The 72089-nt window shown below is 39.5% G+C and overlaps 1 long non-coding RNA gene across 1 annotated transcript; it reads left to right on the top strand.

The window, feature by feature from the left end:
- Window positions 1-25354: 25354 nt before the first annotated feature.
- Window positions 25355-32627, top strand: LOC134471732 (uncharacterized). The gene is made up of 3 exons (XR_010041323.1): window positions 25355-25478; window positions 31872-31933; window positions 32490-32627. It is a non-coding gene; the product is annotated as an uncharacterized LOC134471732 (long non-coding RNA).
- Window positions 32628-72089: the final 39462 nt, after the last annotated feature.

A 72089-nucleotide genomic window follows, 5' to 3' on the forward strand; every position in this document is an offset into this window, starting at 1 on the left:
AAAAGTAATTTCTCAAATAAAGTACTTTAAAGAAATCAGAAAGTACAACATGGAAGGTGCAATTTTTTCATTTAAACCCAAGGTCTATCATCTTCCTCTTGATTCTAGGCATCCTGCCCAGAATTTCAGAACTCAGCACTCCCCAACAGAATGAGAGCCTTGGAGCTAGAGTGAATTTTAGAGTCAACTAACCTACATTTACAATCAAAATGAGATTCCACTCCCCAGGTTCCATTCATCCAAATGGCATTTACTCATTTTCAACCATAATATAATTGTACGGCTATGAACAAAAGAATCCCAGTCAGTGAACCACGGAGATGTAGCCCTTAACCTAGCAGACTTCTCATTCTGTCACTGAGGAGGAAAACCAGTAGAAATGAGAGACAGAGACCTGCCACATAGTAAAACAGAGCAGCATGAGCAGGTGAAGAGCCACCAGAAGATGGTGGAAAGGCTGCTTATCAGCCAGGGTAATCAGGAAGCTTTTCCGAGGGACCATGACCTGAACTGAAATCTGAAGAACAAGAAAGAGCCAGGGGTGTGGGCGCCTCTGTGAGAACACAGGACAGGCACAGCAGGGCCGCAGGGAGGCTCTGAGATGGGAGGAAGCTGGTCTGCCTGGGAAGTGGGTCTGCCAAAGCGGCTGGGAAGAAACGGGTAAAAGGTAAAAAAGATACGTCACGCACAAGTACAGAGTCCTATGATATATGTGAGATATACATAGCATCAATAAAATAAAAAGCAAAAAAAGTCAAAGGAGAGTGATGATGAAAGCGATCATCATTATATCTAAAATGCACCAATAAAATAAAAAGTAAGAGCAATGGGCAAAGTGGAGTGATGAGGACCCGACTAGGGAGGTGGGCGGAGCCAAACCACGAAGGCTTGTGGCCTGGGAAGGACCCTGGGCTCCATCCTCAACACAGAGGGACAGGTTTAAGCAGTGGAGTGCTGCTGCTGCTGCTGCTGCTGTTTGTTTGTTTGTTTGTTTGTTTGTTTGTTTGTTGAGACAGGATCTGGCTATGTAGTTCAAGATGGCCTTGAACTTACTATGAAGTCCAAGCTGGCCTTGAACTCACAGTGATCCTCTTGCCTCAGCCTCCCAAATGCTGGGACTATCAGCTTTGGCAGATGTGTGAAAGCTTTAGAAAAAGCAACAGTGAAAATACAGGACACCACCTCGGAAGCCACTGGCAGAGTTCAGGCAAGATATTCTGCTCAAATGACAGCAGTAGAACTGCTCAATGGGGCCTCTCCTCGGCCACTCCTGCTGAAGGGCCCTACTGACACGGGGAGCAGTGGTGCCCTCCATCTCGGGAAATTAGAGAATTCTTCTTAGAGCCACGGCACAGCGTACACCTAAACTACTGAAAACGTGGATCTTTCTTAGCTCACAAATCCTACTGTTAATAACTCCTCTTAAGTACTTAACAAAGAAAAGCAAAACTATAAACCTGTGAAGTTATTTACTGTAGTGCTCATTTTGAGCCAAAAAAATTTTAAATCTGGTCAGATAAAAGTAATAAAGAAAATTATAGTAGTCTTAGTAGGTTTTTATGAAGCCATCAAAAATTAAAATTATGAAGAAACAATTCATCCCAGAAAATATTCATAACAGATTATAAAGAATGTAAAGATGATTGTAAAAAGCAAGTCAGCTCAAATCTACTTCTTAAAATATGGCTCTGGGGCTGGGGATTTAGCTCAGCGGCATAAGCACCTGCCTTGCAAGTGTGTGGTGGAAGAGTTTGATCCCCGGTACCGATAAAAAAGAAAGAGACAAAAATATATATATATATATATATGGCTCTTGGTGACCTAGAAAGAGAAACGTAAGGAAACATAGTGTGTTGAAGAGGACAGGAATACTTTTTTAAGAAGTTCTCTACAAAGATTCCAGGTTACTATTCTGATGTTGGTGGCTGGTTTTGAATTTCTGTTCCCTAGAGAACAGTTCCACATCAAGGAATTCAAAAGTAAATGAAACATAAACTTTCCCAATAAATTTAAGCATAACCCTAAATTGATTAAAGAAAAGTGTTCCTCTCTAGAATTGAGTCTTTTTGTGGAGCCCACGGTCAGGAATGGGAAGATACAAACACTAACCTGGAATCATGTCAAGAAGCCTAATACTCTTCCCTCTCTGATCACTGCTTCTCCTCAGCAGAGCCAACAACTCCAAGAAAGGATTGCCATTATTCTACCAGCAAGGAATAAGTTGTTCCTATAATTACATCAATCTCCTTTCAAGAACTCATCCCACCACTTAAACACTTATTACTTGGTGCATGACTGCCTCTAAACCGGTATAAATAGAATTTCAAAGAAAAGTCAATAAAGTCTACTGACTGACTTGTCCAGAGAAGAACTACACATGAGATCTCCCAGAGATGAGCTTCCCAAATTCCCAGTGACAAAAACGGTAGTAAATAGATGCAAGATTATAACCCTGAACTAAGAAAACGTCACACAGGCTATTTTCAAACAGAAGTGGAATGTCCTTGAAATAAAATCAAGAAGGGACTTAGTAAGAGGTAGTCTTGCCACAGTTTTTCTCGTGTGTCTAAATGACTTCATCGTCACACACTCATACCTCATCTAACCTTGCTGCAGGAATAAAGAAGCCTTTATTAAGCATACCATTGTCCCAGCACTCTCGAAATAGAAAACATGTCTTTAAGTTCAAGAAGTTTTCATCTTGTGTGTAGGATTCACACCAACACCAACTGAGGAACAAATCAGAACACACATAAAGTGCCAAACAAATGAAGTTGCATGGGGTATGGGATACACACACACACACACACATACACACACACACACACACACACACTCTCTCTCTCTCTCTCTCTCTCTCTCTCTCTCTCACACACACGCAGTCCTAGAGTTACATTTAAACTTCAGTTTTACCATTTATTAATGAAATGACCTTGAATGATTCAGTCTAATTTCACTGAGATTTCATTTCTCTTTCTGTAAAATGTGAATAGTGACAACAATAATTAGGCCTCATATGTGTGAGAAATTCAAACTTCTGGAAAACATCTTTGGCTTTGAATCTCAGACAGGGGAGCAAAGCAGAGTTTCAAAGGCAGGTACATAACCTCAGGGTCAAAGTAGCTGTCATTTTTCTATAACAACTGGAGCAGGAGTACAAGAATTGGAGAGGAGAGAAGCCTGGACCCTTTGTGTCATGACAATGATCAAACATCAAGAGATGGTTTGGGGGACCTCTAAGTTAGAAGCTGCTCAGCTTATTGAGATCTGCTCAGCTGAAAGAACTTGTATGTGCAACCAACCAGAAAAATTTTACTATGAGCCAAGATTACACTCACTCTCCTAAGAAAATGGTCTGGTCTCTTCCTCACGTAAATCAGATGTCAAAGGCTATTATATGAAAGACTCACCTTGTTTAAAAATTGAGTAATTATCACAAAAGAACTGTCATCCTCAAAACACAATGGTAAACACATAAAGGATGAATGAATAAAAATAATCTGACTACCAAAGAGCATCATGGTCTTAAAACTGTAGTGATGTATAAAAATCATAATCAAACTTACCAACATAAAAATTCTTCAAACAGTTGTCTCTTTAAAACACATGTTTAAAGCAAAAAGAAAATCAGCTCAATAACTCCGTGGACTTAAGACACATTAAGATGAATCACCAAATGTATAGCTCACAAAAGAATCCCATGGAAAATAATCATAAATAAAGATCACACTAAAACATTAAAAGGGATCAAGTAACACTCAAAACCACAGTGAAAGCCAAAAAAGACAGGATTAAGACAGGCAGATAAATGAAATCGAACTTAAAGGAACAAACACAATAGATTTGGAACACAGGTGAGGGCTACTAAGAGCATGCCGAGAAAATAATTACTAAAATCAGAAAAAATTTAGAAGTAAAGAAAGCTAGATTATAGCAGTGGAAAAGGCATATGCCTCAGGGAAACTTTACAAAATGGTACACATCAAGCATAACATAATACTGTTAATAGATGTTTCAAAAAGAAAAAGAGTTCTGAGAACTCCTAGTCTAGAGGAGTGAGTGTGCAATGCTCTGGGGGCTTTCAGTGTGTCCTTGCTTAAGTCACATAACGTCACTAATCCAAAATCCCCTCCTCTGAAAATGAAAACAATAAGACGCTTTCTCAGAGGGTTGTGCTGAGAACTGAAGAGCATGCATGGAGTAAACAAGGAGACTTCCAGGAAGACCACAGAGAGGTAAACAGCAGAGAAACAGCCTTTCCAGATTTATGTCCAGACACTGGAATACAGTGACATGAGGAAGAGAAGGAGGAGAGAAATGGTCCTCTGGACCTAGAAGTGAGAAAAGCCCGCATGGAGAGCAAAGGGAGAAACTAATGAAGGAGGAGGTAGTGGGCAGTGCCTTCTCCCTGAGGTGCACCTCACTGCGAGGAAAGGTGGCTACTGACCACCCCAGAAGTTTCCACGGAGAAATGCGGGAAGGAAGTGGGTGCCATAGACTGTGTGGCTGGTGAGTGGAGCAGACCCAGCCATCCCACAGGAGAGGGAGACTGACCAGGAGACACCTTGGGGAGGACCCAGCTGAGCTTGGCACTCAGAACAATGGCTGCTTCATCAGAAGTTCCTAGCTGAGTTCAAGCTGAGCTTTTGTATATATATATATATGTATTTATGTATTTCTTTTACTCCATATTTCTGAGAGGAGAGAACCTGGTCCTGTTGAGGTGGTAGGAGGAACCAAAGTGCCCATAGGTCACTGCAATTTTTTTGTCCATCTTCTATGACATTTACTCAAGCAGCAGACAATCCAGGTTATTTTAGTTTGGCTCTCATGCATCACATTACCTTGGCAACATAAGTACCTTACAGATTTGCTTTGACCTAATATTAAAATGACACACATTCTCTGAAAGGGGAGATGGCACAGGGTGAAGGATGGTGACATGTATGTCATAGGTTGTTATGCACATTAGTTCTGGGTCAGGTGCACAGGCAAAAGGAAGTTGCAAGTCTGACCCTTCCTGACAGACATCACCATCTTCTACCCTGTCCTCAGGGTGAGAAAGACTCCACTACCTTCCTTCTCCTTTTGTACACCTGAGCCAGGTGACAAAGCATCAACTGGGTAACAATTTTTAATCCCAGAGCTTTGGGTAGATAATTTCCTCTAATATCTGACTCTTCTCCAACTCCCATGGGAAAGCAGTGCAAAGATGGGGTGTCTTTCAGGGTCTCTCCCACCTTGCCTCTGAACCAACAGCTACTGAAAGAAACAACCAAACAGAAAAGCTATTAAACAGAGGGAAAAAACAAGGCACCAACAACAGGAAAATAACATGACCAAAATAAGCCAATACATATCAGTTAAAACCATCGATGTAAATGGCCTCAATTCACCAATTAAAAGAAAGAGATTAGCAGAATGGATCAAGAAACAAGATCCAACAACATGCTGCATTCAAGAAACACATTTAACTCCAAAAGAAACTTATAGATGCAAGTCAAAGGATGGAAAACAATACTCCATGCGTCAAGAACCCAAAAAAAGCAAGGGTAGCTATTCTGTGTGTAGACAATGTGAACTTCAAACCAAGAATGATCAGAAGAGACAAAGAAAATCATTTAACACTTGTTAGGGGAAAACTTGAAGAGGAAGCGATAATAATCATAAGTACATATGCACTAAAATGAGAGTATCCAACTATGTAAGACAATTATTAATAGACACGAAAAATCCAATAAGCAGGCTGGGGATTTAGCTCAGCGGCATAAGCACCTGCCTTGCAAGCAGGCAATTGTGAGTTCGATCTCTAGTACCAATAAAAACAAAAAAGACAAAAAAAATCCAATAAGCAATGACACAATTATAACAAGAAACCATAATACTCCATTGTCAAAAAGAGATAGATCAACTACACAGAAAATCAACAAAGAAATGTCAGAACTGAACCAAACCTGTGACTTACTAGATGTTTTCAGAGTGTTCCACTTAACATCAGTAGAATACACATTCTTCCCAGCAGCACATGGGACAGTCTCTAAAATGGAGCATATACTAGCTCACAGAACATGCTTATGTGAATGCAAATAAATTGATATTATCCCATGCATATTATCTGATAATAGAGCAATGAAACTGGAAATCAATGGCAAAGAAAACTTCAAAAATTCCATAAACACATGGAAATTTTAAAAAACCAGTGGGTCACACATAAAATTAAAGAAGACATTAAACAATATCTACAACTAAACTAGAATGCAGATACAGCATAACAGAACTTAAGGAACACAATGAAAACAATCCTAAGAGGGAAATTTATAGCAATGAATTCTCACATCAGGAAAAGAGAATGAGCACAAATAAATAAATGCTGCACCTCAGGCTTCTACAAAAACAAGCACAAGGCAAGCTCAAAGCCCACACAAGAGAGGAAAGTGTACAAATCAGAGCAGAAATTAATGCAGTGGAGACTATGAAAACAATACAAGGAAGTAATGAATGAAAGAGCTGTTTCTTTGAAAGAATAAGCAAAATTGGTAAACCCCTGCCAAACTTAAAACTTAAAAAAACAGGAAAAATTTAAGCTATAAGAAATGAAAATCATGAAACCATCACAGATCCTGTGAAAATTCAGAAGTTCATCAATACCTTCTTCAAAAATCTTTACTCACATGGAATGGAAAACAGAAGAAATGGACAGATTCCTAGAAACAATATGAATTACTAAAACTGAATCAAGATGATGTAAAACTTCTGAATAACTCAGTATGTTATGAAATTAAAAACATAATTAAAAACACACAACAAAGAAAAGCCCAAGACCTGATGGATTCATAGCTGAATTCTATGAGAAATTTAGAGATTTAATGCTGATACTTCTTAAATGTTCTAATGAAACTGAAAGGAAAGCAATTCTTTCTAATTCATTCCTAGAGGCAAGTATTACCCTGATATTGAAACCAGAAAAAGACCCAAACAAAAAAGAGAACAGGCCAATCTCCCCAATGACCATAGATGCAAAATCCTCAATAAAATACTAATCATCAAGAATTATACATCACAACTAAGGAGGATTTATTCCAGGAATGCAGGGATGGTTCAACGTATGCCAATCAATAAATGTAATACAACATAGCAACAAAGACAAAAATCACATGATCATCTCAACAGATGCAGAAAAATCTTTTGATAAATTCCAACACTCATTCATGAAAAAAAAGCCTACAGAAAATCAGAAAAAAATGGTTTTTACCTCAATCTGATAAAAGCCATATACAACAAACAAACAACCAACATCATACTAAATGAACAAAAACTGAAAACTTTCACTTTAAAATTGGAAAACAAGACAAGAATGTCCACTACCACCATTTCTATTCAGTATAGTTCTGGAAACATTATCCCAGGCAATAAGACAAGAGGGAGATATAATAGGAATAATAGGAAAGGAAGAAGTTAAATTATCATTATTAACAGATGATATGATATTCTATATAGAAGACCCCAAAAACTCCACCAAAAGACTAGTAGATTTAATAAATAAATTCAGCAGCATAGCTGAATACAATGTCAACACTCAAAAATCAATAGCATTCCTGTACACAAACAACAAATTCACTGGGAGAGAAATTAGGGAAACAATATCTTTCATAACACCCAAAAAAATGAAATACTTAGGAATCATTCTAACCTATATACTGAAAGTTACAGTACTCTGAAAAAAAGAGATCAAAGAGGACATCGGAAAGCTATTCTTTGCTCATGGATAGTAAGAACCAACACTGTGAAAATGGCCATAGCCTCAAAACCATTATACAGATTTAATACAACCCCCATCAAAATACCATTATCATACTTCAAAGATTCAGAGAAAAAAATTCCTAAAATTCATTTGAAACAGAAGAGAACTAGAATAGCAAACACAATTCTGGGCAGCAAAGGCAAGACAGAAGGAATTATAATCCCTGACTTGAAATTATACAACAAAGCTACTGTGATAAAATCAGCACAGTACAGGCAAAACTGAACAGATAAAATATGGTTTTGTTATACAATGGAGTACCACTCTGCCACAAAGAAGTGTAAGTTTAAAACATTTCTAGGTAGATGGATGCACCTTCAGATCATGCTTTTAAGTGAAATAAATCAGACTTTTGTGTAAATATTATATGGCCTCTCTGGTGTGAAAGTGTAAATAAGGACCAAAAAGTATTGTAAAAAACGAAGAAAATGTTCAAAACCGGAGGCATTAAAGGGAGAAGGCAGACAGGAAAAAAGGAAAAAGCTTTAAAAATGAGAAAAGAAGGAAAAAAAGGAAACAAAGTTTTTGTAAGTGGCATGGAGAGAAAGTGTTGAAGGGAGAGTAGGGGAATTGGAAAAAAATAAAGTTATGTCACATACAAATACAAACTCTCTATGATGAATGTGGTCATTGTGTATATATATTCTACTAAAATCTGATTGGAAGGAAGAAAAAGAGGAAGCTCTCTTCATATAACCAAGTAAAAAGATCAATGTGTTTACTATTTTTTCTTTCTAAATTACTTTATGATCAAGAATTAATCAACCAGAGAGGAGAAAGTAAAGTGCTAACTCAAAAGTCATTCTAATAGCCCAATTGATTTTCTTTTTTGATGCATCAACTTGTACATATTTACAAGGTACCCCGTGACTGTTCAAATCAGACAAGACTATCAATTTCCTTAAGCATTTATCATTTCTCTATATTGAAAATATTTAAAATCCTTTCCCCAAAATTTTAGAAAATACATGGTACACAAATATTATCTACAGTCATCTTACTATGTAACATAACACAAGAACTTACTTCTCCTCTCTAACTGGAATTTAGTACCCATTATCAAACGTTTCCCATTCCCCTCCAACTCCCCTTAGATCTGGTAACCGTGGTTCTACTCCTGACTTCCAGGAGACCAGCTTATCTAGACTGCACCTATGGGTGAGGTCTCCTGCGTTGGTCTTTCTGTACCTAACATAACACCTTCCAGTTCTGTCTATGTTGCCCAAACGCCAATTTTATTCTTTCATTCCTGAGTGAATGCCATTCCACTGTGCATTCTAAGCACATTGGCTTTGTTCATTCACCTCTTTGTGGACCCTTAGGTTGTTGTGAATAACATCACAATAAGCAGGATTACAAATGGTCTTTCACATACTGGTTTCATTTTCTTTGAGTATAAACCAAATATTGATATTACTATATTATGTGGAAGTTCAATTTCTAATCTTTTGAAGAACCTCCAGACTGTTTATGTGTGCTAATTAGTTTGACTGGGTTAATTTACACTTCCACCAACATTGTGGAAGGATTCCCTGTTCTCTACTGGTGTTTGTTATCTTTTATCTTTTTGATAAAAAAGCATTCTTACTGCAATAAAACAATATCCATTGTGGCTTTGTTTCTAATTCAACCTCATAATTAGTGATACAGAACATTTCTTCCTATCCTATGGATAATTTGTATGTCTTCTCTTGAAAAATATCTACTTAGATCTATCATCCATTTTAATCAAATTATTTGATCTTTGCTATTGAGTTCCTTATTTACTGTAGATAGTCTACCACATAGGTTACAAATATTTTCTCCCATTCTGTAAGTGGTTTCATCACATTATTGATCGTTTTCTTTGTTGGGAAGAAGGGTTTTGTTTGATATAACCCAATCATTTTTTGTTTAAGTCTTTAATCCATTCCTAGTTGATTTTCAAAACAGTGAGAAAGAGAGGCTCAGGTTCTTCCTTCCTCAGATACCTATTCAATTTTCCAGCATCCTTTATTGAGAGATTCTGTCTCCTGTACATGCTCTCAGCGCCTTTGTGAAGGAACAGATGAGTGTAGATGCATGACTTTACTTTTAGGACTTCTATTCTGTTCATTGGAAACAACCAAGTCAAACTATCAGGCTGACTGCAGTCTTCTTCACTTTCAGTCTTCAGAAAAATCTGTGTAGTACTTCATCATAGGAAAAACAAATATACAGGCAAACTATTATTCAAGTATAAAAGGAAAGTTGCATATTTTCAAGAATGAAATGAATGTCCTTGAAAATAGTGTCTCTACACCTTCTTTGAAGAAATCTCTATTTCATAAAATTCAGTCAACTAAGAATAATCAGAGAAAATCTAGCCAATGTCCTAGAATGACATTTTCAAAAAATTGTAAGAAGAATAAATTGCAATTACCAAAGTAGATTCACTGTAAACTAAGTCTACACAGACTTATACTTAGGCAAAGTTTGAAAAAGATAAAGACGTTGAGAGTTAACGTAAGTATGTTGAGTTCTTTATATGATAGAGTTCTTTATATCCTACATTCGTTAACAATAAGATATTTTAAATGTGGCTACGTCCTATGCAAAACAAAATTTAAAATACAACAAAACCTTGACTTGTGAATATAATTCATTTTGGAAACATGCATGTAATCCAAAGCACTTGTGTATCAAAATGAATTTCCCCATAAGAAATAATGGAAACTCAGATGATTTGTTCCACAACACAAAAATAGTTATATAAAAATCATTAAAACACTGCAATATAATAAAAATGATAAATGTAGTACAAAACATTAAAAAAAAAGATCTCTGCTCTGAAAAATATTGTGGCTGGCATGAAGAAATGAGAGATAGGAGGTAATACAGGATGACCTCACTGTCATTTCCTTAGGGAAATCATTGTGAGTTATGGGCTCAATAGGATCTTTTTCCCCCATGCAGTTTTAACAAGGAGTCTGTCCACTGATGCACACTTCTGTCTCCTTTTGAGAATTTTGCAGAAATGTGACACATTATCATTAAACACATTCACAACCTGCACTGCGACAGCCCTATTCAGATGGTGATTTTCTACAAAACTTTATTCCCCACATTTTATACATCTTGCTCATCTCATTTGAAGTGAGAGATTCCTCCACCTTTTTCTCCTCCTTCCCTGCAGAGATCTCCTTCATAACTGCTCACTGTTGAGAGATGATCATTGTCGTAGTCAGGGTTTACAAGTCAGGGTTTATAAGATATATAAATTATATAATTTATAGGGTTATGTTTATAATATTTACCCAAAGAGTCAAATGCAAAAGATTTTGGGAGATTTATCCACGCACCAGAGACCCAAAGAATCCAGCTGAGGACCTGATTCCCATGGCAGTGTCCTTGCACAAGTCCAGCTGAAGACCTGGAGCCCATGACAGGGAACAATAAGCTCTGTCTCAAGGCTTTCTTGCATTCTGGGTGATTATCAGCAATTAAGAGCAATAGCTGCGTGATCGTGGGCAGGCCACTTAATCCAGCTGAGCCTCAGTTTCCCCATGCATCATAGAAAAGACACAAAATACATGTGAATATTTGTTCCCTTCCTGTCTTGTAGCCATCACTGTGGCAAAGATTTTGCTTGTTTTGCTATCTTTAGAAGAAGGATCGCTGCCTCCTGGCCTGATGGGAAAATAAGAAAGCAGAGCAAAGCATTGTTCATGCATCAGAACATCCTCCACCTCCTCTGTGCTGAGGTCTGCCTATGTATTCTCTCCACAATCACTGCTGCACAGTGATACACCAGCTTCCCTGGACGCTGCTTGCTCTGTCCTCCCAGTGGAGAGCTCAGAGACCTCTTCTGGAACCTTGCACCTTTCCCGCCATTGGCCTTTGCAGTTCTCTGCTTTTCAAAGGAATACTTCTTCCAAACCATCACCAGTGTGAACACGACAAGAAAATGACAGATTGTTCTGGAAATGCAAAAGCCATGAGTTCCTAGGACTGACCATTATTAGCATCTATTATTCAATGAATATTAAATGTATGCAGAAAAGGAGAATGCCTTGTCTCATTTGTATTGGAAAATCATATTTCAAACCCCTATTTCTTAAATAATGTTTGTAGAAGCTTCACATCACAGTCACCAGGGGGCTTATTTAAAATGCAGATTTCAGATACTTCTTGAATCAGAACCTCCTGGAACGAAGGCTAGAAATTTGTATTCTAACAAGCACCCAGAATGATTATTAAGAGCACTAAGCTTCAAGACCACTATTCTAAGCTCTCAGATCTCTTTTTGTCTTTGATTTTGAAACCATAAAATGATTAAGAATGGGAACAAAGAGACCCAATAAAAATTCATAGATTCCAGTGCTTACATACTTTTTCACAGAATGAGCAGGTCAGCAGATTTCCTCTTCACCTACAGCTGTAAACGTTACAGATGTTACACTGATTTTTTTTAACCTGTTTTGGTTAATCTGTCTATATGTAAAACAAAAACCGAGAGCACCTTATTATAAGTCCCAAGGCTTCCATAGAATGTTTACTTAAAGATATAGAGAGGACTTTGTGATGAAAAGTGGTTACCTCATTCCAAATATGGCGGGTGCAAGAACACAATATGCATACTTCTTTGAGTTATCTAGGCTCTTTTCATAAAACAGCATGGGGTTTTTGTTGTTTTTACTTTTCTAATTTTGAGGCACAATCTCACTACATAGCTCAAGGTAGCTTTGAACTCACTTTGTATACCAGGATGACCTCAAACACATGGAGGTCCTCCTGCCTCAGCCTTCTGAATGCTGAGATTATGGGAGTGTACCACCCAGCCAAACATAGGATTTGGAGAATGACTTTGAGTAAATCATTTAAATGTTTAAAAACCATTTGCCTCATGTGCAAAGAGAGTTTCTATTAGGGCTACATGTTATACAACTCAAATTAGCTCGCAAATCACCTATTCAGTACAGAACCTGAAAATCGGCATATGGTAGTGTCATGCTAAGTGAATCAGTGTGAATGAGTTTACTGTACCATATGTGTGTGCTGTATGCTTGTGAGGACAGGAAGGGAGAAACTCAGTGCAGTGAGAGGGTGGAGGAATGAAACTTCATTAGATCTACAAGACAGGAGCCTGAGAAACAGGTTTCCAGATACATAGTAGTGCTTGATTGAAGTCACTCAAGTTCAATAAGATAAGTGAGCAGTCCAAAAACATACACTTCTGCCTCTGCAGCCACATGCAACCGTACGAACATGGTGTAGAAGGTGCTGTGGGTTCCCTGCCCATATTGTGAAGCATTCTGCCTTCAGAGAAATTCCTTGATTTCCATCTCTGAAACTTGGGTTCTTCCAACCCTTGGCAGGGCTCCATTTTCAGGTACAAGATGGAAAGTGTAACCATACCTTAGCCCATTTCTCCTTGTCTTTTCTTGAGGGTGGATGAAGAGGATGTGACCAAGATGGGCCATTCAGAGTGACGGACCAGGTTTACACAAGGTCTCTGGTAAAGGCTCGGTTTTCTGCAGAAATATGAGTCAAGAGTTGCCCAGGGTGAGGGGAACAATTTGGAGTTGAGGTCCAGATTCCACCATGCTTGAGGAGTCTTCTTAATTAAGTAGTGTCCTCATCACTCACAGCATCCTATCACAAATACAGTGCACAGTGATACTGTGCACACCAGGATTTTACTTATCTCCTAGTTTGTATTGTATTAATACATCAAACTGGACTAGTCTATACAATTCATCAAAAACACGGTTTTTTTTTTAGTGGCAGGCTATTTTTGATACTTAATGTCAGGGCAGAAGTATGGAGAAAGGCAAACCAAGATAAAGAGTGACCTAAATTTTGATCAAATGGACAGATGATTATCCAAATTTATAGACTCAATTTTTAAAAAAAATTAATTTGTTTCATGCTGCTCACCATCATAATGCTAACAGAACAGTGTCCAACAGAAAGTACATACTCAATATTTAGTGAGTAAAGAAAATCTCCAAAACATTTTGGAGCATCCTTGCATTTCTTCCACAAGTTACTTCATATGCCAATCACTTCTGTAGGCACTGAGGTCCCTGGCCGTCTGGTGTTTTCAATCTGGAAAGAAGGATCAGACAACAGACAAGAAAGTAGGTAAGCACTTTCTGGTGAAGGATGGAAAAATAAGACAGGCATCTAGAGAAAGACATTCATCAGATGGTAGGATCAGGGACTCATGGTCTGAACAGTTGACGTGTGAGCTGAAACCGAGTTAACCGAGTAAAGAGCCAGAGGGGCTCCCTACAGCTAAAGCTACTCCTATCTCTGCTTCTCTGCACTGTTTTCTAGTCCATAGCCCAACCCACAATGTCATAGAGTATTCAAGAGCTTCCAGGGGACCAACCTAGAGGTGTCAGGCTCTTTGAGGACAGAAAGAACAGACCCATGCATGAATAAAACCCTTGAGGACCTCAGGCTTGGAAAGGCCAGTACATCCTGGAATTGGAAGTAGAAAGCGGAGAAGGGCTTCGGAGACAGGAAGAAGTGAGGAATGGGTTTAAGGTCATAGAACACAGAAATGGTTCTGTACTCTGGGATCAAGCTGTAGAACCAAGTCTGAGGTTTGAATCTTGGATCTCCAGCTATGTGACCTTGAACATACCCTTTGTGAGATTCATTGTGCTACCTGTAAGGTTAGGATGCCAATATTAGGGTCCCAATATATGCATTCAAGTCTAAGTACAGAATCTGAAAAAGCGGTTAAGTATCTGGTAAGTATTAGCTATTATTAAACAGTAAGAAGAAACAACACAATTTAAATATGTTCAAGAATACAAAGAGAAATGGGAAGGAGGCTTTTCCCTAAGGAATCTCATAATGAACTCTCTGAATAAGAATTCTCCAACATCCCCTTAATAACCAGTCAGGCTTGACTGAGCTATTCTGCCATGAAATCAAAGGAAAAAATAGTTTTAAACCACATTTTTTCCAGCTTTAAATTTTCTTCCCAGATACATCTTTCTTAAATTTTAGACATCTGCTACCTACAGTACTGGCAGATGAAAAATAAGTGAACAAGCGGCAGACAAATATTACCAGAAAAACTCAAAGGCAGCCGGTCATGGAGACCAACAGCTTGCTCTTTTCATGGTCAAGTGTACTTGAGGCTGTGGTTTCTCCTTATACACAGATTGCCATCTTGTCAGGAAGTGAAAGTGCTCCTTTGACTACCCAAGAGCTAATTATATCAGTATTTCATGATGTTCTCAAAGAGTTCCATGCCTCCCAAGTGCTCTGCCTCCTAAAGAAGCTGAGAATCACTCTATAGAAAAGTTTAAAGCTTTTCAGAGGCAGCTCCTAATTCATCCTAGGAGAACTTCAGAAACACACTTCTATATTCTTAAAGAAGAAAGCAAAACTCAGGAGAACAGGAAATGATTGGTGATTTGCCCAAGGTCACTCAGGAAACTGACAAAAAAACTAAGACCAACAGTGGCATTCAGGGTGGAATAGCTGATACAGGCCTCTGGAGTGTGCGTAAAACTCCTCCCAAAGGCAATGAAAAATAGCCAGATGACTCAAGATCTCTGCCTGCAATGTGTCCTGAGGTTTCTGGTCCCACAGGCACAGTAACTAAAAAGAGTCTCAAAGCAACAGAGAGGAGAGATTGAGCTTCTTTAATGCATGGCTGACATGCTGTCTGCACTCACGGAATCTGCCCAAGTCTTTGGTCACACAAGAAAGTCCTCTGTGGATCCTGACTGCTAGCAACCTCCTTGAAGGCTATTTACTGCATGAAGACTGATTGGCTCTTTCCCTACTCTGAAAGTCTTTGGTGACAGGATCCTAAGAAAACATCCTAGTACCCTACGTAGTATGTTTTTAATGACTGTCCTAAGTTACTATAAATACAATGACTTAAACCAACTTACTTACAGTTCTAAGATCAAAAGTCCAAAGTGGGTCTTACTAAGCTCTTAATTTCCAGATTTGCCAAATGAAGGCATTGCTAATAATCCTTCATCCATAATTCCAGAATAAAAAAAAAACTAAAAATCTTGTGCTAATGTGCAAGTTTGGTCCCAAATCATACTTGACCTCAATACAAAGCTCTCCCGTTTGGTCTCACTCCCCCCAGCTACATGTGCCTCTGCTGATAGCTAATGTTTTTGCTACACTGTGAAGCTTTTGCAGCATTTAATTGCAGCCTGGAAATGTCAAGTAAAAAGTCAAGATGCCCCTGAATAACAGAGACAGTAAGAGAAAGAAGTATTATTTGCATGAATAGCATAGAAAGAAGAGTTAACGAAGAAATAATATGCCTGAGACCATCTTCCCACAGAATACGGTGTGGAAACCTCTACTATATACCATTTAATAAAGCTAAAAGACTGTTTATTCTTTCATATTAACAATAATAATCAAAACCTAAAGAAAAACGAGTGAAACATTGCACTGGGAAAATGCTGAGGTCTCAATTTGGGGTTTATTGGAATTGAAAGCAATAAAGCCAACATTTGTTACTGATCTATTTGTCCATAGTGAAGCACAGAGTAGCTAGTAGCTAGGCCCCTCCGCTAAGGTGCAAAGAGCGAAGGTGAGTATCAATATTCAGAAAGCTCCCTGCAGAATCTTAACAAGTACTATGGTATACGATATTTAAAAATGAGTGCAGAAAATGTTTCTGTTAATCATGAAGCAGTCAAGCACCACATGTATAAATGTGCTAGGCTCACGTCTGATGGAAACCTTAATTCTCAATAAATTTGCAGATGCTGGTGAAACAGCTCTACCTGCTTGCTGTGCTCCTTAAGTCACAGCAATGGCTGAAGAGTGAATCCCAGCACGTGTTAAGAACTCAGAGTCCTGAGTGTCTTCTCTTAGATGTCAGGGTTCTATGGGAAACAGTCAGGTGACCAGGATGGGCAAGCGCCAAGGTTCTGACATTTAAATTATGTCTGAAACCTATCTGTCATTGTTATGCAAGTGAGAAAGTGAATGAGCAAATAAATACCTGTTGACAGATTCAAAACTCATCATGCATCCACAGTTCTCAAGCCATGCAGGTGACCTGGACTGGGAAAAAACTAGTTATTCATGACCACTGTTTTATACATCGTTTTCCTGAAAAGCTTAGGGGCAAAAATAATTTTTCAGCATTTGGCCCTTCAGGGTTACATCTGTAATATAATGCATATGCTAAGAAATTTTACTCTACAGAAGGCAAGCAAAAATCTCTGTCTGTTTCTCTCTCTGTCTGTTTCTCTGTCTGTTTGTCTGTTTCTCTCTCTCTCTCTCTCTCTCTCTCTCTCTCTCTCTCTCTCTCTCTCTCTCCTTTCACCTTAAACTGCAGTTATCAGAGGCCCCAACAATATGAAACAAGCTTAAAGAACTGAGAATTCCGTTCTTCCAGTAGCTAATGCTTGTAAGTCATCAGCGTTCAAAGTGCTTGGCAAGGGGTTTGGACCATAGAGACACTGGGGGAAGAACCTGAAGATGAAGATTTTGAAGGTTTCCTTAGTAGTAAGAACAGAGTCCTTCCAAATTTGATGGATGATGATAAAACTTCACCATCCAAACATAAATAAATAAATTAGATGTTGGCATAGAAGTGCTGAACACTAACACAATTGTCCACAATTGTGATGGGAAAATTGCAGAGACAGTGTTGAACAGGATGAAAATGATGTGCACTTGTATGACCCAAGCGGCTCCTGAGGTTCTTAGGTTGAAGGACCCAGAGAGGATGAGAAAAATAAGAGGAGACAAAGCTGGATCAGGTGGAGCCCTAATCCTCCTGATGGGAGGAAAGGTACTGGCTCCTCCCTGCAGGGGTGTTTATTTAAACCTTTTAGCAACTTAATGTCACATGACACCCCATTGTCCTAGCAACCCACTGTTCAGATTGTTTAGGGGCCAGGTGTTCTCTGGGCTGAAGCAGCTTCTTCCATGGTTTGCCCCAGGTGCTCTTTGTTCTTGGAATGATCATCCTTCAGTCTTGTGTGTATGGTCAATCTCCAGCTTCAATGACTCCCAACAGTGCACGCTGTGGACACAGATGAAACATTCACTCAGGTGCCAGATAAACAAATGCACTGGGAATAAGACCTCAGCTCAGGACCTCTGTACCACTTCCTGATTGCTGCTTCACCCAGATCTGATGAGGTGGGTGTCTTAGTTACTTTTTACCTCCAAGAGTTGCCAAAGTCCTAAGTTTCAGCATTGCTGAACAGTCCAAGTTCCAAGTCTCCTCCAAGATCAATGGCAAACTTAACTGTAACCCCCTGTACAAATAAAACAAGGTTAAACATTTCTGAAATGCAAAGGCACAAGATAAACATTACCATTCCAAAAGTTACAAACAGGGAAATATAAAGCATTGGAAACAAAGTAAGTCCAACATCCAGCAGGGCAAACATTAAGTCCCAGAGTTCCATGCTCAGCATCTGAAGCAATCTGGTTGCAAGCTCCAAAAGGCTTGGGTGATTCCACCCCCAGGGCACTTCCAGTGATTTCAACTCCACCAGCTTTTCTCTTAAATCCTCTCTGCTTGCTTTTTGTGGCTTTCCTTGGATCATGCATGTTCCTGGCTTTTCCAAACTTCTGGGGTCTCCTCTGCACCTTTGGCTTCATCCTTACATCTTCACAAATTGCCCTCTCAGGGGCACACTGCTTGGCCTCCCAGGCCCTTTGCAATTCAGGTGGAAGCTGGCTTACCTTCAGAATTTGTGTATTTTCCTTGCACCTAAAATCAGCACCTTGTAGATGCCACCAAGGTTTGCTGCTAGCTGGAGCAGTAGCCAGGCTTTTGTCTCTCTTGGCTGTAGGGGTCAGTTGCCTGGATCTCAGGGCCCTGTTTACCTGAGTGTGACGAAAAGCTTCTCTATGTTGCCACCATTCTGGAATCTCATATGGCCTCTGTCACCATTCTGGAACCTCATGTGGCCTCTGTCTCCATTCTGGAGCATGGTGCTCTGCAGCTTTTCCCGCTGAGCAAATTATTGCACCTTTCCAGTGAGGCTGCAAAAGGTGGGGACTCGCTTCCTGGGATGCCCTGGGGCCATCTTTCTTATCTCTCTTGTTTCCCCACAACAATCAAAATCTCAGCTCTGTCTTTACAATCCACAGCCTTCCCTTGTCTCAGTCTCAGGCAAAGTCTCTGAGCATTAACAAAATGCAGACAAACTTTCTGCCAAGCCATAACACAAATCCTGGGAAGTTCAACAACCAATACAATCCTTCTTCCCAGCAGAAAACTCCCAAGCCTGGTCTTTACCATGAGGCTTTCTATCAGCCTTTTGGTCTCCTGAGCTCTGACCAGAATCTCCTCTACAGAACAGCTTAAGCTGCTCCAGCTTTATGCATCCAGGTGACATGTCCGAACCTTTCCAAACTCTGCCCACAAGCCATTTCCAAAGCCTCTTGAAAAACATGGTCAGGTATAGTCACAGCAAATGACCCCACTCCTCGGTACCAAATTCTGTCTTAGTTACTTTTTACTCTTCACTGAGACAAAACACCTGAAGCCCAAAGTTGGGAAAGGAAAGGTTTATTTCTTACAGTTTTTGGAGGTTTCGATCCATACTCAGTTGGCTCCAAGGCATGGCTGGGCCCCAGTTCATGGCAGCTGCCAACAGCAAGCAGAAACCAGCAAAGAACAAGACACACTTTCTTCCTGCCATTACATCACATCCTGGCTCCACCCCTATGTGGATGTAGCACTGACACCATCAATGCAAGCACTAAACAATGAACCAATCACAAATGCAAAATGCAAACTCATGAGGCCTGGGGGCCACAGACATAAACTATGACAGTGGGATTTTGTCTTGCAGGTTGTAACCATTAATCATGATAAGTCTACTTGGCTGGATTAAGAAAGGCCAAGCAGACCGCCAAAGCACACTGAGTATGTACACAGGGCATGAGTGTTTGCAGAGATGATTGACACGAAGACCAGCAAACTGGGAGAAGCCCCGCCTTGGTTACGGATGACACCATACAATAAGCTTGTTCCCTGAACGGACAGAGTAAAAGGGAAAGATGTGAGAATTGAGTACCCTTTTTAAGGGCTTCATCCTATCTGAGCAGTTGTATATTCAGTCTTTCAACGTGGGCTCACACCAGCAGCTCTCTCCGGGGAGCTTCCAGGGCTTCCGGTTTAGACTGGAGCTTCAGCCTTGATTCCTCTTCTTTTGTGGGTGCTATAACTGTCCAGTGTGTAGCTGGCAACTATGAAGTCTCCCACTGCTGATCCTGTAAGCCAATAAATCCCCTCACATACCTATATATGTGATATAATATGTATATATAATACCATTGTATAATAATTGTACCGTTCTCAGTGCACTGTTACCAATACATGGCCATTTGCTAAGTGCACTTAAATTTCAGGGTATCTCTATTGTTTCAACTTCTTTCTACAACTTTATAAGGCACACCTTCAAAAATGAGAGAGACTACAAGGCATGGGGTGAGTGGAAAATAGACTATAAACACTCACTGAGATAAGATCTGGAGAGGAATAGACATAGAGTCAATGGCACATCTTGAGCCATACTGCCTGAGTTTGAATCCCGGCTGGGGAACTTGCTTGCAGTATGACCTTCTGCAAGTTATTTCACCTCTTTGGATCACCTTCCTTTGTTTGTTAAGTGAGAGTAATAATGAGGACCAGCCTACTGGGTTTTTGTGAGTGTTAGCGAGTAATACAAGTAGCAGCTGAAAACACCATGAGTGTTTAAGTAAAGCACACACTGCTATTAATTCCTCCTGAAATACCCCACTTTGAACACACTTAGCCCATCATGCTTGCTACTGTCTTTAGTTTGGGGGTGGGTGGGGTGGTACCTGGAACTGAACTCAGGACCTCTCCTTAGCCAGCAGGCTCTGCACTGCTGAGCTGTATCCCCAGCACCTGCTGCTTACTGAGGCAGCCCCAGAAGTCATCTTTCAGGACTGCACTTACAGGGTGTGATCAGAGCTGCAGTGAGTGTTGCTACTTAGTGCCAAAGCAGCCCATAAAAATACTGTGGAGAGTTCTCACCTATGTTAGTCACTAGATGGGGCTCCGGGTGGCTTCTGGCTCCTCCCTAAAGTCAAAGTGACCATGGAAAGTTAATGCCTTGAACCACTTCAGGACATCAAAGACACCCATGAACAAGGACTTCCAAAACCGCTGCAGTGACAAGAGAGATGGGATAAGTAGGGTAGAAGTGAGGGCGAGCAATGGCCACGTGCATCTTACTGCAATAATGTTTTATTTAAATACACACCTTATTTTTTATCATGCCTGACATATTTAAATCACTGAGGATGGTGCCTGGCAAATAGTAAACACTACAGAAGTGATAACTGTCATTATTACGCCCTTGAAAATATGACATAAGAAACTGCTTCACACGTTAGAGAGACATCAAAAGTATTAAGGCAAAAATTAATAAGTGAGTGGATGCTAGGTCACTCCTGACACTATCTGGTATAAACTTAAGATTCAGCTGTTAGTGTTATGGCCTAACTCTAACCAATGTGCCTCTGTCTTGTTCTGTATGCACCGTCTCGATAGGGTTAAGTTTCTATTTCTTGTAAAAAAAAAAAAAAAAAAAAAAAAACTTAAGTTTCAGCTTCTTGTAACTCCCCTACCCTCTTTCCACATGTTATTGCAAATGTGCTGTTCTGAGATAATGTTTAACCACAGGGTGGGAGTAACAACAGAATGCACCAAGAGTTCCAGATGTTATCAGGACTAAGTCAACAGCTTTACAGCTTTACAGCTTTGTGGGTTTTTTAGCTTTAAATATCCCTCCCTTAGTCTGTGAGGCACGCAATCTCTGGGTCGATCCTAAGGGGGCTCTATTGCCAGGCCTAAAATAAAGCCTTTGCTCCAAGTTTTCTTAATTTCTTGTTCCCTTGGATTTTATCCCAGGGCCTGAGCTATCACATTAGCAATGGTCAAGCTAAGTTTCTATTCTTTTTTGTGTCTATGCGCATCTCAATTTATATGACTCAGGGACTATGAATAAGAGCTCCCAAAAACCAGTCAGTGTAAAAATATTTTAAATGTAATATAATTTACTATACAAGTGTATAAAATAGTCATTTATCAGTCATTACTGGAAAATTGACAGAGAAATGCTCTTGTTCAAGCTTATGAAATGCAATAATCATCTGCATAAGATTGAATCTAGATCTATATAGCTCACCATGTACTAAGCTAAATCAAAATAGATAAAGATCTAAATCTTAAAACTGAAATACTTAATCTTCTATTCTGGAAGATAAATGAGGTAAAACTCTTGAAGACATAGACACAGAGAAGAACTCTCTGTACAACCTAAACTGCACAAGAAATAACATCAAAAATCAACAAATTGAATTATATCAAATTTAAAAACTTGTGCACAGCAAAGAAAATAACTGACCTGAAGAGACAACCCACAGTTTGGGAAAAAAATTTACCAGCTATTCCTTAGATAGTTGACTAGTATCTAGATTATATTAAGAAAAAACTTTTTTTAAAAAAGATACCCCTCAAATAAAAGAAATAATTAAAAATAGGCAACTGAAATAAATAGACACTTCTCAAAATAAGTACATAATCATCAAACAATATGTAAAAAATATCCAGTATCTCTGGCTATTAGAGAAATGTAAATTAAAATCACATTGAAATTCCATCCTCCACAAAAATGGCTTTAATCAATAAATCAAATAATAATAAATGCTGGTGGGGGAAATGAAACCTTCTACACTGGTGGCAGGAATGTGAACTAGGACAGCCACTATGAAAATTAGTGTGGAGAGTCCTCAAAAAAACTAGGATTCTATTTGACCTTGCTAATCCCCTTCTAGATATCATGCCTTCCCAAAGGAGTTACAGGCATTATACCACAGTGAAACATGCATACTCATGTTTACAGCACTTCAATTCATAGTGGTTAAATTTTGAAAGTATCCTGTATATCCACCAATGGATGAATGGATAAATAAAATATTCTGTGGCAGAGTAGTGTTGTAAAGATACTAAAGTTGTACACTTTCTAACACGCCATCCTGCTCTGTGACCTGCCAGGTACTTCCTAGTTACTGTTACTGGCCCAACTTTTTAACGCCTCCATGACTCCAGGACTACCCACAAATTCTTCTAGGCGTCCCCAACACCCAGCTTGCTGCAAGTTAACTCCTCAAAGAACTCTCAGAGAGGGACACATGGGTTGCTGGGAGGCTGGTTTGCCAGTTTTCTCAGCCCCATTGCTTCCCTCTCCTCCCCTGCTCTGACCCCTACAAACCACATTCCTTACAGCTCTTCACCACCAGCTTCCCAGCAGTGTGGTACAGTGGAAGACGCTAGCACACCATCTTCTAGGAGGCAACAGTCACGGTCCAGATTCTGCTCCTTCACTCCCGGAAATGTTTCCCACCTGGCTGCACTGCCTTGCCTAGCCCAGCTTCCTCTCAGCAATCCCTCTGCTGTGGCCCCAGTTCTGCTGGCTGGTCTCTCCTCCAAGTTTATGGATCTTTTGGGGTAGCACCTCTCCTGGGCTCTGGTCATACACTTTCCTCCTTTGGTCTCAGACCTAGAGTAATCAGACATCTGACAGTTGTGAAGCTGATTCATCTCCCCAGCCTTCCACTCATTCACACACCTCTCTGACTGGCCCACCCATAACCCTGAATTATCTGTCATGGTCCTGTCTTCCTGACTGGCCACAGACTGGTCCAGAAGGACAGTTGTGGCAGAAGGGAAGTTCCAATGGATGCTCCTGGAAACTGGACTTGATGATAAGAAAGCACTGGACTAGGAGTCCAGAAGCTGGGTTTGACCACCAACACCTAACTAGCTACAGTGACTTCCTCGCTTTGCCCTCTGGCTCTCTCTTTATCCAGCAAGTGGGAACATATTATTTGCTGCAGTCCTAGGACGCTCCAGTTTCTTACCCCAAGCTTGTAGCTTTCACAGGCATCACTGCAGTCTTCCAAGCCAGACCTTCACAGACCTCATCAGCTTCATCTGACCTGCACATGAGCTCATCACTGGCACTTTCCCACCCCTCTCAAGGCCACGGAATGATGGTGTTGTGTTCCCTGGGGCCCGTAATTGCAGTAGTCTTGCCATTCTCTCTCTCCCTCAAAGCAGAGATATCACACCTGGTGCATCTATTTATTTCCTGCTACTGTCTTCAGCCTGCTTCTTCATGGAAAGAGACTCTCTGGTGCCAGGACATTTCACTGCTCATTGTGGGTTATGAAACAGCCATCAAGCCAACAGCAGCCATGTAGGCTAGGAGGCCAACTTACACCCTTCGGTGAGCCAGCCAGCATGCAGGCTGGGAGGCACAAAGAGTGCCACTGCCTGCCCACTGTATTCCCCACCCTCACTCCTTGTAAGCAACTGGCTGATTTGCAGGAACACAGGCCAAGATAATAGCGTCTGAAGTAAAAAAACAATTTAATACTTGCATTGTTTGATTGACTTTGCAGGCCTAAAGCTGGTAGTCTGAGCATATATTTAGAGGATAACAATATGCAATATAGCAATTATGGGAGTTTCCTTCTGTCTTGTTTTTGAAATCCAACATTGTTCTCACTGTTACATTTTATCCCATTTTATTGTTTTGTTTTATTCCCTTTAAAATCAAAAATAAAAATAAAAAATGAAACAACCATCATATGCATTATGATTCAATAAGCTTTGGGAACAGTGAGAAATAGTTCCTTTTCTCTCGGAAGATCTTTCACTATGAATGCAACTTGACAATCAGCAGAAACAGCTCTTGTGACTCACTCAGGAGTAGATTGATCACAATATTAAAGGCAGCTCCTCCTCCCCAACACTATGCACATGAAATTTTAGTAGATATTTTTTTTAATGTGCAGATTCTGTCGGCTTCACTACAGCCACAATTTTTAAGCCACACTTACTATGAGCCCTCTGAGTGAGCTCCAGAACCTGCTGGATCTTGGTCAGAAGGATTCCAGAAGAACCTAGCCCATTGTGTTTTGTAAACTAAATCCTCACTGTGTAAAGATAAATCCCTCTTTTTCTGCCTGATCTGACATGTCAAATTATATTGTGAAGTAGATAAAGAAATGTTCAGATGTTGTATGTTTCTTCATAAAAATCGAGTCAAAGAAATTACATTTTTCAAACGTGGCTATCAGCTCCTGGGGACTGATATACTGCCCAGGATGCCTTCATTACCGTACCTGTGCATGGCAAGAATCACAGATCCCTCAGCAGGAAAGACCAGGGCTCCTCCCTTTCCACTTTCTCATCCACAGGATGACAGAGGAGCCCTGAGGCTTCCAGACAGCCCAGCCTGGTGATGAGCACACCTGGGTCTGAGTTCCCAGCAGCTCTGCTGCTTAGGGCCACGTTCATCCTAGGAAATTTCTTCCAACTTCTGACCCGATTTTCAAATTTTCAAAAGTCAGTACCAAACATTGCCCAGCCAGGCTTTGTCATGGTTTATGTCAGTGGGCCCCAAGCCTCATTATAAACGCAACCAAATCTAGCGTTTGTGATTGGTTCATTGTCTAGCGCTCGGATTGGTGGTGTAAGTGCTACACCCCCTACGGGTGGAGCCAGGATATGATGTAACAGTGGGAAGGTGTGTCTCTCTCTTGCAGGTTTCTGCCTTGCTCTTTGAGGCTGCTACAAACTACAGCTCTGCCATGCCACCCTACCTTGGTGCTAACTGAGTATGGACTGAAATCTCCACAAACTGTAAGAAATAAACCTTTCCTTCCTTCATTTTGGGTGTTGGGTATTTTGTCCTAGCAAGGAGTAAAAAGTAACAGACAGGCTTCCTGTGGGGGATAGATGAGATTTAGAAACTGACCCATGAGAACTAACAGGACAAGTTTCATACAGACAGGTGTGGTGTCAAGTATGCACAAATTCACCAGCTCTTTACAGGACCTCCATGAGATTGATGCTGCTGTCCCATTTCACAGAAGGGAAATCTGAAACTTCAAGAACTTAAATCCCTCGCCCAAAGTTCTGCAGTCACTGAAGAACTAGGAAGAGCCCTCGGCAGATCGATTGGCCTCACATGCAGTGCTTTCCAGCTCCTGCCCTGTGCCTTCTCTTCCCACTGCCACCAGCACCAGTCCTGTGCTGGTGCTTCTCCAAGGGCAGGGACACGGGTTTTGCTCTCCATTCTACCCTCCGTGCTTGGAACTGTCTGACACAGACTTGGCCTCAGTAAATACTGCTTGAATGAATGAACAAACAAACGAATGAATGAATGAATTGATGAATACAAAAGAAACCTGAATTTAAATTAATGCAGTACACCATTTCTAAACCTTCTCACCAACCTCTATTAATGAAATGCTTTTTATTAATTTCTTCCCATGGGCCTCATGCTTTGAAAAATCTAGTCTTCCAAGTGGAGACTAATGATAAATTGGTTTTCCTGTGTTTAATTAATCAAAGATAGATAAATTGCTAACCAGAACTTTTAATCAGCATGAAATACATGCATACTGCAACCAGCATGAGCTGTTGAATTCCAGGCTAAAACAAATGCAAAGCCCTCTTAGCTTAGGTGCTCTCACTTGCAAGCAAATGCACAGAACTCCACAATCCACCTCCTAAGCTGTACAGATCGGGCACCCAGTTCAGAGACCATTTCCCCAGTATGAATCAGGTCGAACACCAGAGTGGCATGTATAAAGGCCTGGGTTTCAGTGTCAGCCAGTAAGTAAACACCCATATCTTGTCAAAATTATTTTGAAAATCCATCAAAGGCAGGAAAGGTGTAATTCCAGCCTTGAGAAGCTGAGGCAGGAGGATTGCCTCAAGTCTGAGGCCAGCATAGGCTATATCGTGAGACCCAGTCTCAAACAAAACAGGACAAAACAAAACGAAAAAACAAGTAACTGTTGTAGTCAGAGTTTACAGAGGAAATCTTTTAATACTAGACACATAATTTATAAGATTATTTTATAATATTCATCCAAAGAGTCAAATGCAAAACAGCATGGGAGATCTGTCCATACACTAGAGACCCAAAGAAGCCAGCTGAGGATCTGGAGCCCACAACAATGTCCTACATGAGTCCACATGGAGGCCTAGAGCCCACAACAGAGTCTCATGCAAGTCTGTTTCATGGATCTGCACTGGGAAGGCCCAAAAGTCAGCAGTGGAAGCTAGAAAATCTGCACCAGCAGGATGAAGGATCCGCCCTGAGCCAGGAAGCAATACTCAAAGGAAGGACCAGAGCTCCCCCTGCAGAGAACAGCAGCCATCCTCAGTGACAGCGAGGACCTGAGCTCCTCTGACCATGAGGACAGCTGAGTTCACATCAGGAAAGTCAGCATTCTAGCTTCTCCTGGAGAATCAACTGCACCATCTTCCCCTCCAAGTTATTTGTTTGTTTTTTGTTTCAGTGCTGTTGGCAGCAATCCTCGGGTGGACCTTCCATTCCCAGTGCCACGCTGACTCAGTTCAGCTGCGTGTGACAGACTATCAGTTGACCCACCACAGATTCCATCCAGTCTCTCAGATTCTATACCTAAAGTCCTCTGCAGTAATGCCTCTGTGAATCTGTAGTGCTGTGCAACACCATACAGTGCATAATCAGTGTGTCTGAGCAAGCCACCACTGAGTGTGTGGTGTGCAACTGTACACAATTAAATGTTAGATATATATATATGATTGCATTGGCAAGTTAAATGAGCAGTGTGACTTTCTCATGTTTTTAATATATACAAAATATATATATATATATATATATATATATTAACTATTTGTTATAAAGAATATTAAATAAATGCAAAATTGTACCAGCAGCCAACTTTAAGAAATTAGATGTTACCAAGAGTTTTGAATTTTTGTTTTCTCCCTGCTGGCATTCCTATGGCCGACCACCCTGCATTACCATCTTCAATTTTGTTTTGCTCTTCAATTTCTCCATGTGTGTTTGAATGACTAAACAGTGTATCACTAAGTTTTCTTGATTTCCGGTTTGATTTCCGGCATTGTAGGAATGGTATGGTATGGCATGTATTTTTGTTTGGTTCATGTTTTTTGCTGAACGTATGTTTGTAACTATATACATGGGCTACAGTTCATTCATGTTCATTGCTCCATAGAAAGTTATTTTTCAATTGAAAGTATTCCTCTCCTAAAATTAATTACTTTTATCTAATTTCACCATGTAATGCAAATGCACCGTGAAGATAACTAACCACTGCAACAAACAACCCCAAATCTCAGTGGTGTGAACAAAGTGGAAAGTTTTATTTTCTTCTCACAGCACAGTTCCAAACAAAGGTTGACATTTCTCCCAGAAATGACTCAGGAACCAAGTTCCTCCCATCCTGTGACACAGACGTCTTTAACACTGGCCTGTGGCTGGCCATGCAAGGCAGAGGCCGGATCTTTCAGGGCTTGAGGGAGGCTGAAATATTCCTTCTTTGTGCTCAGGAAAAGGAGATAACTTGTTAAACATCCATATGGTTTCAGTTATGTGTAAACTGTTACAGTAAGAATGTAGGATTAGAGGATTACCCTGAAAGTATTTTAAATTACCCAAGCTACCTTCCTTTGTCTTGTCTTCCGGTCGATTGTTTTTAGCACTAACATTACATCACCCTGATCAAGTGACATCCTCAGCATGTCAGATGAGGAACTGTTCACCCTTCTTGGGGCCAGTGAGCCCCCCTGACCTCAACAGCTCCCAGTCAGGGGATGCACGGGCCCCAAGAAAGCAACCCCCTAGCTGCACATCTTGAACTATTCATAGTGCGTGTGCCAGGCGGCTGTGAGCGCTGACCACAGTCAGGGCCCATCAAACTCGTGCACACTGACAAAGACTCAGAATGACCCCCAGCGTGGATTTCTGGAGGGATCACCAAAGATGAAGGGGAAGTCATTTATGACAACGACACTAACTCAATATTACAAACATGATTCCCACTTTGGTTCTTCTCCTTTTCATGTTCCAACAAACTGTCACAAAAAGTTTTTCAAAATTTGGATGTATTAGATATTTCCAAATTCAAAAATAGTGAAGCCAGCTGGGTTTTGCCTTTACCCAACTGTCTTCAGTTTTTCTCTGTTCGTCTCGCCACCCCACACACACACACGCTAAGGCCGGTGTATTATTTATAAGTGATACAAACATTTTTGACACTGAGATGTGGAAATGCTTCCAATACCTAGCAACCTGAGATAGACACAGGGTACCTCTAAATCAGGTGTTTCACATGGGTGCACTCCAGAATTCCGGCCAACTTGGTAAAGGAGGGGACTTTTGTGGTGATACAAGGGTCCACCTTAAGGCTGGGCCTGGATTTTCAAAAAAGACACCAGCACAAGTAAACCATATTCCCAAAAAAACAATGCTGAAACTTTTATCCATTCACTAATACTTTGCACCTAGGGAACCCTAACTCTATCAGGATTCTCTCTTCTATTTTCTTAAACACTGGGGATACTCATGGAAACTTTTTAGGGTAACTAGCTTAAACTCAAATGTATTGATTATACTTTGGCCAGGAAATGGCAAGTTCTTCTTTCTTGTGAAGAGTTAAACAGTAAAACGTTTAGGCTTTCAAGACTCATGTTCTCTATTGCAAGCAATCAAGTCTACTGTTTCAGCATGAAAACCACCAAAAACTGAATGGATGTGACTGCATCCCACTCAGCCCCTCCGATAGAAACCAAAAGTGAGCCACACTGGCCCAGGGACCATTATCTTCTGACCCCTGGTCTAGGCCACAAAGTCTGCAGTCCTTGAGAAGGAGCAGTCCATACTGAATCAGCGCAGCTGTAGGCAGCGACTGCCAGAGTCGGTCACTGCAGAAGACCAGCTGCAAGCTGCAGGAAAGGCTCTCACATCTTCCTGTGTGGATCGCTTCTTTGAATCTCAGCTTGAGAAACTGTACACTTGCTGGTTGCTTCCCCAAGGCAAAAGAAGGAATAAGTCGCTGCCACTTACCGTCTGAAGTTTCCTATTGACCTTGACAAAGAAGACCTTGAACTTCCCTCCAAATTAGAAGAAGAGTGAAGTCCATGTTAAGAAGCACTTACCTAGCAACGCACTGTGTATTATTCCCCCTTGAAATCTAGCTCCCAGGTGATGGTTTAGGTCTAAAATGTCCCCCAGACACACAGGTGAGGCCTTTGAGTGGTGGTCATATTATGGAGGCAGGAACCAGTTGGAAGAGCTCTCATAGGTCACTGCAGGCATGACCTGAAAGGGCCCATTTTCCTTCCCAGCTCCTCCCTTCTCTCTCTGCATCCTGTCTGCCTTGAAGTCAGCAGCCTTTCCCCTGTGACACCCCTCTGCCAGGCTGCCCTGCACTGGAGCCAGTGGACTATGAACCAACACCTCTTACAAACTGTGAACCAAAATCATCCTCTCCCCCTCCAGTTTGCAGGTGTCAGGTACTGCTTCTCACTGATGAAGAAAGAGACCAAGACACTTGATAACATCTGCTCAGCTCTCTACCTATCTAAACTGCAGACTGGACAACATTAAGCAGTAAAAAGAAAGGAGCAGCCTTGAGATGAGAGTCTGGGGATTATGGCTTAGTTCCTTTTCTTAGTTATATCTTGGTTACTTTTCTCGTTGCTGAGACAAAATACCTGTCACCCAAAAATAAGGAAGGAAAGGTTTATTTAGTTCATAGTTTGTAGAGGTTCCAGTCCATAATCAGTTGGCTCCAAGGCAGGGTGCCATGGCACCAGAGCAACACTTCAAGGCAGCAGAAGACAGCAAATGCAGCACGAACAGAATGGGAGAAGAAGCTTGTTCCCTCCTCTATAGTGTAAGCAGGTTCCTGCCCTGTGTCGGGTATAGCACTCACACCGTCTCCCTGCCCTCCTCTGTCACAGGCTTAGGATGTCACAAAGTAAGGACCCTGGTCCCCTGCTGAGTCACTTAGTTAACCTTCTAAACTTCTCAAGTTGACATGATGAACTACATCCAGGAGCATCCAGGGATGTAAAGTTGCCGAGTTATTTACTTAAGCTTCTAGACTTGCCAAGGTGACATCATCCACTATACCTACAGAGCCCAGGCTGTGTCTCTGCACCTTCACTGCCTTTAGGTTCTTCCTTTAAGAATTCAGGGTATTGGTCTGGGGATTTAGCTAGTGCACAAGTGCTTCCTGGCAAGTGAGAAGTCATGAGTTCAGTCCCCAGTACTAAACAAACAAAAAGAATTCAGGATGTTTGTGCTCCCTGGTGAACCCCCTGATTGCCACTCTGCAGCTTTGCCCAGTCACAAGTGCCCTGAACCACTCCCGTGTTCTTGATGAGCCCTGATGAGCTCTGGTGCCTGCTTCTCCCTAATCATCACATCTCACCCAGTCCGTTCTTCCATCCCTCAGGTGACCAGAGTCACACCTTGATGATCTGCTCCCTCAACTCCATTTACTCTGATGGTAACTCAACCCCTTCCCACCCTTCTACCTCTGCCCACCAATTCCAGGCCACCGTCAGTGCTTCCTGTACCTTAGTCCCTTGGAGAGCATCTGAAGGCTCCCGATTTCAAATACCAACCAACCATGTATCAGATTTCAAATGCACACCGATAACTCAGATGCTGCCCTGGGCTTGGGACTTGTTACAGCCTGTTAGCATCACTAAGTGAACATTAACAAGCATCTAATGTTCAACATGCACATGTCTGGAGTTCAACCTGGTCCTCTGCATCAATCCAGCCCTCAAGCAGTTACCTCCACCTCAGGGAGTATCGACTCCATCCTTCCAGAGCTCATACTGTAGAGTCAGCTTTAATCAGTCTCAATCTCTTTTTCATCTCCTCCCTCCTCTTCTTCTTATTCTTCTCCTCTCTTCCTTTCTCTTTCCCTTTCTCCCTCTCTCTTTCTCTCTCCCCTTTCCTTCTCTGCCCCCTCCTTCCCTCTGTCCCTGCCCTCCTCCTCTCCTTACCCATCTCTTCCCTTCTTCTCTCCCTCGTTCCTTCTTCTCCTCTTCTCCACTGCAGTCACACTGACCCGTAGCTTTCTTAGATTACAATAACTTCTCCTCCTGCTTCCACTTAGTCTCCCTGCAGGCTCTTCTCAATCTAAGAGAGTTTTATTTTAAAACTGAATTCATACGTTGTCACTCCTTGGCTCACAGTTCTTCTTCTCCTTCCAGATTATTTGCCTGACAAGCTTTGCTGAAACAACTAATTATAAGTCAAAAATGGAAATGAAATGGTGAGTTCTATTATTTATTGATCATTAAGAAATCTGTGTGTGTGTGTGTGTGTGTGTGTGTGTGTGTGTGTGTGTGTGTGTCTATGATCTGGGACTTTATTAATTTTTGTTAACAAAATTTGTTAATTTTTGCCTATAAAATGGTCATATGCTCTAAGGAGAGTCAAATGATTTACTCTTTTTCTTTCTTTGGCTAATTCTCCTGGACCTATAACTTAATTAGTTGGTCATTGTGTTGATTCATACTAATTATATAAGCAGCTCTCCACTTTCCAAATAATTAAGGACTACACACTTGCAATAAATTTTACAATGTACCAAGACACTAGTTAAGAGATGCTTTTATTCATATAAACTCGTTTTGACTTTATGATGCCAATAAATAGAGCTGATTTTCTGACTGTTTGGTATAGCCTTGGCAGTATAAACTCAATTGATTATCAAAAGAATCTGATGAGATAGATACTATTATCCACATATTTTACACAAGCAAATTCAAGTCTAGAAGTGACTTTTCCAGAAGATATACTAGAGTAAAAATATACTTCACACCCAGATCCATCTGGACATAAAGCCCAACTTTTTGTGGCCACACTGGAGTATCGCCCTGATGAAAGAATTGTAGCACAATAAACTCAAAAGGATGAGCTGTGGAATCATCTCAGCCAGGTCTGAGTCCTGCCTGTGCTACCAGGTAACTTTATATTGCTTGTTTTTCTTCATGAGCCTCAATTTTCTTTTCTGAAAATGGAATTCATAAAACCTGCCATCAGCAATTGTGAGGATCCAACAAGATAAAGTAGGTAAAATTGTAAAACATCTTAGTTATTATTATTCCTGATTGGACAGGTAAGGAAGGAGAAACAATGAAATTAAGTGAGGTAATCAAAGCTAATAGCTATTTGTGGAAGACTCAGAAAGTATTTATGTTCACGGAATTATTGACATTCCAGCATTTTAGGTTCATTAAAATGGTGATTTCACTGTCAGACTAGCAGGCTTCTGTCCCAAATCCTGTGCTCTGTTAACTGAACCATCTATCAGCGCTTGAGGGAATTAGCAACCTCTAATAATCTTCCTGGAAGATCTATCTCTGATGAATTCGTAACCATCAGGGACAGTAGAAAGAGAAAATTCCAGGTCCTGCTAAGGTTCAGTATTGCATATTTAGCTCCTTAAAACAACACATTTAGTGTCACAATTTCCATGAGCAGAACTTTGTGGAGGTCTCTGGTTAGGATCTCACAAGGATTCTAGTTTGTCACCTGGGGCTGACACCTTATCTCAGCTACAGTGGAGAAAGATCTGCTTCCAACCTCACGCAGGCTATAGAGAGAATTCAGCACCTTGTGGCTGTAGGATCAGCGGCTCCAACTTCTTTCTGATTGTCACCTGAGGGCTGGCCACCAAGAGACCATCATGGTTCCTTGACACAAGATATTTCCCAGCTTGGCTTTTTCAAAACCAGCCATGGAGGGAGACAGACAGTTCTGAACTTTTCAGTAATTACTCACATGAATCGTGCACACCCCCATCACCTCAGCCATATCCATTAAAGCAAGTCACAGGCTTTTCCCACATTCAAAGGGAAGGGATTGCAGGAGAGACATAACGGTCTTAGGAGCCACTGAAAATCAGGCCTAGCACACAAGGGACAATGGCAGATGTCTATGGAGAACAGATAGTGATGAAATAAGATTGTGACGATTAGTAGGAATATTTTAAAAACAGTCAGTTTCACAGATTACCTAATCTTGTCATTGGTCTGGCGAGACTGGTAAATGCAATAATGAACTCAAGCTAGAGGAATGGAAGTCTGAAAGTCCTACACTTAGGCTTGTGTACTTTAGCTGCATTGTAACTCTGTAAAATACTTGTGGAGTTTCTACTATTTTTGACAACATATTGTGAAGTAGCCCTAATTTATTTCATCCTATGGATTGTTTGCTGATGGTATTGCCTAAGTTTTAACACTATTCAAAGACTGCTTATTTTTCTTGTTTTAAATAACAAAAGAAACTTAAATTTATTATCATTCAACCAAAATAAAACAAAAATCACAATTTTTAACATATTGTTACTCCCTGAAGAGATTGGAAAAGTCAAGCATGGTTGTTTCATTTTAATGCTTGATCTTCTAAATAAGCTGACAAAGAAATGACATATTTCAATTGAATTTATCAAAAGTTTATTATTTTTTGCTACCAGTTATTTGGGGTAATTATGGCTCTGTAATCCCATAAACACGTTCTGATATAAACAACTAGGAAAATTACATTTTTGAATGCTCCAACTGTGCCACAACATAATCAGAAGCTGTAATTTATTACTCAGACTAATAATTAGAAGTAATTAACTACTAGAAGCAATTAGCAATAGTAATTTATTTCTTAACATAATTTAATGAGCTGCTTTTTCAATGTATGTTTGAATATTTAGCAACCAGTAATTACTTTTAGGGGGAAGAAAAAATGTGCTCTTTAGTTAACAATCTTAGATGCCTGCATGCGCATCCAGCTGGCCTGTTAGTGTGGGGCTTTGACGAGTCACTGGATGGAATGCTACTGAAATAGGGTAGCAGCACACTCAAGAAGAAATTCCCAGGATTTTGTATTTATTTAATTACTGGCTATTTACAAAATGTCCACAATTATGTCACCTGTGCCAGGCACTGGTGACATAAAAGTGAACAAAATCAATACAGTCTCTCCCTGAAAAGAAGTCTCACCTTGGAGGAAGAGACAGGCCAGTGTTCTAAATACCATGATGGGAGAGTCGAGGTGTTAAAAGAATGTGGCACACAGCAAGGGATTTTTGTTTGATTCTAATGCTGCATTCTTTGGCCTGTAAATCAAGAAATTAACTGGATGATGGAGGGGAAAGAGTCTCTTGGCAAACACAGATGAAAGCCCTTGGCTTGAGAATGAGCTGGAAGCTTCCATTAAGCTGAGGAAAGACCTGGAGGAAGAGAACAAAGGAAAAAAGCTGCTGCTGAGATGGACTTCACCTGCGATCACAGCAGCCCCACCGAGGACTGCAGTGTCCCCCTAAAAACAGTGCAGGATCCCTGAGGGCTCATTGCTAGTGCATGGCACAATAATACAGATTTGCCTTTTTAAATGATCAGTCTGGAAGCTGTTCAAAGATAAAATGAGGGAAGGTTAGAAGATGTAGAAAGGCGAATGGGCACACCAGCGAGGGCTCAAATGAAAGACACGGTCGTCACACTGACGCAAGATGGAGAAATGCAGCCTGCATCGTGAATATTTAGGCATAAAATTGAAAGGGCTTGATGGAGTGCCTAAAATGAGGACAAAGAGAAACAAAGTGGTACAGCTGAATAGGTGTACAATCATAAACTGATCCAAGGAATACAAGATTGGGATCAAACCACAGGTTTGGTTGTGCCTATGTTTTGGAAAACCCTGAGTCCAAGGTACCCATGAGACATGAAAGACAGTGACAGTGCGAGCAGAAGTGTGTGTCTATTTGCAATTTAGACCACAGACTTCAACTAAGGGTATGTATTTTTGGTGCCATCAACCAAGAAGAAAATCTGTTTAAAAGAAGGTTAAGAATAAGGAGAAAATTCTGTCCTGAGCTTGAAGAAACTCCGACAGCCAAGCACTACGCATCCCTCCCCAAATTTCCACATTTTCTCAGAATCCCCAAGGTCGACTCATGGGCTGAGACTTTCTCTCCTTCAGTCCCTGCATAATACCCTTCCACCAACAAGCTTTCCAAAGGCAGCGGTTCTTTGCTGTCACTGCTGCTGGTACCCAATTCCTCACGTGGAATGCAATACTTTTCTTCCTAAGCCATCTATCGTTCCCAAAGCTGCAGACTCCTGGGCAGACTCTGTCTTTACTGTGTGTGTTTGTCCACACTGACTTTGATGCAGGAAGCTCCCTTTTGTAGCTCTGGGTACACAATCTCAGACAGGATCACTCTTCAGACTTCTCAAGGGTCAGGCTTTGTCTTCATGGCAGGCTTAGGGAAGCGTTCCAGGCTGGTATCACTGATGTCTGTCCTCTCATTTACCCTAAAGCAGTCCACTCGGAGCCCTTGTGCACACTGGAACCTGGGCTGGGGCTGTGGATTTGCTGACAGTGCATTGATTGATTCCAGTCTTTACAGCCCAGTTCTGTTTCAGCTCCATTATCCTTCTGAAAAAAGCCAGCAGCGATATTCTGGTCTGAAACTAATAGCAGCTAAGTCAACCGACATTCCTTTAATGTTTGCAGTTTATGAAGTCAACATGCCTTTTCTGACTCAATTTTCATTACAATCCAGTGAGGTATGTGTCATTACAGAGATGAGTAACCTGAAAGCCTCCAAGAGATTGCTTTAATTACCAGACGGGGTGGTAGAACAGTAATTGAAAATCATTATCTTGTAACTGAATTTTGGACAATTACTACAGAAGGATCAAAACTGTTCAAGCTAGAAGGATCATAAAAAGATTTTATAGGTTTGTGTCACTGAAACATATGAAACCTGATAGGATTGTCCAAAGCAAACAAATCTAAGAGAAATTTTTATCATATTATTTTAAAAGTTACACAATTCAGTGGTGACGTCATAATTCCAGAGGAGAAAAACATGTCAAAATCAAAAAACATTATGAATTCAAAGACAAAAACACAAGAGATAAACAAACTATCTGAGTCACTGTTTGATACTGCATCAAGGGAGTAAAAACACGTGAGCTCTATTCTCACTGTTCTGGCCATCACGGGAAACAGAGCTGCCTAGGACAGGCGTCAGAATGCAGAACCCCTAGCTTTGGAATAAAAACAACAAATTTGAATTTTTTAAAATGTATTCAATGATTCTTTTGCACCCTAAAGTTAGATGATTCCTGGAATGGACTGTCAGAAAACACTTTATACCCCGTTAGAGAAAATGAGAGCACAGCTCTGTACAAGACAAACCAAGTTTTCTGTATACGGTATAATAACATTCACAAGGCTGTAGCTTTACAACCCAAGAGAAGCTCTTCCTGTCAAGAGACAGATACTGAAGGAGAGAGACAAATTTGGTTGTGTAAACTTTAGGTTTGTATTTTCCCAAGTCACTTGAGAAAGTTATCTAAATCCTGAGCCTTGGTTTCCTTATCAAAAATGGTAAAGCAAGTTCCAGACTTCTAAGGTTATTTTACGTGTTAAATAAGAGTCAGAGGGTAAAACTTTGAAGAAGCAAAACCCTAGTCATAGAAAAGCAAGTGGACTTTGGCTGTACTGATATTTTATGGTTTCCCATCCACACATCACTACTACATAGGACAGCAAACATCAAACATAGAGACCCAGTCCCCGATCATGAGCAGGTTGAGTTCTCAGTACCCTGAAAGGTCAGTTCTCTCTTTAGTTTTGCTGCAAAGTACGGAAGCCTGCAGGAAACAAATCTAGCTGCTTCCAGGGAAAGGAAATCGGCAGTATCACTCCTCCTTGGTGTCTTCATGCATTTTATCTCTTGGTTCTAAAACTGTTCCCATCCCACTACCACCCTCAATATAAAAGTAACTCCCTGAAAAGCAAAAAAATATGCTTATATAATTTCTGCATGGTTTTCTGGTTCTCATGAAGTGCTTTTTAATTACCTCTTTTATTGTATTCTCTGATGAACTCTTAGAAATGTAACACAATGAGGTTGATTCTACTACTGTAACCTTATCTCTTAATTAAATGAGAAATATCATTAATTCATCCCAGCTTAATTAGCATTCATTTCCTTTTTACCTACCCAGCAATTCATCTTGTCTTCAAAATATCGGTGCCTGCTTTCCATTTCTGTGGGCAGTCGGTAAGCATATATATATATATATATATATATATATATATATATATCGAATCTTGCTTCTGATAGTAATTAAATTATTTCCAAGGAATTCCCTTTATCCTTTTCTACTATCCGTGCTTGGCACTAAAAATTAATTTAATGGATTCAACTCAGAATGAGTTTAATTTCCTGGGGACACAGATAAACCCTACAGTATATGATTACATGGATCTTAAGATGCAAAGAGTCTTTAAAAACTAAATATGTAGGAGAAGGGGAAGAAAGAAGAAAATAATTTGTCTGGGTCAAACACCTTCAGCATGAAAAGCACCAGACTAGGAACATCAGACTTGCTTCATTTAATCGAAGCTGCTTTCTCTCCATGGTGATGATTTTAATTTCCCCTAGCAGGTCCCTTAACTTTGGTTGAACTTATAGTAGAAATTTTATCTTGCTGGAAAATCCTTGCAAGGAATAGCAAAGAGACTTTTTAAAAATATAGACTGAGATTCCCCACCACTCAATACACAAAGTTAGCTACGCCCTGTCTTTTATAGGTCTGTTAACTCAGGTATCAGGTAAATACACCTTTGTATGGAGAGCTCTGCTCTCATTTTTGCTGGGATGGTTTGGATTCCACTCAATTCAACCGTAACACTGGAAAGGGAATTTTAGGCCATCTAACCCAGAACCTGGTCCCCCATGTTAGAGATGAGAATATTAAGGGCAACCTGGAAGTAGGGAGCCCCTATAATCTGTCTGTTTTTCTGTGCAACAGTGGTAATCAAAGGGGAGAAGAGGTTCCCAAGCCCACCCACCAATGGATGTTTACAGGACTTCTGTTTAATCTTCCATTAAAATCTATTTTAATAGTTAGGTTTTGCTTTGATTTGAGGAATCACTCTACACATTATCCCTGAGCAGAACTGAGATGCATTCCGCCCATAGCAACGCTCCAGCAACCAGTGAGCAAGCTGCAATGATAGAGTCATTTTGGTTTAGCCTTGACGTTGTTTCCATTGTTTAGAGTTACTGTGAAATACCCCCGCACAGCGCTGCTCATGGGTAAAATGGAACTAGAGACACTGTGAAGGTCCACTCTCTTATAATAGAAGAATGCGGCCTGGTGGCACCAAGAGCCAATGACCACATGGAACCAACTTCACAGTTCTGAGGCTAGAGAGGAAATGTTCCCAGTTTTCTTATGGAAAGACCAATGAGGGGTCAATGTGTGTCAAAGTCAGAAGTCAGGGGAAAGAAATCTGTTGAAGTTATGTAAAAATAGCTGGAGGTTTTGTTGTTCTTTTTGGGGGGTGTTAATCAAACAAGCAAAATTACAGAAAATTTAAGAATTGAATGTATGTCTCACAGGGCTAGAACTGAGACACTGGACATCTCAAATACCTGTGTCTCTCAGAGGTCATTTGATCTCTCTGACTTCTGCTCCTCTATGGCATCAGTGTATCATTCTTTACTATCTCCATAGGTCAGAACACAACGAGATACCCAGGGCTCAACTCTGCATGACTTCCAAATAGCAAATATAACACAGTGTGTGTCTCCCTCTGTGTATAGAATTGTCCACCTTGAGTCACCTGCCTTTCCCTGGCGCAGTCATCAAGGCCAGTGATAAGTGATGACACACAGAGCGGATCATGTCTCTGGCAGGGGAGGCTGAAGCAGGAATGGATTAAATAAGAGGGAAAGTTGATGTGGCACTTTCACACCCTGCTCAACCATGTAAGGGGAATATCAGGCTAGGTACTCAGTGTTCTCCACCCCTCCCACTCGATTCTCGTTTTCCTAAAGTATCAGAGAATGAGAGAATTAGGGGTGGTCCCAGCACCGGATCTGGGATTGGTCTAAATAATTTATAACTCAAGGACAAATAAGCAATGTATGATTCCCCTAACACATAATAAACAAACATGTGCATGTGCACACACACACAACACCTACCATGAGTATTTATCATGTCAACCACACATTAACTCTCCACAAATATTGGCTGAATGATGAATGAATGAGTGAATGAATGAATCAAATGTATATATTTGTGGTGGTATTATAAAATTTGAAAGAAATACTTTTCCTGTCTGTGATTAATGTCCCTGTCTTAGACCATTTAGGCTGTTGTTTAAAATACCATAAACCAGATAGCTTCTAAATAAGACAAATTTGTTTCTCACTGTTCTAGAACATAGGAAGCTCAGGTCAAGGCATGAGCAGATTCAGGGTCTGGTGGAGGCCTGTCTTCTGGTTCACTGCCACCTCCTCATTGTGCCTCTTCATAGTGGGAGATGGCAGCCAGCTCTTTGGGACCTCTTGTAAAAGGGCACTAATTCTGTCCACTGGGGCTCTGCCCTTGTGACCTCATCACCTCCGAAAAGTCCTTCATAGTACCATCCCACTAGGGGTTGGGATTCCAACACATCATTCTGGGTGGAGATACAAATACTCAGACATGACAGCTTCTACTAGTGCGGAATGAAACAGCTGTAGAGCTTAGAGAGAGGATGGACTCAGGAGATAGACTCCTGGGGCTGGATCAGTGGAGATTTGGACAATGGCTCTTTGTATAGAGAAGGGGAATGAAAGTAACAGTATTAACCTTATACAACTGGTGTAAGGATTAAAGGAAATGATACATGAAAGGGGCTTAGAAAAGTTTCTGCAAGAGAGCCATATACCAGTCAGTCATAATTAGACCATGCAAGTGAGTTTCCATAAATTCATTATAACTCAATGAATATTTATTGATACACACAAGAAGTATACATACACATTCAAATGTTTACCATATACATACAGATCACACACAAACATGGATAGATTATGTCTATGGCAAAATCAGTTGAGGCACAAGCAATTAACCCATGCGGTCGTTTTATTAAATGCTACAGAAAATTGTCCAAAAGAAGATGAGGTATAAGAAATTAATTTTGCCTGGAGATTTTTTCATGGATTTCTCAGAAATTCTAATGTTGGGAGAGTTGCCCGTTTATACAAGAACCGAAATCAGACTTGAACTCCTGAGTGCCTACCCATCACACAGAGCAGGGTTTACAGGCAAAATAAGATTGGCAAAGACAGTTTGTAAAGGCAGGAGCTGAGGGTGATTTGGAACCAAATTCTGACCCATAAGAGTCATGAGGCCATGCGTGAGAAGGTCGAGTTGGATTTGGCCCAATGAAAACAGTGCATCCCTCTCCGTCAGCATTCAAGGTGGAGCTCACTTCCACTGAAACAAGCTCAACAAGTGGCCAGGTACTAAAACCCATGAACAGCACTTCCTGGCCAAGAGCAATTAACTAACACTGCTTCCTTCCCTCCTTGCGGTCTGACAAGAAGGCCCCCTTGCTTCTGTTTGTTCAGCAGATGCTAATTGTATCATTAACTATCCAGGGCCATACTGATTTTGGAGGCGATGTCCCTGGTGAAGCTCTTTCTTTTTTCCTCAGAAATACTGTCTGGTATTGGGGCTGGGGATTTAGCTCAGCGGCATAAGCACCTGCCTTGCAAGCAGGCGGTCGTGAGTTCGATCCCCACTGACAAAAAAAAAAAAAAAAAGAAAGAAAGAAATACTGTCTGGTGGCCCACAAGATTTAGCTGAGTTCATTACTTTCTGTGTGCAGCCATGAAGCCCAGTTATGCTCACACTGTAGGGTTGCTGAGGTGAAGTTTGTGTAAATCAAATCCGTGGTCTCATTGATTCTCAGGGTCATTTCGGTGTTGTGCCCTCTCACCCTGAGCATCTCTGTCTTGAAAGAAAAAAAATTCCAGTGTGTTTAAGAACCACATATTTTAAAATATCTCCATCCTGTTTAATAGAGTCAGAGTGGAAAATGAGTTGGCCTGAGGGCTCAAGAAAAGGTTGGAAAAATTGTTACAAGGCTTGATTCAAAAATGAAAACATGTAATGAAAACAGCAGGGCTTCTAGAAGCTGACACATCAGCGCTTCTAGTTATCACCTTTGTGGCCCTGGACGCGGGTTTAACAAATGCTTGCCTGGAAGGCTACGCTGAAAATTCAGTTAGACAGTGTTTGTAATGTATCTTGTGCACTAGGGCTCCAAAGTGGGCCTCTTTATCCTTGTCCCCCTAAAAAAATATTGGGTAGAGACTAAGGATCTGGAGGATGGAGAAATGGCTGTGGTATAACCCAGGCCAGAGGTACTAAATTTCCATTCATTAATCATTCAGAGTCTCCGTTCTGTTCTTACTGAAGATGAGTTCCTACTAGTGAATGTCTTAAGACATACATAAGTAAGAAGCAGATGTGAATTTAACCTCTTGAAGCTTAGGGCCTACTAAATCATAAAAGAATATATCTAAAACACTTAGAAATATGTCAGATCATAATCTGAGATCTAGAAGAGGTACCAGTGACAGGAGATGGTATGTAGTCGCTGCTGCCAATGAAGAAGGAAGAAGGTTGGCAGTAAAAGTACAGCTGATACAACAAAGCATTCAAGCTGCCCTTGTAGGGCTGCTTCAGAGACCCCCTTTCTGAGAGAATGAGTGAAACCCTGGACTTTGAGGTCCTGAGCCACACGGTGAGTCAAGAACTGTGCTGCACATTTCAAACTTGTTCTCATTAATTCTCACCCTGATACTGCCAAGAAGATCCTATATCTCCCATTTATCAAGGCCTAAGCTATCTCTGAAAGATTAAATGAGTTGGCCCTGGTCACACAGTTAGTGAGACCTGAAAGCATCAGAATTTGGGCCCAATTTCTCTGGCTCATAAGCACCTATTCTGAATCGTTATGCTGCATACGGAAAAAAAATATGTACTGATCACATAGGGCAAACAATAGCCCAACTCAGCTGCATTTTGGTGTCTACACATAAATAGTAAGAAACAAATAGGGTACAAAAGGCTGAAACAAAGTACGAGAAAGCCCCAAATATTAACTGGAGGGTTTTGGTGTTTGTTTTGCATTCAAGAGCTCATTCAGAAGAGCACACAATAGAAATATGGCCTGAATAACTCCCACTAATGAAAGCTTTGACTGTGGAGACTGAAATAAGAAACAAAGCAGAGATATCAGGAGTGATTCTGTGGGTAAATGGGTGAGACAGGATGGGCTGGGTCATACCCCAATTGTGTGAAGCATCAGAACATCGATGGTTTGAAATAATATTATATTGCAGGTCAACTGAGGTCAGCAAGAAACTTGGCTCCACATCACCTTACTTCAGCACCTTGGCTGGTGAAGTGACCACCAGTCCAGCCCTGGCAGAACACGAGGGAGTGCTAGGTGGTCTTGCATCTTGCCTCACTTTCACTTCAGGCTGTGGCAGCATCCTACCAGAAAGGGATTCAAGCCTAGATTATGCCCAGAAGTGGGGAATTAGAACCCTTAACAACAACACTAGTGATGATGTGGGCAAGGCCAAGTTCTGAACCTGAAGCTCTCAGGCACTGTTATTGCTACGAGCAACCACCTGCTCTGGAAAGAAGGGAAGCCCTATCTAGGATTATCACAAAGACATGTAACACTGCCCCAACCATTCGATCTGTCATCTAAAGTAACCCCAAGATTACTCTATTGTTTTAGTAGTGGTAAATAGTGAAGCCATAGAGAAGATGCTCAAATAGGAAACCAAAATTTATGGGAGGAAATAAGTGAAAAAGGTAGAGTCTCTCTCTCTCTCTCTCTCTCTCTCTCTCTCTCTCTCTCTCTCTCTCTGTCTACTGTGTTGTATCTGGAATTTTGTACATGTTTAACAGTGTCCCCCTGGGATATAGGAGAGGAATGAACTCCACCAGGAGAATAAAGATGAAGAGCTCATCCAAGAGGCAATCTACTAAATGGGCATGTGCTCTGCATCCTAGGGATTTGGTTACAGTGTGTGCATGTGTGTGCATGTGTTTGTGTGCCTGTCCATTCTGCTTGGATTTCCTGGCATGTTGGATAGATATTTACATGGTCAGTCTAAGCACAGGTAAGTGGCTCTTGAACTCACTCAGCTAGCAGGCATTCATATAGTTGCATTCTGTTAGTGATCAGCTGAAGGCTGGGCTCAGCTAGACCCTCCAGGATTGTTCAATTCCTCTACCACATGCTCTCTATACAGTTTCATGGTCTCCTCTTTACTAAGTGACCTCTCCATGTGATCTCTCTATGTGGTGTTTCTATAATGGTAACTAGATTTCTTAAATGGAAGCTCAAATCTACAAAAAAAAAAGCAAAAATAAGTGTTTCCAAGTCTTCTTAAGATTTAGAGCTGGAATTTGCATGCTACCACTTCTCTTGGTGAAGTAGAGTCAACTGGCTAACTTACATTCTAGGGATATGAACGCAAGAAGACACAAATGAGCAGAAGCCATTAATGTAGCAGAGCATCATAATGTGCCTGAAAGGGGAGATTCTCACCATCATAGCCATTCTACTCCTGGAAGTAAAAAGATAAGAAAATATAGGGCGTGGGCTACAGATGATCCTTTGTGAAGAGGCACCGTGGCTATCATCTAAAAAGCTTCATACGTACATCTCATCTGTCCACCATAGCACTGAAGTCAAAAGGCTGAACTGGCTTTCCTCAACTCCATTTTTGGAAGAGCCCACAGCTGAACTACAAGTGAGAGGAGAAGAATGATGCTTGGTCATTCACTTTAGAAAATAACCCCCAAACACAAATAACCAACATGGCTCAATGCTGGCTTCAGGCATTCTGGGATAGATCAGGTCAGTTTCAAAGTGAGAGTTAATAAGGAAATGGTGATAGGAATTCTGGAGTGGATGTGGATGCAACTTTTCCTACTTCAGCAGGGGTCAAGAGTTCACATCTAACACATCCCAAGAAGACAAAACCACTACCACCAACATCATGGAGAAGGGATCTGAACCTGGACAAAACCAAACATTTATAAACAGAGATATGAGACAGAAGTTTGGTTTTTTTGATGCTATTTTTGAAAACAAACCAATTAAGTTTTGGGGGTTTATTCTGATGCTCTCATTTTAAGTTCTTTATCCCTTATCTTCAGCTTGTAAGATCTTAGTGACTTTCTCCTTTCCTACCTGAAGAGGTAAGAATAGTAACTATTACTAGGAGTTGAAAGATAATTTTTTAAAAAGTAATTTTTCTAAAACTAAAAGAACCCTGCACCTATTTATCCCTTAGTTCTAAACTAGAGTGATTATCTTAATCTGAAGCTGATCATTAGATGTACAAAAGCTCAGCATACCTATTTGAGGGTAACACCCATGGTAATTCTAGTACTTCCAAGAGAACAAGGAGTAGCTCATCTCATATATACACCACAATGTTTATCAGAACATTACCAGACAGTGCAGGGGCTCTGTTGGCTCTAAGTTGAAAGCTCAGGCCTTAGCAACAGTAAGCTATGAGGATTTTGTGACAATTGTGATGTCAGTATCTAAGCAGGAAATAGAATTCCACTCAAAAACAGTTCAATGGAAAAAAATTTATCACCACTGATAGAGTTAAAGCAACCACTTAATGATGTGGAGGCACTCAGAAACTAGCAATAGCGATAGCACTAACATAGCTACCATGATGTATGTCTAGATGTCCCCCCAAGGCCTCCAAATGCACTTCTAGGTGGGGCTTTTGGGAGGTTACTGAGTCATGAACATGTGGCACTGGATCATGGGTTTGTGATACTGGATTAATAAATGATAGGTTTATAGCTAGGTGTGCAGTTAGGAGATGAACCCAGGCAGGAAGAGATGGCTCATTGTCGGTGTGGCCTGAAATGAATCTACTCTCGATCTTGGCTCTACTTCCTGCCTGCAATGCTGTGAGCTGTTTCTCCTCTGCCACGTTGTCCTGCCTTAGAGCCAGCTGACTGCTGGGTGAAACCTCTACAAACTGTGAGCCAAACAAACTTTTCTAGGAGTCATGTTGCTTCTTCCCAAGAGGGAGGTATTGGGTCCCTGCAGAGAAAAGAGTATTAAGACAATAGCCTAGAGCTGATGGATGAAGAGGAAGAAAATTCTCTACAGGAAACTGTGCTATAAAAGAATTCACCACTATCTGAACACTGAGACAAAGAGGGAATAGGTATGTGACTAACTCAAACTTGCTCCTGGAAACCTCCAGCTTCCCCAATCTCCTGTTAGTGTATTTTATTAGCTGAGCCAAACAATAAGTCATGAGACAATGAAGCCACTAATATATGCCAAATATATCGACTTCCAGCATATAGAAAGCTGAGTTGGGAGGGAACAAAACAAATGGGAAAATACATTAACCTGAAAGTTAAGCATCAAATGGAGAAGAAACCAATAGAATCATAGAAAATGGGATAAGGCAGTAATGGAGAGTCATTATCATGAGCACAAAAAATGAAAATACTGTGCATAATAACTCTTAAAAACATTCAAAGTTAGATTCAAATACAGAGATTTATTTTTTAAAAGTCTTATTCACTCCATTTTGTATGTTTTGGCAAATCTAGAAAACGTGGTGGATGAAGTTTAAAAGTGGTTATAGAACACACTGCTTAAAAGAGAAGAGTTTCAAATTAAGAGGCCTAACACAACCAAGCAGAAAGATTTCAGCATCAAAATAATCACTATAGTCTTATCATTAATTTTAACAAGCTCTACCTGTGAGAGCTCATTAGTGCATAGTAGCACTCCAAAGATGAATTTAAGCATACTTTCATGTAGGTGGAAAGTAAAAGAATGATGCACATAATGAGGTGTTCATTTTGATTTCTTTTTAAGCAATATAGATTACAAACACATGAGTATTTTTTCTATTCAGTGCAGGTCTCTAGAGTTTTAACATGAGCTATTTCTCTTGACCAGTAAAAAAAAAATGTGAATCCTATGATGTGTGCCAGTAACCCCAGGTTTTAGGAGGCTGAGGTAGGAATAGTAAAATTTAAGCCCAACCTGGGCCATTTAACAAGATCATCTCAAAATAAAGAGTAAAAAGACAGAGAGTGTAGCTCACTTGCCTACCATGGCTGAACCCTTAAATTCAATCCCCAGTATGAAAAGGAAAGAAATGAAGGAGGGAGGGTGGGAGGGTGAGAGGGAAGGAAGGAAGAAAAGAAAGAGGGAGGGAGGAAAGAAAAGAAAGATGAAAGAGATCATACTGAATGGGAAAAAGTTGAAATCATTTATCTGATAAAGAACTTGCATCCAAAATTTACATTTGAAGCTAAAACCTTTATCTCAATGAAGCAGAGAATAGATTAGTAGTTACCCTAGTCTAGGGAGGATGTGAGAAAGAGAGGGAAGGAGAGAATACAGGGCTGCAGTTGGATAAGAGACACAATTTCCAGGTATTCTGCAGCACAGAAGGGTGATTGTCAACAATTAACTGTATATTTAAAAAAAAACTAAGGATTCTGAATGCACCCAACACAATGAGATCATATATATCTGAAGCAATAAATGCATCAATTACCCTGCCCTGATTATTGCACATTACATATATGTTCTGAAATGTTATCCTAACCCCATAAGTATGTATAATTATTATGTGTGAACCCAAAGGCTGGAGAAATATTAGCTGGTAGAATCAGACACGAAATGTCAGCAATAATAGAATTAGTACAATTAAATAAAGATGCTTCTTTGTATGGTCAAAGATCCAGTGAAAAATATGAACATAACAAATGCTATGCTCAAAATGAGTGCTATAAAATAGAACTTTTAGTGATAAAAATAAAATAACAAAAAGAAATATTAAGCCACATGAGATTAATAGCAGTCCAGACACTCAAGAAGAGATCAGTGACCGTAAAGATGTACAAATTGAATTTCAACATAGTTAAAACTTCTGTTTTTAAAATAAGAAAACATACACAGAACACTAAGAAAAACATTCTTCATATATGTCTGAAAAGCATTTGCTTCCAGGAAACATTTTAAAACTCTTACAATTCTAAAAAAAAAATGGCAACCCTCTTTTTTCAGTAGCTAAAAGAACAATAGATTTTGACATCCACCAAAAAAATTATGTGACTAGGCATCAAGCATATTAAGAAGGGCTTGGGATTATTAGTTTTCAGGGAAATTCACAATAAAGTTATAATGATCAACTAGGTACCAAGTAGAATGGTTGAAATTTGAAAAGAAAAATTAACCATACTAAGGTTATTGAGAACACAGACCCACTAGATCCTCTTACACTGGCAGATAAGTTAAACATAATCCTCCTGTAGAAACCAACAATTCCAGTTTCTAAAAACAAGAAAGATAAATATGTATATCCACACAAAGATCCAAAACAAGCAGGCATGGCAACTTAATATGCTTTCAACAAAAACTGAAAACATTTCAGACATCTGGTAAATAGAGGAATGAATCATGTGGTATATGTATCATCACGACTCAAGCCAGCAATATCAAGTAATGAATTACTGATATGCTCAAATGAATCTAAACAACACTATGCTGAGCAACAGATTAAAAACAGTATATCTTATATGACACTGTTTATTCAATACTTTTTTAAGTTTAAAACTTTAAAATTCAGGCCAGAGTGATCAGGGATCAGGGCCAAAGTCTCAGTGGGGATATCCATACCCTGCTACAAAAAAATGATACTGAGGAATGGGGTAGTTGCTGTGATGTTGCCATGTGACTTAAGAGCCTTTGGAATTAAGTTGGAAAGGTTTTGAGAGCACTACAAAGAGGGGCCTCAGAATGGTCTCCAGTATATGGGAGTCAGAGCCCAGGAAACTAGAGAACGGACAGAAATGTCACCAGGTATGTGAGACTCGGGTGCTTTCTGATGAGGACAGCATTGGTTGCAGGATCCCAGGCAGTGTATGCTATGCTTTGGCAGGAAGTTGGTCTGAGCTTTGCTGCTATTTAAGATATTGTGAATGAGAGAGAGAGAGAAATAAGAGAAGCCACCCTCTTCACACTAATAAGCAAAAAAAATGAAATATTTAGGAATTACTCTTACGAAAGAAGTGAAAGACCTATCCAGGGAAAAGTATAATACACTGAAAAAAGAAATTGAAGATGATCTCAGAAAATGGAAAGACATCCCTTGCTCATGGATAGGAAGAACAAACATTGTGAAAATGGCCATTCTCCCAAAACTGTTATACAGATTCATACAGCAATCCCAAGAAAAATATCATCAACATACCTTATAAATCTAGAAAAATCACTCCTAAAATTCATCTGGAACCAGAAGAGACCTAGATTAGCAAAGGCAATTCTAAGCAGCAAAGGCAAGGCAGGAGGCATCACAATCCCTGACTTGAAGTTATACTACAAAGCAACTGTAGTAAAATCAACATGGTACTGGAATCAAAACAGAGCCGAAGATCAATGGAATAGATTAGAAGATACAACCACAACTACAAACACACTCAACCACCTTATCTGTGATAAGGGAGCCAAGCAGGTTCACTGGAAGTACGACAGCCTCTTTAATAAATGGTGTTGGAAAAACTGGCTCTCCATTTGCTGAAAACTAAAGCTAGACCCATGCCTATCACCATGTACTAAATTAAAATCTAAATGGATCAAAGATCTGAATATTAAAACAGAAACACTAAATCTATTGGGCAACAAATTGGGTAGAAACCTTGAAGACATAGAGGTAGGTAGAGAATTCATGAACAGGACTCAAACCGCACGGGAAATACTTCCCAGAATCAATAACTGGGATCACCTCTTATTAAAAAGTTTCTGCACATCAAAAGAAATCTCCAGCATAGTGAAAAGAGAACCCACAAACTGGGCAAAGATTTAGTGAACTGTCCCTCAGACAAAGGACTTCTGTCTAAAACATATACAGAATTTAAAAAATCAGACTCCTAGAATTCAAAGATCCAATCCAAAAATGGGCATCTGAGATGAATACAAAATTCTCAGATGAAGAAATACAAATGGCAAATAAATATGTGAAAAATGTCCATCATCATTACTCATTAGAGAAATGCAAATTAAAACCACACTGAGATTCCATCTCACTCCTGAAAGAATGGCCAGGATCAAGAAAACTATCAGCAACAAATGCTTGAGAGGCTGTGGGAAAAAAGAACTCTCCTGCACTGTTGGTGGGAGTGTAGACTGGCACAACCTTTGTGGAGGTCAATCTGGAGATTTCTCAAAAAGCTGAGATTGGAAGTCCCACTCGTTCCAGTTATTCCACTTCTAGGCAAATTCCCAGAAGAACTAAAAGCATCAAACCACAGTGATATACGTGCATCCATGTTTATAGCAGCACAATTGGTAATAGCCAGATTTGGGAAACAACCTAAGTGTCCATCAACTGAGGAAAGGATAATAATGTTGTGGTATTTCTATACAATGGAGTATGACTCAGCTATAAAGATCACATTGAGATATTTATAAATAAATGGACACAGCTTGAGACCATACTCATAAGCAAAATAAATCAAACTCACATGTATAAATACTGAATAGTTTCCCTAGTGTAAGAAATGGTAAGAATACATAAAAGTATGTGGTGATCATGATTTCCCATTATATTGCTTTGAAGCTTTATAATGTTTGCATTCATTAGTTGGAATGGGTTTATTCTGGGTTGTTTGATTTTATTGTCTGTGATGGTATGAACAGCTATTTTGAAGAAAACAAGACATTATAATAGCTAGTGCTGATTTAATATCATCTTGTTTTGAAGTCCCACCAAACTTCTATTCTTCTGTCTCCATTAGTTTTATTATGTTGTATCTTATTGGATTTTATTAGATGTGATAGTATAAACAACATTTTTTATGGACAAGGAGATAATATGGTAACCATTGTTCATTTTCTGTTGGTTGGTTCTGAATACCCTGTAATACTTTCATTCTCTTGAATGGTTTTACACTGTCTTGTTATGTTTGATACTATAGTGTATGAAGGTATACTCAAATATTTCAAGGAAAGAGACACTATGGTAGCCACTGTTATGTCAGGTTGTCTTGTGGTGAAACACTATGTTGCTTAAATTGTTCTGTTCTGACCTGTTTTGTTATGTCCTCTTTTATTTTAATCTTTTTTAAAAAAAAAAAAGATATTGTGTGAGTGTCAGAAACATTTCAATGCAGTCTAGTTTAGGAAGAAGGCATGGTTACCTGTGAGGGCTTTTGGCTGAATCTACATTGAAAATGAGAGTGGAGAGCCAGCAAGCAGGGTGAGTTGGAGCATTTGGTCAGATGTTGGCCTGCTCAGGGGGCCCAAAAGAGATTTTTGAGAGTGAGGTCCCAAGGTTAAAAAATGCATGTGTGTGAGACATCAGCAAACAACAGCAGGCAGCATGGAGTAAAGCAGAGCACAAAAGCCAGCTGCATTTTTATGTATATTTTTATACAGGTTGTTACCACGTATTTACATTCTTACATGCTGGCCTCATTGATAGATGCATGGTTGTCCACTGCCAAGTCTGGGTTAGATAATTATGCCCTGATGTGTGCCTGCCCTGACAACAGGATCATGTTCTGAGAGCTGTTCAGAAGTGTCCATAAATGTGCTGAGATTTGACTCAGTCTGAGCATTCCCCACACCAGCGTGGAGGATCCAGAGAAGCTGTGAATTGTGTCAATGACACAGAGGAGAACATGGTTGTGAAAAAGCAACAAGACAATGAGAAAATGACTTGAGGCCTTTTACCAGAAGTGAAGAGTGTATTTGGAGAGCAGGAGACCTCTTGGGGTGTTTCCTAGTGATCCTGTGCTCTGTTGTTGATGTTAATGGGAAGCAAAGATTATGATTATAATACCTCCTAAAATGATTGTAGAAATATGAGGATGATTGTAGAAATATGATGCTTATGGATATAATAATGGTTTTTTAATATTGCTAAATTATGTACACAAATGAAAACCAAGGGAGTTTTAAAATTTTAAACTATATATTTAATGTAAATACCCTATTTCTATATTGCATTTTGTAAACAAAATATTAATTGTTTTTAAATTTTATTTAAAAGGAAAAAGAGAAAAAACAAAGTGGTGTAAGGGTACAAGTAATACAGAACTACAAAAAAAAAAACAGTAAGAAATCCCCAGTTAATAGATTACACATTATCATCTTAGAGATAGTTGCTCAAGTCACAGTATCAAAGCATACAAAGTGGACATTCAAACAGTGAGACTGCAAACAGTTGTGTTCAATGATCCAACCAAAAACATTAATATGGTCATCTATTTAACACCCCTAAACACACTTGCAGTTGTATCCTTTAGAGCACTTTTTTCCCTCTCTTTTTTACAATAAAATTTACACATTTTGGGTTTTATTACTCCTTAGTTCTTATTCCTTTTTTTGGAAGAGAATAATGGCAAAACAAAGCTGTCAGTCAAAACCAAGGATAGACAGATGTAAAAACAGAGTACAAGGTTATCAACAATGGTTACCATAATGCCTCTTGCTTCCTTAAAAAGAATTTTCTATCTCATTAGGTATTATAAAGTTGAACAAAACAGTAGAGAATAAGACCAATAAAACCTAAACCTTGTAAACATTATAGGACTTCCAAATGAGATAATAGTCAAACCAGAATGGGCATCATAGTGAATCTTATTGCTTTCAAAGTAGTTGCTTATACCCTCAAACTTGATACTATCATACAGAATGGAACAGAGTCTAATCAGTCAAAACAAGACAGTGGGAGTATTACAGGACTTCAAATCAAGTTAATAGGAAATCAAAAAAGCTACTATAATATATCCTGCTAATTTTTTATTTTTCTCCTTAATTAAAAAAATCATAAAAATAACTAAATTTTTTAATGAATAAAAGAGAGATTGAGATAAAAGAGGACATAACAACATAACAATACAGGTCAAAGCATGACTGTTTCAGCAACATAGTGCTTCACCACCAAATAACCCAACTTAATAGTAGTTACCATAGTGTCCTTTTCCTTGAAATATTTGAATATAACTTCATGTACTAGAGCTTCAAATATTTCCCTATCAAGCAGCCCAGAATAAAGCCATTCCACTTAATAAGTGAAAACTTTATAAGACTTCAAGGCCACATAATGGGGAATCATGATTACCACATATTTTTATATATTTGAATCATTATTTACATTAGGGGAAACTATTTGGTATTCACACATGGAAGATTGATTTATTTCACTTATGAGTATGGTCTCAAGCTGCACCCATTTATTGATAAATATCTCAATGTGATCCTTCTTTATAGCTGAGTAATACTCCATTGTATAGAAATACCACAACTTTTTTATCCATTCCTCAGTTGATGGACACTTGGGTTGTTTCCAAGATCTGGCGATTAAAAATTGTGTTGCTATAAACATAGGTGCACATATATCACTATGGTATGATGCTTTCAGTTCTTCTGGGAATATGCCTAGAAGTGGAATAGCTGGAATAAATGGGACTTCCAATCCCAGCTTTTTGAAAAATCTCCAAACTGACCTCCACAAAGGCTGTACCAGTCTACACTCCCACCAACAGTATATAGGAGAGTTCCTTTTTCCCCACAGCCTCTCCAGCATTTGTTGTTGTTGGTTTTCTTGATACTGGCCATTCTTTCAGGAGTGAGATGAAATCTCAGTGTGGTTTTAGTTTGCATTTCTCTAATGACCAAAGATGATGAACATTTTTTCATGTATTTATTTGCCATTTGTATTTCTTTATCTGAGAAGTGCGTATTCATCTCAGATGCCCATTTTTGGATTGGATCTTTGAATTTTGGGGGTCTGAGTTTTTTTATTCCCTTATAGGTTTTAGACAAAAGTCCCTTGTCTAAGGGGGAGTTCACTAAGATCTTTTCCCAGTTTGTGGGTTTTCTATTCACTATGCTGGAGATTTCTTTTGACATGCAGAAATTTTTTTAATAAGAGGTGGTCCCAGTTATTGATTCTGGGAAGTATTTCCTGTGCGGTTTGAGTCCTGTTCATGAATTCTCTACCTACCCCTATGTCTTCAAGGTTTCTACCCAATTTGTCACCCAATAGATTTAGTGTTTCTGTTTTAATATTCAGATCTTTGATCCATTTAGATTTTAATTTAGTACATGGTGATAGGCATGGGTCTAGCTTTAGTTTTCAGCAAATGGAGAGCCAGTTTTTCCAACACCATTTATTAAAGAGGCTGTCGTTCTTCCAGTGAACCTGCTTGGCTCCCTTATCACAGATAAGGTGGTTGAGTGTGTTTGTAGTTGTGGTTGTATCTTCTAATCTATTCCATTGATCTTCGGCTCTGTTTTGATTCCAGTACCATGTTGATTTTACTACAGTTGCTTTGTAGTATAACTTCAAGTCAGGGATTGTGATGCCTCCTGCCTTGCCTTTGCTGCTTAGAATTGCCTTTGCTAATCTAGGTCTCTTCTGGTTCCAGATGAATTTTAGGAGTGATTTTTTTAGATTCATAAGGTATATTGATGATATTTTTCTTGGGATTGCTGTATGAATCGGTATAACAGTTTTGGGAGAATGGCCATTTTCACAATGTTTGTTCTTCCTATCCATGAGCAAGGGATGTCTTTCCATTTTCTGAGATCATCTTCAATTTCCTTTTTCAGTGTACTATACTTTTCCATGTATAGATCTTTCACTTCTTTCTTAAGAGTAATTCCTAAATATTTCATTTTTTTTGCTTACTAGTATGAAGAGTGTGCTTTCTCTTATTTCCCTCTCTGTGATTTTGTTGTTAGTGTATAGGAATGCTATTGATTTCTGAGTATTGAGTTTTTATCCAGCTACATTACTGAATTTACTTATTATATCTAAGTGTCTTTCAATGGAGTTTAGGGGGTATCATGTAGAGTATCATGTACAGTATCATGTCATCTGCAAACAACGATAATTTAACTTCTTCTTTTCCTATCTTTACCCATTTTATTTCTCTCTCTTGTCTTATTGCTCTGGCTAGTACTTCCAGTACTACACTAAATAGGAGTGGTGATAAAGGATATTCTTGTCTTGTGCCTGATTTTAAAGTAAAGGCTTTCAATTTTTGGCTATTTAGTATGATGCTGGCTGTTGGTTTGTCATAAATGGTGTTTATTATATTGAGGTAAAGACCATCTATTTCAATTTTCTGTAAAGTTCTTATCATGAGTGAATGTTGGGCCTTATCAAAGGCTTTTTCTGCATCTATAGAAATGATCATGTGATTCTTACTTTTGGCTTTATTGATATAGTGGATTACATTTATTGATTTACATATGTTGAACCATCCCTGCATTACTGGGATGAATCCCACTTGGTCATGGTGTATAATCTTGATGATTTGCTGCAAAATATTTGCCAATATTTTATTGAGGATTTTTGCATCTGTGTTCATTAGGAAGATCAGTCTATAGTTCTCTTTTTTAGTTGGGTCTTTCTCAGGTTTTGGTACTAGAGTAATATTTGCTTCCAGGAATGACTTAGGAAAGATTGCTTCCCTTTCAATGTCATTGAATGGTTTGAAGAGTGTCGGCATTAGGTCTTCTTTGTATTTCTTGTAGAATTCTACAGTGAATCCATCTGGGCCTGGGCTCTTCTTTGTAGGTAAGGACTTAATTACATTTTCAATTTCATTAATAGAGATTGGGCTATTCAGCAGTTTTACATCCTCTTCATCTAGCTTTGGTACTTCATATGTTTCTTAATCTATTTCTTTTGTGTTATCAAACCTTTGAGAGTAGAGGTTTTCAAAATAGGTGTTGATGATCATCTGTATTTCTGTAGAGTCTGTAGTGATTTCATCTTTTTCATTTCTTATTGCATGAATTTGAGCTTTTTCTTCCCTTTGTTTAATAAGGTTGGCTAGGGGCTTATCGATTTTATTCTTTCAAAGAACTAACTCTTTGATTCGTTGATTCTTTGGATTGTTTCCTTAGTCTCTATTGCGTTGATTTCTGCTCTGATTTTTATAATTTCCTCTCTTCTTTTGGCTTTGGGCTTGACTTGCTCTTCTTTTTCTAGCTGTTTGAGGTATAACATCAGATTATTTATTTGTATTTGTTCTGTTTTCCTGATGTGGGAACTCAGTGCAATAAATTTTCCTCTCAGGACGGCTTTCATTGCATCCCACAGATTCTGGTAAGTTGTATCTGCATTTTTATTTTCTTGTAGGTATTGTTTAATTTCTTCTTTAATTTCTTCTGTGACCCACTGATTACTCAAGAGTGTGTTATTCAGTTTCCATGTGTTTGTGGGATTTTTGCAGTATCTTTTATCATTAATTTCTAATTTCAGAGCGCTATGATCCAATAACATGCAAGGGATGATTTCAACTCTTTTGCATTTGTTTAAATTGTTCTGTGAGCTAATATATGGTCTATTTTAGAGGATGACCCATGTACTGCTGAGAAGAATGTGTATTCTGATGATGTTGGGTGGAACATTCTGTATATGTCTATCAAGTCCATTTGTTCGCAGGTGTGATTCAGTTCTGTTATTTCTTTGCTCATTTTCTGTCTGGTTGATCTGTCCCTTGATGTCAATGGTGTGTTAAGGTCTCCTGTTACAATTGTGTTACTAATAATTTGAGTTTTCATTTGCTAATAGTTGTTTTATATAACTGGGTTCTCTGGAGTTTGGTGCATATATATTTAAGATAGTTATCTCTTCCTCTTGGAATTTTCCCCTAATGAGTATGCAGTGACCTTCTTTGTCCTTTATGGTCATTGTTGGTTTAAAGTTCACATTGTCTACAAACAGAATGGCTACTCCTGGTTTTTGTTTTGTTTTGTTTTGTTTTGTTTTGTTTTGGATTCTTGTTGTGTGAAGTATTGTTTTCCATCCTTTGACTTTCAGTCTGTGAGTATCCTTCTGGGTTAGATGGGTTTCCTGTAAACAGCATATGGTTGGATTTTGTTTCTTGATCCATTCTGCTAGTCTGTTTCTTTTGATTGGTACATTGAGACCATTTATATTAATGGTTATAACTGTTATATGCTGGTTTATTGGCATGTTATCTCTCTGCCGTTGCATCTTTATCTTTCTGTTCTGTTTAATTATCTGCTTTGCTTAGTGGTTTTTTCCTTTGTGTATCTAAACTGTCTCTCAATATTTTTTGCAGGGTTGGCTTGGTTTTCATGGAATTCTTCAGCTGTTCTTTGTCATGGAAGTATCATATTTCACCATCAATTTTGAATGATAGTTTTCAGGGTACATCAGTCTAGGTTGGAAATCATTTTTGCTTTAGGATCTGGAATACTTCACTCCATGCTCTTCTTGACTTTGTGCTGAGAAGTCTGCTGTGATTCTGATAGGTTTTCCTTTATAAGTGATCTGTCTTTTCTCTCTGACAGCTTTTAATAATCTATTCTTGTGTTGGATTTCTGGGATGGTGATTATTATATGTCTGGGTGAAGTTTTATTTTGGTTATGACTATTTGGAGTTCTATAGGCTTCACTGAACCTGATGTTGGTTTCTGATTTCATGCTTGGGAAATTTTCAGCTATTACTTCTCTAAATATTCTCTTGACATCCTTTATGTTGTCCTCTTCTTTTTCATTAATCCCTATCAATTTTTTCTTTGCATCATCTTGCAGTTGTTGAATTGTTATCTCCTGATTCCTTTTTATTTTTAAAAGATCTTTCCTTTCCTGTTCACTAGCTGCAATCCTGTCTTCAAGGTCTGAAATTCTACCTTCACTTTCACCAGGCGGTCTCTACAGCTTTCAGTGGAGTTTTTATTTCCTGTATATCTCTGTGCGTCTGCTTTATGTATTCTGTTTCTTATATTGCTCATCTAGAGAGTCTATCTTTTTGTTTAGTTCCTCCAGTTTTTTAATTGTATTTTCTTTAGATATATTCAGAATCTCATTTCTTTTATCATTTCTTTTTATACCTGGGAGATTATTTCAAGTTTGAATTCCTTTAAAGTTTCCTGGAGTTGCTTATTTCAGTAGCTATTATGTCCGGTATTTCAAGTGTGTGGCATATATTTTCTTCTACATACATCACTCCTAGGGTTTCTTGAGATGGGCTGGAGGTTTGAGGTTGTAATCTGGTCTTTTGTTTTGTCATTCTCCTATATTTCTGTGTTTCAAGTGTTATTCGAAAGCTTCCTCAGGGTCTGTTGGAAATCCCCTTCTATGTTTGCAGCTCCTGGGACTCTGGCACCCAGTTCCCCCAGGCCGCTGGGCCTCTAAAACCAGTGGCCCTCTTCTGCCTGTTTAAAACTCTGTAGTTCCAGACAAGCTGGGCTCCAGGGACACTGTGCGCCCGCCTGCTTGCTGGAAACTACAGTTCTCCGAGCACAGCCGGAATGCGGAGGCGAATGTAGGCGCCTGGGGCCCACTTAGCCACTTCACTGCACCCGGAAGCCTGAAGGGTCCCAAACAATCTGGGCTTGGGGCAGAGTGCACTGGGCACTTGCTGCAGGCCGCAGGGTCTCTGGAACTGGTGATGCTCGCCTGCTTGCTGAGAAATCCACAGTCCTCCAAACACCCGGGGAGGCAGACACAGGTGCCCCAAATCCACCCAGCCCTTGCTCTGCACCCAGATGGTGTGAGAGTCCCAAATAGGCTGGGCTATGAGGATAGTGTGTGCCTGTCTGCTTGCTGGAAACTCCACAGTTCTCAGAGCGCAGCCAGAATGGGGAGGCGGATGTAGATGCCTCAGACCCACTTATCCACTTCACTGCACCCAGAAGCCTGGAGAGTCCCGAACAGTCTGGGCTTGGGGCAGAGTGCACTGGGCACTTTCCGCAGGCCATGGGGCCTCTGGAACTGGTGATGTTCGCCTGCTTGCTGAGAAATCCACAGTCCTCCAGACACCCGGGGAGGCGGATGCAAGTGCCCCAGATCTGCCCAGCCCTTGCTCTGCACCCAGACGGTGCGAGAGTCCCAAATAGGCTGGGCTCCAGGGATAGTGTGCGCCCGCCTGCTTGCTGAAAACTCCACCAAAATATTAATTTTTAAGAGCATACATTGTCAGTAAAAATTAGATTTTAGAATGACAGGGACAAAAGGGCACCACTGCAAATCATGTATTGTTGTAGTTTTTAGACATCCATTTGTAACCAAATTATTTAGTCAAAGTATTGTGGTTTTAACTTTGAATTTTGAGCATATTTAGAATATTTGTTTCTGGTGTGAAAATGAGTGGAGTAAGAATTGTATACATGCAATTGTTATATTAATGTAAGTCTAAACAGATCAAGATGTGAACTCTTCACAAATCAGCCACTGAAGACCATGTTTTAGAGAAATGTGTCTGGTTATCAAATTGACCAGGGTAGATTGTGGTGGGTTGATTAGTGATCATCTTGCATGGGAATGCCAGTTGAATTAAGTCAGTGAAGTTCTGTGCATAGAAGACCACCTGAGGATCATTCTCAGGACAGATGTAGAAGGAGAAGAAGAGGAAAGGATTTTCTTTGCTGGTTTTCTTGGAGAAGATTGTTGAGGTTGGTTTTCCTTATAAGAACTCAGCTGCCCCTGGTGGAGGAGCTCAGGTCCTTTCTGTTGTTGGAAGTAGCTGCTGTTCACTTCAGGGGAGCTCTGGTCTCCACTTCAAGGTGGATCTTGAGTGTTGTTTCATGGCTCTGGTGCAGATCCCTCCACTTCTGGCTCAGATCCTTCAGCCTTTCAGTGCAGACAAACTTTCACAGACATTGCCATGGGCTCCAACGCCTTTACCAAATCCTTGAAACTCCAGCTCACAGACAGATCATGACACTCTTCAAGAAATGACTTTGTGGGTAAATATTATAAATTTAGGGGTCCTGCATTAAATCTGCTCCCTTGCAGACCACTGACTCTTCAAACTGCTGACTAATACAGGGAACAAGGAAACTTTGAATGATAACAAAACTATTCTATGAATTGACTTTGTTGTTGCTTACTTGGTATATCCATTGTGAAAGGCAATCTAACCATATACAATTTATATATAAAAATTTTATCTTACATTTAGAAAATAGAAAAATACAACATAAAGAAAACAAAACCATTTTTTGGTGGAGACACCAAATTGCAAATATGGAAATTGTGGCCCTAAAATGTCATATTAGTATGTTTATCCCTACTAGGATTCACACCTGAATGGCACAAGAAATTTAGAGAAGATTTAACTCCAATATGCCACAAACTCTTTAAATGAAGTTGAAAGGGAAGCAATTCTCCTCAATTCATTCCTGGAGGCAAGCATTACTCTAATACCCAAACCAGAGAAAGACCCAACCAAAAAGGAGAACTATAGGCCAATCTCCCTAATGAACATCAGTGTGAAAATTCTCAGCAAAATACTAGTAAATACAATGCAGCAAATCATCAGGAAGACTAAACATCATAATCAAGTGGGTTTTATCCCAGGAATGCAGGGATAGTTCAACATATGCAAATCAGTAAATGTAGTATACAACATCAACACAGCCAAAAACAAAAATCACATGATCATCTCAGTAGATGCAGAAAAACCTTTTGATAAAGTCCAACACTTGTTCATGATAAAATTCTACATAAAATCAGAAAATGGCCTTTACCTCAACCTGAATAAAGCTATATACAACAAACAATCAGCCAACATCATACTAAATAGACAAAAACTGAAAGATTTCACTCTAAAATCAGGAACAGGACAAGGTTGTCCATTATTCTGGAGATTTTAGCCAGAGCAACTAGACAAAAGAGTGAAATAAAAGAAATAAGGATAAGAAAAGAAGTTAAATTGTCACTCTTTGCAGAAGACATAGAAGACCCCAAAAGACTACTAGAGTTGATCAGCAAATTCAGCAGTGTATCTGTATACAGTCAACACTCAAAAATTAATAGCATTCCTGTACACAAACTAGAAACTTGCTGAGAGAGAAATTATGGAAATAACACCTTTCACAATAGCATCCAAAAAATGAAATATTTAGGAATCAATCTAACAAAGGAAGTAAAAGTCCTATCCACTGAAAACTATAGTACACTATTTAAAAAAAAAGGAAATTGAAGAGGATGTCAGAAAATGGAAAGATATCACTTGCTCTTGGATTGAAACACCAACATAGTAAGAATGGCCATGATCCCAAAACTGTAATACAAATTTAATGCAAACCTGATCAAAATACTATTAGTATACTTCACAGATCTGGAGAAAACACTCCTAAATTTCATTTGGAAACAGAAGAGACCTAGAATAGCAAAATCAATCCTGGGCAACAAAGGCAAGGCAGGAGCCATCACACTCTCTGAGTTGAAATTATACTACAAAGCTACTGTGATAAAATCAGCATGGTACTGACAAAAACCAGTTGAGGATCAATGGAACAGATTAGAAGATACAGACACAACTACAAAGACACTCAGTCACTTTATCTTTGACAAAGAGACTAAACATGTGCACTGCAAGAAACATCACCTCTTTAACAAATGGTGCTGGAAACATTTGCTTTCCACATGCCAAAGACTGAAACCAGGCCCATGTCTATCTCCATGCACTAAACTAAAGTCAAAATGGATCAAATATCTAAATATTAAAATAGAAACACTAAACCTATTGGAAGACAAGCTAGGTGGAAATCTGGAAGACATAATTCATGAACAAAACACAAAGCACACAGGAAGTACTTCAAAGGATCAATAATTGGGATCTTATCTTATTAAAAAGTTTTTTGCACTTCAAAAGAAATCACCAACAGTGTAAAAAGAAAATTCACTTAATGGGAAAGAACATTAACCAGTAATCCCTCAGACAAAGGACTTCTATCTAGAGCATATAAAGAATTAAAAAACATCAGACCCCCCAAATTTAAAGACCCAATCTAAAAATGGGCATCTGAGATGAATATGTACTTCTCAGATAAAAAAAATACAAATGACAAATAAATACATGAAGAAATAGTCAACATCACTGATCATTCAAGACATGCAAATTACAACACTGAGATTTCATCTCACTCCAGAAAGAATGACTGCCATCAAGAAATCAATAACAGATGTTGGTGGGGCTGTGGGGAAAAGGAACACTGCTCCACAGTTTGTGAGTGTAGACTGGTGCAGCCACTGTGAAAATCAGTGTGGAGACCAGCCTAGCCCAGCCTGTTTAGCTGCCGCGCCTGGCCATAGGTCTGCAGAGGAGGAGCTGGGCAGATCTGGGGTGCCCTCACCGGCCTCTCTGCGTGCCTGGAGGACTCTGGATATCTGCGCCCAGACTGCTGGAGTTCCCTCAGGCTTCCAGGTGCAATGAAGGAGAGAGGTGGGTTTGAGGCTTCCACATCAGCCTCCCCATTCCTGGCTTCATTTGGAGACCTGCTGAGCTCCCGATAGGTGGGCTGGCCCACACTACCAGCCTAGCCCAGCCTGTTTAGCTGCCGCGCCTGGCCATAGGTCTGCAGAGGAGGAGCTGGGCAGATCTGGGGTGCCCTCACTGGCCTCTCTGCGTGTCTGGAGGACTCTGGATTTCTGCGCCCAGACTGCTGGAGTTCCCTCAGGCTTCCAGGTGCAGTGAAGGAGAGAGGTGGGTTTGAGGCTTCCACATCAGCCTCCCCATTCCCGGCTTCATTTGGAGACCTGCTGAGCTCCCAATAGGTGGGCTGGCCCACACTACCAGCCTAGCCCAGCCTGTTTAGCTGCCGCGCCTGGCCATAGGTCTGCAGAGGAGGAGCTGGGCAGATCTGGGGTGCCCTCACTGGCCTCTCTGAGTGTCTGGAGGACTCTGGATATCAGCGCCCAGACTGCTGGAGTTCGCTCAGGCTTCCAGGTGCAGTGAAGGAGAGAGGTGGGTTTGAGGCTTCCACATCAGCCTCCCCATTCCGGCTTCACTTGGAGACCTGCTGAGCTCCCCATAGGTGGGCTGGCCCACACTAGCAGCCTAGCCCAGCCTGTTTAGCTGCCGCGCCTGGCCATTGGTCTGCAGAGGAGGAGCTGGGCAGATTTGGGGTGCCTGCATCGGCCTCTCCATGTGTCTGGAGGACTGTGGATATCTCTGCAACCAGGGAGGGTCCACAGGTTCCTGAAGCACTGCGGCCTGTGGTGAGTACCCTAACCCGGCTGCGATTGAAGAACTGTGGAGCTTCCAAGGGGCAGGTGGGCGCACAGTGTCCCTGAGGCCCAGCTTGTCTGGAACTGTGGAGTTCTGAGCAGGCAGAGGAGGGCCACTGGTTCTGTAGGCCTAATGGCTTGGGGCAGCGCAACGCCAGAGTCTCAGTAGCTCCAAACATAGAAAGGGATTTTCAACAGATCCTGAGGAAGCTTTCAAATAACACTTGAAACACAGAAATATAGGAAAATGACAAAACGAAAGACCAAATTACAACCTCAAACCTCCAGCCCATCTCAAGAAACCCTAGGAGCGATGTATATAGAAGAAAATATATCCCATCCACCTCATATATCGGACACAATAGCCACTGAAATTGACAAGCAACTCCAGGAAGCTTTAAAGAAATTCAAACTCAAAATAATCTCCCAGATAAAAGAAGAAATGATAAAAGAAATGAAAGAGATTCTAAATATATCTAAAGAAAACACAGATAAAAAATTGGAGGAACTAAACAAAAAGATAGAATCCCTAGACGAGCAATATAAGAAACAAACAGAATACATAATGCAGATGCACAGAGATATACAGGAAATAAAAAACTCCACTGAAAGTTGTAAAAACCGCCGTAATGAAAGTGAAGATAGAATTTCAGACCTTGAAGACAGGATTGCAGCTAGTGAACAGGAAAGGAAAGATCTTTTGAAAATAACAAGGAACCAGGAAACAACAATCCAACAACTGCAAGACGATGCAAAGAAGAATAACATAAGAATGATAGGGATTAATGAAAGAGAGGGAGACAACATGAAGGATGTCAGGAGGATATTTAGAGAAGTAATAGCTGAAAATTTCCCAAGCATGAGATCAGAAACTGACATCAGGATCAGTGAAGCATATAGAACTCCAAACAGTCATAACCAAAATAAAACTACACCCAGACATATAATAATCACCATCCCAGAAATCCAACACAAGAATAGATTATTAAAAGCTGTCAGAGAGAAAAGACAGATCACTTATAAAGGAAAACCTATCAGAATCACAGCAGACTTCTCAGCACAAACGATAAAGTCAAGAAGAGCATGGAGTGAAGTATTCCAGATCCTAAAGCAAAATGATTTCCAACCAAGACTGATAAATCCTGCAAAACTATCATTCAAAATAGATGGTGCAATATGATACTTCCATAACAAAGAACAGCTGAAGAATTTCATGAACACCAAACCAACCCTGCAAAAAATATTGAAAGACAGTTTAGATACACAAAGGAAAAAACCACTAAGCAAAGCAAATAATTAAACAGAACCGAAAGATAAAGATGCAACAGCAGAGAGATAACATTCCTACAATTAACCAGCATTTAACAGTAATAACCATTAATGTAAATGGTCTCAATGCACCAATCAAAAGAAACAGACTAGCAGAATGGATCAAGAAACAAAATCCAACCATATGCTGTTTACAGGAAACCCATCTAACCCAGAAAGATACTCACAGACTGAAAGTCAAAGGATGGAAAACAATTCTTCATGCAGCAGGAATCCAAAAAAAGGCAGGAGTAGCCATTCTGTTTGCAGACAACGTGAACTTTAAACCAACAATGACCATAAAGGACAAAGAAGGTCACTACATACTCGTAAGGGGAAAACTCCAAGAGGAAGAGATAACTATCTTAAATATATACGCACCAAACTCCAGAGCACCCAGTTATATAAAACAATTATTAACAGAAATGAAAACTCAAATTATCAGTAACACAATTGTAACAGGAGACCTTAATACACCATTGACACCAAGGGACAGATCAACCAGACAGAAAATGAGCAAAGAAATAACAGAACTGAATCACACCTGTGAACAAATGGGTTTGATAGACATATACAGAATGTTCCACCCAACAACATCAGAATACACATTCTTCTCAGCAGTACATGGATCATTTTCTAAAATAGAGCATATATTAGCTCACAGAACATATTTAAGCAAATGCAAAAGAGTTGAAATCATCCCTTGCATATTATCGGATCATAGCGCTCTGAAATTAGAAATTAATGACAAAGGATACTGCAAAAATTCCGCAAACACATGGAAACTAAATAACACACTCTTGAGTAATCAGTGGGTCACAGAAGAAATTAAAGAAGAAATTAAACAATACCTAAAAGAAAATGAAAATGCAGATACAACTTACCGGAATCTGTGGGATGCAATGAAAGCCGTTCTGAGAGGAAAATTTATTGCACTGAGTTCCCACATCAGGAAAACAGAACGAATACAAATAAATAACTTGATGTTACACCTCAAACAGCTAGACAAAGAAGAGCAAGTCAAGCCCAAAGCCAAAAGAAGAGAGGAAATTATAAAAATCAGAGCAGAAATCAATGCAATAGAGACTAAGAAAACAATCCAAAGAATCAACGAATCAAAGAGTTGGTTCTTTGAAAGAATAAATAAAATCGATAAGCCCCTAGCCAACCTTATTTAAAAAAGGAAAGAAAAAGCTCAAATTCATGCAATAAGAAATGAAAAAGGAGAAATCACTACAGACCCAATAGAAATACAGAGGATCATCAACACCTATTTCGAAAACCTCTACTCTCAAAAGTTTGATAACACAGAAGAAATAGACAGATTCTTAGAAGCATATGAAGTACCAAAGCTAGATCAAGAGGATATAAAACTGTTGAATAACCCAATCTCTGCTAATGAAATTGAGAATGTAATTGGGTCCTTGCCCACCAAGAAGAGCCCAGGCCCAGATGGATTCACTGCAGAATTCTACAAGAAATATAAAGAAGACCTAATGCCGACACTCCTCAAACTATTCAATGAAATTGAAAGGGAAGCAATCCTTCCTAAGTCATTCCTGGAAGCAAATATTACTCTAGTACCAAAACCTGAGAAAGACCCAACTATAAAAGAGAACTATAGACCGATCTCCCTAATGAACACAGATGCAAAAATCCTCAATAAAATATTGGCAAATAGGATCCAGCAAATCATCAAGAAGATTATACACCATGACCAAGTGGGATTCATCCCAGGAATGCAAGGATGGTTCAACATATGTAAATCAATAAATGTAATCCACCATATCAATAAAGCCAAAAATAAGAATCACATGGTCATCTCTATAGATGCAGAAAAAGCCTTCGATAAGGTCCAACACTTATTCATGATAAGAACTTTACAGAAAATTGGAATAAATGGTCTTTACCTCAATATAATAAAGGCCATTTATGACAAACCAACAGCCAGCATCATGCTAAATGGCCAAAAATTGAAAGCCTTTACTTTAAAATCGGGTACAAGACAAGGATGTCCTTTATCACCACTCCTATTTAATATAGTACTGGAAGTACTAGCCAGAGCAATTAGGCAAGAAAGAGAAATAAAAGGGGTAAAGATAGGAAAAGAAGAAGTTAAATTATCATTGTTTGCAGATGACATGATACTCTACATAGAAGACCCCCTAAACTCCATTGAAATACTCTTAGATACAATAAATAAATTCAGTAATGTGGCTGGATACAAAATCAATACTCAGAAATCAATAGCATTCCTATACACGAACAACAAAATTACAGAGAGGGAAATAAGAGAAACTGGACTATTCACATTAGCAAGCAAAAAAATGAAATATTTAGGAATTACTCTTACGAAAGAAGTGAAATACTTATACAGTGAAAATTATAATACACTGAAAAAGGAAATTGAAGATGATCTCAGAAAATGGAAAGACATCCCTTGCTCATGGATAGGAAGAACAAACATTGTGAAAATGGCCATTCTCCCAAAACTGTTATACAGATTCAATGCAATCCCAATAGAAATACCATCAACATACCTTATAGATCTAGAGAAATCACTCCTAAATTTCATCTGGAACCAGAAGAGACCTAGAATCGCAAAGGCAATTCTAAGCAGCAAAGACAAAGCAGGAGGCATCACAATCCCTGACTTTAAGTTATACTACAAAGCAACAGTAGTAAAATCAACATGGTATTGGAATCAAAACAGAGCTGAAGATCAGTGGAATAGATTACAAGATACAACCACAACTACGAACACACTCAACCACCTTATTTTTGATAAAGGAGCCAAGCAGGTTCACTGGAAGAACGACAGTCTCTTTAATAAATGGTGCTGGAAAAACTGGCTCTCCATTTGCCGAAAACTAAAGCTAGACCCATGTCTATCACCATGTACTAAATTAAAATGTAAATGGGTCAAAGATCTGAATATTAAAACAGAAACACTAAATCTATTGGAAGACAAAATAGGTAGAAACCTTGGAGACATAGGAGTAGGTAAAGAATTCATGAACAGGACTCAAACCGCACGGGAAATACTTCCCAGAATCAATAACTGGGACCACTTCTTATTAAAAAGTTTCTGCATGTCAAAAGAAATCTCCAGCATAGTGAAAAGAAAACCCACAAACTGGGAAAAGATTTTAGTGAACTCTCTCTCAGACAAGGGCCTCTTGTCTAAAACATATAAAGAATTAAAGAAACTCAGACCTCCGAAATTCAAAGATCCAATCCAAAAATGGGCATCTGAGATGAATATGCAATTCTCAGATGAAGAAATGCAAATGGCAAATAAATACATGAAAAAATGCTCATCATCATTGGTCATTAGAGAAATGCAAATTAAAACCACACTGAGATACCATCTCACTCCTGAAAGCATGGCCAGGATCAAGAAAACCGACAACAAATGCTGGAGAGGCTGTGGGGAAAAAGGAACTCTCCTGCACTGCTGGTGGGAGTGTAGACTGGTACAGCCTTTGTGGAGATCTGTCTGGAGATTTCTCAAAAAGTTGGGACTGGAAATCCCATTTATTCCAGCTATTCCACTTCTAGGCATATTCCCAGAAGAACTGAAAGCATCATACCACAGTGATATATGTGCACCTATGTTTATAGCAGCACAATTTGTAATCGCCAGATCTTAGAAACAACCCAAGTGCCCATCAACTGAGGAATGGATAAAAAAGTTGTGGTATTTCTATACAATGGAGTATTATTCAGCTATAAAGAAGGATCACATTGAGATATTTATCAATAAATGGGCGCAGCTTGAGACCATACTCATTAGTGAAATAAATCAATCTCGCATGTGTGAATACCGAATAGTTTCCCTAATGTAAATAATGATTCAAATATATAAAAATATGTGGTAATCATGATTCCCCATTAGGTGGCCTTGATGCCTTATAAAGTTTTCACTCATTAATTAGAAAGGCTTTATTCTGGGCTTCTTGATATGAAAATATTTGAAGCTAGAGTATATGAAGTTTTATCCAAATATTTCAAGGAAAAAGACACTATGGTAACTACTATTAAGTCAGGTTATAAGGTGGTGAAGTACTAGGTAGTTGAAACAGTCATGCTGTGCCCTCTATTGTTACATTGTTATGTCCTGTTTTATCTCAATCTCCCCCTTATTGTTTCAAAAAAAATTATTTAGTCATTTCTTATGTTTGTCTTAATTAAAGAAAAAATTCAAAAAAATTAGGATATATAAATAGTAACTCTTTTCGATTTCCTATTAACTTGTTTTGAAGTCCTGTAGTACTCCCACGATCTTGTTTTGACTGATTAGACTCTGTTCCATTCTATATGATAGTATCAAGTTTGAAGACATAGGCAACTACTTTGAAGACAATAAGATTCACTAAGATACCCATTCTGGTTTGACTATTGTCTTCTTTGGAAGTCCTGTAATGTTTACAATGCCTAAGTTTTATTGGTCTTGTTCTCTACTGTTTTGTCCAACTTTATAATATCTAATAAGATAGACAATTCTTTTTAAGGAAACAAGGGACAACGTTGATAACCATTGTTGATAAACTTGTACTCTGTTCTACACCATGTGCTATGTCTATCCTTGGTATTGACTGACAGCTTTGTTTTGCCATATTTGACTGTATTCTCCCCCCCCCAAAGAAAGTAATAAGCACTAAGGAGTAATAAAATCCAAGATGTGTAAATTTTGTTGTAAAAAAGAGAGGGAAAAAAAAAAAGAAAAAGAGCTCTAACGGATATAACAGCAAGGGTGTTTGGGGGTGTTAAATAGCTGACTTTATCAATGTTTTTGGAACATTGAACACAGCTGTTTGCAGTCTCCCTGTTTGAATGTCCACCTTGTGTTCTTTGATACTGTGATTTGAGGAACTATTTTCAAGAAGATAGTGTGTAATCTACTAGCAGGTAATTTCTTACTGTTATGTTTTTTTGTTTTGTTTTGCTTTGTTTTGTTTTGTTTTGTTTTGTAGTTCTGTATTGCGTGTACCCTTACGCCGCTTTGGTTTGTTTTGTGTTTTTCTCTTTTTCCTCTTAAATTAAAAAAAAAAAAAAGAAAGAAAGAAAATCAGTGTGGAGATTCCTCAAAAAACTAGGATTGGAAGTCCCATTCAATCCAGCTATTCCCATTCTGGGCATTACACCAAAAAAATTAAATTTTCATGCTACAGCAATATATGTGCACCCACAATTATAGCAGCACAATTTGTATTAGCTATGTCTTGGAAACAACGCAAATGCCAATCAACCGCAGAATGGATCAAATAGATGTGGTATTTTTATACAATGGACTATTACTCAGTTATAAGTAAGGATAATCTTGTGGCTTTAATGGGTTAATGGAGGCAACTTGAGATCATACTCATAAGTGAAATAAGTCAAACACACATTTGTAAATATCGTATTATCTCCCTAGTGTAAAAAGAAAACAAAACATAATAAGATCCAAAATGTACAATAGATATTGTGATAATGAAAGGGATAGAAAGTACTCAAAAAAGAAAGAACAATTTTGATAGGGAAGAGAGAAGGAAGATAGGAAGAGATGATATGTATATAGGTATGCATACATATGTGTGCATACACATATACATATATACAACATAGATAATTCTCTGTTAGTTCATCCAAAAGAAGTCTGTGCTTTCATTGTTTAACTATTTTTTGTTTAAATCTTATAACCTGAACAACTACTTCTAAGATAATAATATGCAAAATATTAACCATTGTTAAATTTCTATTATTTTTTTGAAATTGTGTATCATTTCTGTTTTGCCTTTTAAAATAAAGTTTATCCCCATTGTATTGTATATGCTTTAATGGCCTTGGGGGAGGCAGAAGCTTTTTGCTGACATAATTGATCTCAAGCCTAGAAACTGAAATCTTAACATTCAAGAAGCTCTGTTTCTTTTGAGCCTGATAAGATCACTACTTTCCCTGGGTAGGTATTGAAATAATATTGTAGGCTGTCCAGAGTGGGTGTTTAACCTTTGGGCTTGCCGAGGCTCCACTCGGTGCAAAGGAATTATCTCAAGTCCTGAATAAAATATATCATAGAACTAATGCATTCAAGTAACAAAACTTCTCTTTGTTTTTTTTTTATATTTTCCCTTATGAAATAACACAGTGCAGGGCTGTCTTCACAGGCACACGTTTGAGTAGGCTGGACACTCCTCAGGATCACTGTGGGTCACTGGCCACGTCACACAAGTCCCAGTAGTGTCTGCTACACACTGATTTCCATTTCTCTGTAAATTCTGCTGAATGCAGGAGGTGGAGCCAGCACTGCGCAGCACCTTCCCTGCAGAATCTGCCCAGCCCACTTGCAAGCCCTGTGCAGTCAAGCCATGGGAAAATATCACTAACAGTCACACAGAAATGTTAAAATTTACTCATGGGGTGAGATTACTATGCAGGACCACAGGCACCCAGCCCAACAGCTGGACACACAGTAAAGCTAGGAAGTGAAAAAATAATGTCAGAAAACATAAAACCAACTATACAACTAATAAGAGAATAAATGGAAATCACAACGATGTCTTAGAATAGGATTGAATACAGGTATAGCAATATGTATTATAATGACTCTGTCTTTTGCTTGATGCTTAATACATGTAGAGTATTTAAAAGAAGTCATACTAAATTTCAAATTGCAATTAGCTAAATTTTAAATCAATAATTTTAATACTCATGAAAGCTTTGACTCGTACATATATGAACTTAATACATTGCTTATTAAATATATTACAAGTGTTAGTATTTACTCCCATATGCAAAAAGCTTTGACTTAAGCTTTGACGTATTAATTTTAATACTCATGAAAGCTTTGACTCATACATATATGGACTTAATACATTGCTTATTAAATATATTACAAGTGTTAGTATTTACTCCCATATGCAAAAAGCTCTCAGATACTAGGTTACTTATGAATGAGGAAAACAAAGCCCATAAAAGTTAGGTCATTTTCTTAGGGAGACACAGCATTGTGACTGTTTTCCGATATTTTACACTGCATCCTTTTTATTAGTGAGGAAGAGGAGATGACAGAAGAAGTGGTTGACAAGGGAGTGCTGATGGTAAAGGAGCAGGAGGGATGTGGGAAACCCCTCAGGACTGGATGTCAGCAGAGCTGGGCTCACGCCACAGGGAAGCCTTTCACTAGCTCTGTGAGATAGAGTAAGTCTCGTCACTAAGCCAGCCCTCTGCTGGTGGTTGAATTTCTCGTAAACTTTTCCCTAACCCCTAAACATTGAAAGTGGCACTATAGCCAGTGCTCTAGATGTCTTCATGCATACGCAACAATAAGAAAGGGAAATGTGAAATTTTCAAAATCAAAGCGATGGGAAAATATAGGTAGATAAGAATCAAAACAAAAAAAGTAAAGAAATGCAAATTAAAGTGTAAATGCAAATTCTGTAGATTTATCTCCAAACATCTTGGCAGTCAATGTAAAAGGAGAAGCAGGTATAAAAAACAGCAGTTAAGAAAGAGGATATTGGCGTTAGACTTCCTGGGTTCATGTCCCAAATCACCTACTACTGACCACAAGACCGACCTCAAGAAGGTCTTATTGGAAAATAAAATAATAGAACATATTTCCCAGGGTCACTACAAATATTTATGCAGGTCAGTGTGTGGCTGGTTAAATCAGATACAGCTGAATCACATACAACACAGTGGAAGTTGGCCAGTGTTGCTTTTTAAAATTTTCTATTTTATATAGAATTTATGTATAACATTTTATTAGAAATGGGAATTCCAAATGACTCCTAGTTTCACAACACACTAATGAATTTACTCACTACCGTGACACTTGTTCATCAGTGGCTTGTAATTGCCTAAAAGCACGGAGAAGTGAGTGGCAAGGTGCTTTTTAAGGCCAAGGTGTGAGAAAGCAGCACAGGGACCAGACCACAGTCAGTGCTCCATAAACGCTCATGAATGACAAGGTATTGCACCAATATTAACAAAATTAATTAAAGTTAGCACAAGGTGATGGTATCTTCCAATGTAATTCTTAGCACATATTCTTAAAGAGAATACATCTGATCCAGAAAAAGTTAATGAGAATATAAAGAAACAAGTAACTCTCAACCAGGACCGGTAGTGTACTCTTGTAATCTTAGCATTCTGGGAGGCTGATGCAGGGGGACTGCAAATTTGAGCCCAGCCTAAGCAACTTAACAACTTGATGAGGTCACATTTAAATCAA

The sequence above is a fragment of the Cavia porcellus genome, unplaced genomic scaffold (genome assembly GCF_034190915.1).
Source record: "Cavia porcellus strain 051 isolate PalLab524CR breed Dunkin Hartley unplaced genomic scaffold, mCavPor4.1 scaffold_19, whole genome shotgun sequence".
Taxonomy (NCBI): domain Eukaryota; kingdom Metazoa; phylum Chordata; class Mammalia; order Rodentia; family Caviidae; genus Cavia; species Cavia porcellus.